Genomic DNA, 72089 nt, shown 5'->3' with positions numbered 1-72089 from the left:
CTTTACTATGAAATGATTTACTATCAAATAGCTTTTTCTTATCTCATTTCATTCGAATATGAAACATTTCAACACTCACACCAAGGACCCAATGGGGTGCATTTTACGGATGAACGATGAACACAACAGAGCTACAAGAAAGCCCACTACATTAAAAATTGACCATTTTCAAGAAAACATTTTCATTGTGTAATGGTATTTGAAAGCAAATATGTCTTTTCTGGTAAAAAAAAAAAGCTTCATGAAAGACCTCATGAAAACCACAGTTTGGAACATGAACAATGCCTAAGGCAGTGCTATGAGAAGGCATTTCCTCCTACACAGGGTTTCTTTCTGTGGGAATTCATGTCATGGCTCCATGTCACTGTCATGTATATTTTATGCATGAGTCTCAGTTTTTTAATGATACAAAACTGGGAAGGGTCAAAGGGATTGTGTACAAGGATAGCAAGATGAGGGCTTGGTAGGTAGTGTAGAAATGGGTATAGAGATCTGACTTTGTGGCATCAGGACCAAAATACATTAAATAAAACTGGCCTCTGAAAATATGGCCAGGTCATCTAGTAATGTAGCACACCAATCATTTACAAGGTTGCAAAAATGTGTTTATTTAGCCCATATACACATGTAAAGAGGGCAACAATTCAAACCTTGATAAATGGCCTAGGGGGCCCGAAACATTCAAATTTGAATATTAGAAAGAAAGAAACCAAAGATCCAACTCAGTTCAATAAATTGACAACCTTCAGGATTTTTTCAATACCATTTAAATTTGCTATGGTGTTCTATGGTGCACTAGATCATGCAAATACAACTTTAATTCATTTTTAAAACCTCTGCCTATTTATCAATATATTTAAGACATCAAGACATTTTGTGCATAAAGCTACTAAAAAATGCCTTACCCTTTAAACAAAACAGGGATTGTTTGTCCATATATTGCAATATATTTAAGACTGGGACACCAGGGGCCCACCAAAAACCCTTAGACCAGGGGCCCACCAAAAACCCTTAGACCAGGGGCCCACCCAAAACCCCTTAGACCAGGGGCCCACCCAAAACCCCTTAGACAAGGGGCCCACTCAGTATTATTTTCTTCCTCTCCTCACTCAACCTCTATTCTCCTATTCTCTTTTCCTGTAGTTACTTTATAGTCTCTCTACTTAGAGTTCCTTATAAGATTCACCTCCAGCTTCCAGGCAGTCCAGCAAGAAGGGAAGTAAGTGTGAGTATTCCAGCTGCACTTCTGTGGCTGTATAACATGGTTATAGTTCAACAGTCAAGGAACATAACATGGGGTGCAGCTCTGCAGAATCATAGTCCAAAGGGAGTGGATGCTGCAGCTTATCCCACTCTGTTGTGCAGCCACCAGCCCACACTGCAGCAAGTCTTTCCAGCAACTTCCTCCTCAGGAGACACTCCCACTTCCTCCTGACCTCTATGAGCAAACCGCTTCCTACCCATGTGACCTCCGAGCCCCACCCCTTTGAGCCTGCAGCTTCCAGCATTATCAGAGCCCTTTTCACACTCAATTTTAATCACCTAACATTTTACACACATATATATATATATATATATATATATATATATATATATATATAATATTTCCTGTTCTCTGTAATAACAAAACAACATTATACATGATCCCAACTAAGGTATAAGTTATCCTTACCAGAGGCAAAACATTATTTAATGTTTTAATGATTTTTTAGTATGGCAGTCCAAGCTATTGAAAGATCCCTTATCCAAAAAAACTCTATATATAACCAGAGCATTTTGGATAAAAGATCCCATACCTGCTCTTTATAAAAACAATGTATGCATAGTGGTGGGGAGTCTCAACAAGTGCTAAAGCTTTTGTTTGCATAATAAAAATGTCCCTGAGTTTGACAATTTACATGTATTTACATGAGCTCACAGTTTAGTTAGAAAACGTATTGCGATGTAGACTTCATGAAGATGAGGCAATAATCTGCATCTGGTGACAACAGATCTGGGGATTATTTTGCGACCAGGAACATTACTTTTCAGAATAATATTAAATCATCTGTATTGTTCAATTTAGTGTGGGGCTAAGCCTGCACACGTCTGAACGCCAGAGTCCCAACGTGAGCAGGCCTGACCGCAACCTGCATGTGCAGTAGCAGAGGGGAAGTCTGGGGAATGAGGGGAGAGCGGCTGATGGGAGGGGAGAGCGTCTAATGGGAGGGAAGAGGGAAGATCGTCTGACGGGAGGGGGGAGTGTCTGATCGGAGGGGCAAGCATCTGGGGGGAGGGAGGGGAGAGTGTCTGATGGGAAGGAAGACTGACAGAGAGGAGGAGAGAGCCACAGAGGTGAGGGAGGAGAGAGTGGCACAGGGCAAGAACAGGTACTAGAGGTAGGCAGAAGATGCTTTTACTGGCGCCCCCCTGTTGTTGTGCCCTAGCCAGGTGCCTCTTCTACCTACCCCTAGTTCCGGCCCTGGTTCAATTTATGCCTGTGCATAACAAATGTATCATGTATCAACAAAGTATGCGAAATATATTGCATGAATATTTATATTATTTTATATGGTATCCCAAGATTTGCAGTTATACTTGCTTTAACTTAATGGATGCACATGTTTGTAAAATTATTTGCTAGCCACCATGTAAATAAAAGCTTTTCATAACTGCTAAATGCCCATTTTTAAGATTACATGAATATATATTATTCTATTATAAAATGTCAAAGAGATTTCATTCCAGCCTCCAATCCTTTGTTCTGTTGCTTTTAGTAATCGTGTCTACTTACTTTCAGTTATAATGAAGTGCCCTATGTACTTTTATGGGTTGTATAAATTATTCACTAAGTACTTTTTATTATCCTGGAAACAATAATGCATTCTATTTGTATAAACTGCTGCTTTTAAAAAAAATCTATTATCACTTTCTTGAACAAAATCCAGGCGATCAACAGTGAAAGGTCAATCAATAGCACACTTTACCATGCTCATTTGAGTTTCATCAAGTGAAAGCAAATAATAATAATAAAAAAAAAAAAATGAGCAAAGCATGGGGGAGTGTTTTCGTACAGCAGTCTCTATAGAAACAGTAAAAACCAAGAACAGATGGGAGCAGTTGCATTGCATTTTGTTACACAGAAACTGATGTGACTTGACAGGTGCATAGTGTAGTCTTGTCAATTCTGTAGCAATGCAGTGCTAGAATCTCGAAAGAACATACTTACATTGTTTTGTGGGAATCATTTAAACACTGAAAAAATGGTTTTATATGTATAAATAAATTAGGCTATTTTTTAAAAAAAACGAAATATGATATGATATGGCCTTCACAGTTTTGGAGACAACCTGCTTTACCTTGCCTTGCTGTAAATGGCAAATTAAGACCTAATTATCTTTGTATTTATATTTTTGTAAGGAAGGGAAGATTATCTTTCATTTGCATGTGATATGCATTTGTGTAGATATGTTTTAATCGCTTGTCAAAATGAAATTTTCTTGTGCCATCTTGTGGTCTTTGACTAATGCAAAGTAAACATTGTTTTAGAGCCTTATCTCGCCTGTTTCCTTTAAGTTCTGCATTTGTAATGACTGACACAATGATGACACAAAGACATTTTGTTGGGCTGATAGAAAGTGATATTAATTAAAATCTGAATGCCAAAACCTCAAAAAATTTGGTATAATATTGGATTTTTTAGTGGAAAAAAACTTGAATTTTTCTATATTTATTATACCATGTCAGAACTAGAAAATCCGGCATCTTAGACCTACCAAGGTTGTATATAATTTAATGAGAGAGATTCCTATCCTTTTTGGAAGTTTCTGTGGTCTGAGCTGGAATTAGCCTGGAAATCCGACTATTTCTGAGTTTTTGGGCAAAAATCTGGAAAAAAAACCGAGCAATTTGGAAAAAAACTTTATTTGGATTTTTTTGTGTTTGTCCCCGATCCGATTAAATCGTGCTTTTTTTATTAATAAATTAGGTGCAATCGTGGATTCGTTTGATCTGACTTTTTTACTTAAAATAATCAGAAAAATTTGGATTGATAAATAAGGCCCCCCCAAAATCATTTTAAGTTCCTACATTAGAATAAATGTTGAAATGTGCAGGGAGGGTTCAAAGTCTCACAATAATAAGCAAACATACTTTAATATGTGACAATTGGCAAATGATTTGATTGCTTTAAAAGGAAAATTAAATGCTAATTCAGTTAAAAAAAATCAAGCTAATTTATTTCTGTTGGGTTTTAGGGATATGGAACAAGTCACAAAGGCAGCTATGTGATTTGCAGTTTGACTGCAAAATGCCCCTCCAAATGGTCCCCTCCAAATGGTAATTGCTTTGACCTTGCCAGTGCACCGGTAGGGTCATATAATTACCATGTAAGTTTATAGAGTGGATATTGCAGATTTCTTGCTGCTGAACCACTGAGATAGAAATTACATGGTCAGCAAATTACTGCTTTGCCTGTTCCATAGTCTTCTAGGTTCATTGACAGCGCTGAACTATGACACACCATCGGGTTTGGGGACTTGCCTAGTCAATGCACATAATTTTTAATGTATATATACTGTATCTATACTATATGTATGGGACCTGTTATCCAGAATGCTTGGGACCTGGGGTTTTCCAGATAATGTATCTTTCAGTAATTTGGATCTAGTCTACTAGAAAATCATGAAAACATTAAATAGATGTCAGGGGCCTGGCGGCTCCCAGCAGGAGTAGTCCAGACCAGGGAGTAAGCTTCGTGTCACAGTCCAAAATCAAAGTACAGGCAAGGGTTCAAGAGGAAGGCGCAATCAAAAGTCCATGCAAAGATCAAAAGGCAGGCAGCATACAAATCAAGGTCAAAGTCCAGGCAAGGTCAAGTTCAGAGAAATAGCAATAATATAACACTCAGGTAATCACAGAAATAAGATCTATAATCAGGCATTGAACCGGGATCTCTGGAATCCTTTTATTTTGAATTTGGCACCGTCATCACACCGGCGTCCCGATGCCGGCGTCTCTGCGCCCACGTGGAGGTCCTGGGCACCGCCATCTTAGATCCGATGCTGGAAGGGAGAGCCGCCCCAGGGAGAGCTGCGCCATCGGGCGCTCGTGACAATAGACTGGTTTTGCTTCCAGTAAGGATTAATTATGTCTTAGTTTGGATCAAGTATAAGGTACTATTTTATTAATACAGAGAAAAAGGAAATGCGTTTTGGATTTGGATTATTAGGATAAAATGGAGTCTATGGGAGATGGCCTTTCCGTAATTCAGAGCTTTATGGATAACAGGGTTTTTTAGATGATGGATCCCATATCTGTACTAAATTAACTGGGGTAGTAGTCACTGTTTATTTAGTTTAACCAAATTACGAAATGTGTATCAGGAAGTACCTTTCTATTCTTCCATTTGGGTAACTGTAAACACTACCAGTGGCATAACTAGATCTGCACCACAGCAAATCAATTTTAGGGCCCCAAAAATGTCTAGAGGTTGACTTGTTTTTCTAATATATATTAAAGCTGCTCATTATTAGGGCCTCGTGGGGTCCCTATACCTCCTAGGCCCCCTGCAGTCACTGGGTCTGCTTTCTCTGTAGTTACAACCCTGAGCACAAATTTTATTATATCAATAATTTTAATTAATATGAACCTTTTCTATACTGAACCTTTTTTGGTAAAATATAATCAGATTACCATCTTTGCATCTTAGTTGTATCAGTATAAATTCTAGAGCCCAATAGAACAGTGAGAAACCCGAATTAAATTAGAGTAGTAGTTGCCATTCATTATGGTCTGTTAACCATAATAATTTATTTGATTGTAGACATTGGCGAAACACCAAGCACTTGCACTTTCTAATTAGCTTTGTAACCCAATTCGATTATCACTTTGCATTTGCACATTGTTTGGATCTGTAAAAACTGGAACCAATTACAAAATGAGATGCCCTAATCTAGCTAGTACTAGAGATATGTCTCTTCCTATTATAGTCTGTTGAATGCACTTGAATTTAAATAACAGCTCCTTACTAAATATATTTATGAGCAGCTACTTAGAATAGTAAGATATCCAATTGGGTTAGTAATTAAAGTTTGGACTACACGTCTCCATATTGACTTTCTCTCTCTTTTTTTAAGGTTACATCAATTTTTCATGTAGCATATAAACTTTTTTGAAATTTCAGTTTTATTCTATTAGCATGTAGTAAAACTTCAGTTGGTTACTACACTAAGGGGCAGATTTACTAATGGTCGAATATCGAGGGTTAATTAACCCTCGATATTCGACTAGGAACTAAAATCGTTCGACTTCGAATATCGAAGTCGAACGATTTAGCGCTAATCGTACGATCGTACGATCGAAGGATTATTCGTTCGATCGAACGATTAAATCCTTCGAATCGAACGATTCGAAGGATTTTAATCCAACGATCGAAGGAATATCCTTCGATCAAAAAAACACAGGCAAGCCTATGGGGACCTTCCCCATAGGCTAACATTGAGTTCGGTGGCTTTTAGCTGCCGAACTAGGGGGTCGAAGTTTTTCTTAAAGAGACAGTACTTCGATTATCGAATGGTCGAATAGTCGAACGATTTTTAGTTCGAATCGTTCGATTCGTAGTCGAAGTCGTAGTCGAAGGTCGAAGTAGCCCATTCGATGGTCGAAGTAGCCCAAAAAACACTTCGAAATTCGAAGTTTTTTTAATTCGAATCCTTCACTCGAGCTTTGTAAATGTGCCCCTAATTCACTAAAATGCAAAGTTGCGTCTCAGCAGCTGAATGCTGGCGAAGTTTTGCTAGCATTAATTCGTCAGCGCAAGTATCTCTTAGCGAAACTTTGCTAGTACTCTTAAGCTTAAGTCAATTTGAATAGGACGGGTACATATAGGTCGTATAGATGTATAGATGATCTTAATTAGAGATGTTGGTGCAAATGCTTGATGTAGCCACTTATTATTACAATTGTCCAAAGAAGCATAATAAAGACAAAAGAGATCCTCTAATGCCCTAGACATGAGCCCACCCTAAAACAATTATGGCATGTCCTTCAAATTGGTTAAAAAAAATTGTTAACACTGGCAAAAGAGGTAACATTCTGTAAAATTCGCACTTTAGTAAATTTGCAGAGTAACGACCGTTCGCCTGAGCGAAAATGTTTAAGGTATATGCAGGCTACTTCAGCAAAGAGACAGATGAGGAAGCCCCCCTTTGCCCAGCTTCATGCTTTATTCACAGGGAGGAGGCATGTATGAGGAACATCATCCCCCGGTCATCATGCTAAAGGGGATGCTAGATGGCCTGCCGTAGGAAGCTAAGGTTCCCAAGGAGAAAGAAAATGAGAGGGAGGGAAGGCCTGGTCTGCAGGCAGAAAGAGGAGGAAGACAGGATTAACAGATGCTACTTGATAAGTAGGTTGATGGAGAGGAGTAGTGGGTTCCTGCAGAGGAGGATGACCACAGTATACACCATCTACATATCCAAGCTATTGTCCATGACAGAGGTTGGTGGGGGGGGGGGCATGTCTTCTACATGGCTGCCCATACAGTATGCAGAGTTCTCTGTTTGCTGGATAAATACCCACATGATTACTAGGTGGCCACCCTACTAGGCCCAAGATACCAGGAAAAGCTAAGGCTATACCTTGTACCCAGCCAGAGAGATAGAAAGATGGATCATTTGAGGAGGGCTCTGTGCTGAAAGCTGGTGTAGGATTTCCTTTGTCTACTTGCTCTGAGGTCTCCACTACAGTTCCACACATCCAACAGAGACTTGGGCAAAGTAGAAGCAGCATTGCAGGTAGTGGTGGTGATGACCTGATGGATATGTGGAGGATATGGTGAATGACTACATGTGGTCTATCGGTGTGCAAGAGATACATGTATCCAGGGCGGCCATCAGAAATCGCAGGGCCCCATACGACAAAATTTCCTGGTAAAAAAAAATTGATGGCCAGCCCCCCCCCACGTTATAAGAACATTGGTGGCTAGGGCCCCCCTTAAACATCCATTTCAAAAAAACTTTCCCCCCCATAAATAGGTGCCCAGGGCTCCACCACTCAACAGGGACCACCTTTAGGGTAGCCCTGCCATGTTGTACTTACTTCATAAGTGTGGCCCACCTGCTGTAAGTGAGCTGCCAACTACAGAAGGGAGGAGGGCTGCATCTTCCTCCAGTGACAGCATTTTCTTCCCTAATTGGTCACAGAATTTCAAGTCCCGGTAAAGCTGCATGGTGATTGGATGAAGGGAAGTTCAAACCTCACTATCCAATCCCTGAGCAGCTCAACTGGGACTTAAACTCTGTGACCAATGAGGAAAAAGTAATGGACAGAAGATACCTCCCACTGTGCTCCTGCCCTGCCTTCCCGAAGTTGGCAGCTCTCATAAAGTAATTGCGCGTGGCCGGCCCCCTCTTACCCTCGGGCCCCCTACAACTCTCCCCCCTGTCCCCCCCTGATGGCTGCCCTGCATGTATCCAACGTAGGGCTGAGGTACCTACTGGGTACCTACAGTATGTCAAGAACCAAACAACCTTGCTACTGCATTGAAAGCTGCCACCCCTGCCCTTTTTGCCGCATTGCAGCACACACACCACTCTCCACTTCCCTGCTACTTACTCCCTAACATCAATCAGGCCTCACCTCAAGTGATAAAATTGTGGTTGTGCAGTGGAATGCACAGCCATCTATACGTTTGTTTGTATCTTTTCAAAGATGCTGTAATGTAGGCAGATGAAGGGCCAAATATGTTTTTTCCTGGTACCCCAGTGGGGCAACCCTGGATGTATCCATATCAATAACAGACTCAAAAATGGCTTCATCTCTAAAACTGTATGGCCTGTCACACTATTAAGTTCTTCTGCTTGTTTGAACTCTGGAGAGACATCTGCATTCATACCTATAATAGTCTAAAAAGAAGGTGCTTAATCTGTAAACTGAGTTTTTAATCTTGAAAAATGCAAATTTCCTGAATAATATAGAAGTATGCCTCATACATATTTGCTGTAAGTATTTTGTCCTTTAAAGTGTCAGCCGAAGCTATACATCAGAATGATGATTGGAGAGAAATTGTCCTTATATGGGCAATTTCTGATAAATTCCCCAAATTATCAGAATGATAAATTCCCCAAATTATAATGATTGGAGAGAAATTGTCCTTATATGGGCAATTTCTGATAAATTCCCCAAATTATAATGGTCCTTGGTTAACCCAGAATTGAATCTAAACTCACTTGGTAACGCTAATGTGCATGAAGTACAGAGCCAGATGGTTTCTTCCCAAGGGTTTTTACAGAGCTTAGTTCAGTAACAGGTGAATATATTTTTTAACAAGCTTCAACTTCTACTCATCAGGTATTGTGATATAGGAAAACAGAATAGCTATAATGCAGTGCCAGTTTCAAAATGTCAGTTTAGCTACAGGTCCAGAAACATCACATGAGTCCTGATAAAAGCAATTTATAAAATCAATGAGGCAAGAATAACCATTAGACACAGTAGTTTGCAGAGTAATGGAAGGGCTCACTCATCAAGAAACTTGTGGTCAAGGTCTGTCATATTCATCAAGTCATTTTGACCTAAGCCAGACAAACATAGGAGAGACTATGGGGGAAATTTACTAAAGGGCGAAATGGCTAACGCTGGTGAAAATTTGCAACTTTGGATCTTCGTGAATTAGCGTTGTCCAGGCGAATATACGCCTGGCTAAGTGTTGGGATGTGCGCGAAGCCAGCGCTGGCGAATTTTCACCAGTTAGTGAATTTGCCCCTATGTGATATTAAGTTCATCAGCCTGCAGACCCATTGCTGGTAAATTTGTTAAATCAGCCTCAGCCTTGGCTGCTATTTTAAGCATCAGTTGGTGACCCTTGATTATATGCAGGTATATCCAGATATTTTTTTTTTGTGGTAGGGGCCACACTGGAAAAGTTACAACATACAGTATATTCTTGATGCTACTTGCCCAGTAAAGTCCCAGTAAAATTTGCATGGAAATTAGACTGGCTTCAGGGAGTTTCAGAGTTAACCCTCCAGCCAATATGATGCTCAGGCAGTTGTACTGGCATTTAAACTATAAGAGCAAAACCCACAGAAACAAAACTTGTAGAAGATGTCTGTGCTGCATTCTGGCAGTCAGACAATACATCTCTCCAGCAGTTTTTCTTCCATTTTGTTTCAATTTAAGGTGTTGTGTTTAGGTAGGCTTAACCTATAAAGGAGATAAATATCCAAATGTGAGCAGCCTGTGCCATTAAAAACATTTTTCAAGATTTCTACTTCTGCAGCTGCTCTTTGCCAGTCCTAAAAGATTCTATGATTCTTCCTTAGCTGGGAAGTTGCCAAACCACTGGTTTTAGTGCCAAATTATGCCAGTCAATCGTACCACAGACATTCGTATTAACCAGAATAAAGGGTCATTCGCAGAAGTGCTTTAGGTTTTTCCTGGAATCGCAGGCACATAAAAACAAGAATGCCAAAACAGTGAATGATAGCATCACCCTTTGTTTTACACACAAGATACAGGATCCAGGATTCTTTTCTCATATATATCAGTATTATATCAGGAGTGCAATCCATAATCAAAACAGGAACCAGTTGGGTCACACAGTTTTTATATCATATCAGGCAACCATATTTCTGACCAGGGCCGGGCCGAGCCAAGCCCTAGGCAACCCGGTCTGCTAGCCCCACCGCAAGACAGCGAAGGGTGGACAGGGAGAGGGAGGGCTGTCTTATAATCTGATTTCCTATACCACTTTTCTGTTTAAAGATGTGTATAGTGCTGGCAGAGAAAAAAAACTATTAATGTTATGATTCTCACAATACTGCCATGACCATGCTGTATGTACAGCTGCACCAAAGAGTCTGAATGAGACAATACTTTCTAATGAGCTTTCAATGTAGCCAGGGGTATAGATACATATCTGAGCTATATACAGAAAGAAATAATGTTGCTCAAAGCAGTCATGCAAGCGCATATGTATGCAGGTACAATTGCTCACATTAATTCATTATGTCCCATCTGTTACATGGCACTATCTCCTTTATCAGTTTCACAAAGAGACAAGTAGGCAGTGGTTATATAAACAATAATTGCATGCAGTCAATTAAATTACGCAGACACTTAACAGTTTACATGTGTCAAATTAATGTTAGAAACACAATATGCCACTTAAATGTGCTGTATTCATTGCACGCATAAATTCAATATACCACATGCATTAAAATGAAACACTTTCCCTATGATATGCTGTATGGCCAGAGTGTACATCTATTAAAGTCCCAGAAGGCCTAGTTAAATCACACTAGCACTGACTAGAATTAGCCACATCAGCAGTTCCTGTACATACTAGTAATTCAGCTGGTATTACAAATGTGATTCATTCCCTGCCTATACATATCCATATGAAAAATTACTAGTGCAGATCTCTCTGTCAAAAATACATATCAGTATTTGGCAGTCAAGGCTGCTTTAAAGGAAAATAAACCCTGCATCTTCTTACAAATTTATATAAGTTGAGCACACATCCTTCACAAACATCATAATTTGTACAAGTATGGGATCTGTTATCCAGAAATCTGTTAGCTAGAAACCTCAGAATGGGAAGACCATTTCCTATAGACTTCCTTAAAATCAGATTAGAAATTTTAAAGCCTATTTCATTTTTCTCTGTAATAATAAAACAGTGCCTCACACTTGATCCCAGATAATATCTAATTAATCCTTATTGGTTTATTATATAGTATTTAAATTATTTATTACCAGACTTAGTACGAAGATCCAAATTACGGAAAGACCACTTATCTGGAAAACCCCATGTCCCGAACATTCTGAATTATTATTTGACTATGTAGAAGGAAATAAAGGCAGCATTTATACCTCTTGAGTAAATAAATCAACATAAGTAAAGAAAAAACAATGAATGTTTTCCATCCAGGTGTGCACAAATGCAATCTGGTTATTCAACTTTTTGGCCAAGTAGTCAAAGCACTTCACAGTCATTGTGGGGGCATCTGCAGTGGCGTAACTACCGGGGGAGCAGGGGGTGCAGTTGCACCGGGCCCTGCTCCCCCTTGGGGCCCGCCGGAGCCACTGACTTTTTTTTTAGGTTTTTTTTGTTTTACAATTATTTTTTTTTTGCCTTTCTTTTTTTGTGCTGTCTGGGCAGGCTCTTTTTTTGTGCTGGCTGGGCAGGCTCCCTCCGCTTGTTTTTTTGTGCTGGCTGGGCACCTCCCCCTGCTGTTGGGAAATTATATGGCCGGTTTCTGTGGAGCCCCTCTGCTGGAAGGTATGAGGGGTTCAGGGGCCCTAATGCAATCTGCAGATTATTTCTCCTTTGATAACAATAGCTTCCTCCACCCCAGCTATGCCCCTTAAACTGTTCACAATGAAAACTTTTGTTACACGATTCCTTATATAATATGCAAGACCTGTTAACACTAGCATTAATAGTTCTGGATGCTGGGTGGCTATTATGAATAAATAAATCTGCGTCAGTTCAGTTCATACTCTGATTCTGCTCAAACATGTATAAAAGATATATATTTATATATATATATATATATATATATATATATATATATATATATATATATATATATATATATATATATATATATATGTATTTATTTATAGAGCGAGCCACAAGCCCTAACACTGATAACAATTCCTTTAGCTTCACAATGCAGTGATATAATATACATATCTGAGAAGAAAAAACCTGTAAACTATTATGCTAACTTTCATCAGCAAGTTATGCACTCTGGGAAGGGAGTGTTACTGTGGGATAGCAGGTATAGTAGGGAGAGATAATGTCTATAGTAACAGTGGATAATAGTCTCTGGGAAGAGAGTGTGACTTTGGGATAGCAGGTATAGTAGGGAGAGACGGTGCCTATAGTAACAGTGGATAATAGTCTCTGGGAAGGGAGTGTGACTGTGGGATAGCAGGTATAGTAGGGAGAGATAATGTCTATAGTAACAGTGGATAATAGTCTCTGGGAAGAGAGTGTGACTGTGGGATAGCAAGTATAGTAGGGAGAGATGGTGCCTATAGTAACAGTGGATAATAGTCTCTGGGAAGGGAGTGTGACTGTGGGATAGCAGGTATAATATGGGGGAGATGGTGCCTATAGTAACAGTGGGATAATAGTCTCTGCTCACTTTGAGCAGGAGACCCAGCACTAAGCAAGTTCAGTCAGTGCTTCCTCTCACTCACTAGCGCTCCCCCAGATTGGCTGTTCAATTTCCGGGCTTTGAGCCGGTATAACCTATCTGGCCCTGATTGGCTGGTTTCGCAGCTGAAGCAGTGCCGGTGACATGGCTGTCCCCATTCAGCGTATCTATGTAGAAGGCACATGGCTCCTCTGCGCAATGCCACCAAGTCCCTCTTTACAGAACAGGACATGGAGCCAGTGACCCCTTAACTGATAGCAAAGTTACATTTAACGGAAAGTATTGCCGTTTTAGCCATTTAGCCATAGTTACAAAAAAATCCAAAGGTATAAAATAAGTGTTCACGCCAAATAGCCTAATTAACCTAACTATTTAGCTCAGAATATCATTCTTCACAAATCTCATCCTAACTGAGTTTATGCTGTGCCCCAATTACTAGGCACTTGCTTGCAATATGAAAGCGTATGCAAACTCAGTTTCAGATTAGAAAAAAAATAGACGTTTACTTTGGGAAAGGAATATATACATTTTCAAAGTCAATTTTAAAAAATGAGCAATTGCGGGGAGAAAAAATGCACAAAATGTGTTATTTCCATGAGCACCAGCTCACGGAACACAAGAAAATAATTGTGGTTGCATTTTTTTTTAAGGAAGGGGTTGGAATTAATCAGGGAATTTCTCACCAGGCTTTGTAGTCTTTGGTTCAATACCTCAATGAGTTTCTGGCTGCACAGTAAGTATGGGAGCTGCTATATGAGTGTTGCATGAGATCAATGTGTTGCAATTGAATTAAGTTTAAAAAGGCGTTTTTGAGGAATGGCACTTGGGAGACTGTAAGTACCCAGTGTAAATATGAGTTCCAGTGGGTTTGCTGCTATAACTTACTGTGTGTCCTGTCAAATGTATGTGGTGTTGGAGCAGCAGTTATAGATGCAGATGGGTTTTCATTTTGAAATATGAACTGCAGACTCTAAAGAGGGAGTTTACAGCACTGAGGGCAGCGGCAAACGAGGCAGGGGAATAGAGGCTCGCAGAGCAATCTCTGGCAGGGGCCAGTGTAGTAGAGGTGTATAATTGTTCTGGCTTTGGCAATCAGCACACAGAAACACAGATCTATTCAGTCTGCTTTAATCTGACTTCCTTGTTCGGGAACTACATTGTAATTCTACAGGAAAGAAAAAAATAGAAAAAAGAAAAATAATAAGGAGATATGCAATACGTATCAAATCTCGATTTCACTACCCACAGCTGCAAGATGAAACAAAAAGCTGTCTTTGAACATTACATTTACTCGCTTAGTTAACGATAATCACTTAATAAGGAAGTTATAGGCAAACAATATTATACTTACCCCATAACTGTCATCATATAATTTGTCCAAGGGGACCATGTTTCCCAGAATTGGTTGCTTTTGTTTTGTATTATATGTGTGATTTCCTCCATTTGTTTTAATATTTCCTCCATTCAGTAATATTGGGGGCCTCTAAAGATTTCCAGTTTTTAGGTATGTGTGCTTTTGCCGCATGCGATAAATGATAAACAAGAGGGTTAGTGATAATTTTGTCATTTGTGATGGAAAAATTCAGTAGAAGTTGAGATTGATTATTGTCCAATCAGTTACTTTATTAATTAGTTTACTAATTAGTTACTTTATTAATTATAAAAATTCTTCCTCCAAAATTGTTCTAGGACTGGGCATGTAAGCCAAATATGCGATTGGGAACCTTCTTTATCTTTACATCTCTAGCACATCTTGGACATAGCAAGGTACATTTTGTTTAATCTAACAGGAGTATAATGCCATCTAGTAATCAATTTATATGCAGCTTCCCTAGTCCTCGATGTGGAGCCCACAAGGGAAAAGAAAAGTTGGCCGGCCAAGACAGACATGGAGGAGGTGCATGGATTTTACCAGTGTTGTCTTTCCCTTCACTTTTGGGAACAAATCCTGCTTGATCTAGATGGATTGACTCTGGGAGTTTTATTCTTTTACTTAAAATTCTATCATATAATTTCATCTCTATATTGGGAAATTATATTTGGTCTGTAGCTTGAACATGACTGGGGGTCTTTACCCTGCTTAGGTATGATGGTAATAACAGCTTCTTGGCCTTGTCGATAAAAGCCATCAATATCAGAAATGTAATTAAAGTAATCCAACAATAGCGGTGTCAGCTCTTCCTTAAATTCCTTATAAAATAAAGCAGTGTAACCATCAGGCCCAGGGCTCATGCCAACCTGGAGGGAGTCAATGCCATCAGTTATTTCAGAACCAGAAAAAGGGGCTTCTAATTCTTATGATTGATCTAATGAAAGCTTTTTCAATCCAGCTTCCTCAATACATTTGTCTATATCATTTATGAAGCTTAATTGGGAATGCAATGTTTTTAAATTGTATAAAGATTGATATTATTCTTGAAACGATTCAGCAATACCTTTCGTGTCAAAATTTACTTGATTATTTTAATCCCTTATAGATTGGATCTGGGTTATAGGTTGTATGCTCTTAATTGTATTAGCAAAGTATTTGTTACATTTATCTCAGAGTTCATAATATTTTTGTTTGTTTCTCATGTAAGCCCGCTGGGCTTTCTGATTAAGCATGCTTTTCAAATGAATTCTTATGCTTTCCAAAGAAAGCAAAGTAGATTGGGCCAGGGTTTCTTTATGAGATTGTTCTAATAGAGCTATTTCTTTTATAAGTGCATTGATATCATTTTCTTTCCCCTTTTTCAATTTACTACTCATTGAAATCAAATGACCTCTAACCACACATTTAATTGTCTCCCAAATAGTAGCTGGAGAAATCTCTAGGGAAGAATTAATCTCTACAGATTGTACAATAAATTCTCTAATTTGTTTTCTACTAGCTTCATCGACCTCATTCAGACGCCATTGAGTCTCTGGTCTAAGAGTTTGTGGGATTAGAAACTTTATGACAATCGGAGAGTGATCAGAAAATGGAGAGGAACCGATATCTGCTTTCTTTAACAAGTGCAACAAATGTTGATTTGCAAACATGTAATCAATTCTGGAATAAAAAATGCATATAGTCTATTGTTCCCCGGTTTAAAGTTTTCCACACATCCATTAATTGCATATCTGCTAGGTGATTTTGACAAACTGGCAATCTGGGTGGCTGGGAGGGCAGCTGATGAGATTCAATGTTGATAAATGTAGAGTCATGTACCTGGGATGTAAAAATATGCAAGCCCCTTAATGGGACTTCACTAGAAAAAACCAAAATGGAAAGAGACATTGAAGTCCTTGTAGATAATAAACTTGGCTGTAGCAAGCAATGTCAGTCAGCAGCTTCAAGGGAAAACAAAGTATTGAGCTGTATTAAAAGGGGCATAGATTTGCAGGAGTTGGGGGTTATTATTCCACTGTACAGAGCACTGGTAAAAGATATGGAAAATGCTGGAGAAGAGGCACTTAATGGGTGATATGTTAACAATGTATAAATATATAAGGGGATCCTATAATAATCTTTCTAATGTTTTATTTACCAATAGGTCCTCCAGCTGACACATGGGCACCCATTCTGATTAGAAGAAAGGAGGGTCTGTCTAAATATTTAGAAGACTTTTTTTTTACAGTTAGAGCTGTGAAAATGTGGAATTCCCTCCTGGAATCAGTTGTACAGGCTGATACATTAGATAGCTATACGAAGGGGTTGTATGGCTATTTAGCAAGTGAGGGAATACAGAGCTATGAAAGATAGCTCATAGTACAAGTTGAGCCATCTCAGAGTCAGAAGGGCATTTTCCCCCTCTGAGGCATATTATAGAAACTTCAAATAAAAGGTTGAATTGTATGGATGTGTCTTTTTTCAATCTAACTTACTTTTTTACTATGTTATGAAATATTGCACACAAGTGAAAATCATATTGTTCCATTAATTTTCAATTGAGCTGAAAATCTTGAATGTTTTAATGAACTTGGAAATAAACAAAGTGCTTAAAGGACATGTAAACCCCCACAAAAAATGAATCAGTGAATCAGTGAACAGTGATCATCCTCAGGGTGGCTTAGGGGCAAGAATCGCCCCTGATGAATGCATAAAAATGACACAAACAGGAACTTAAAGGAGAACTAAACCCTTCCCCCTCCACTGCTCCCCCCTCAAAGCTTCCTCCTCAAAGCATCTTTTCAGAAGAGTATTTTGTTTTCTTTACCTTTCCATCTGTTTTTTACCATGATCCTTGCCACCAGCCCTGACCATTGCTCATCTTGACTATGCTTTGCCTAACCTTTGTCTGTACTTCGATATTGTTAAATCTGACCTCTGCTGTTTGTAGGATGCTGGTTGGAACTGCAACAGAAAGCCATGGGCCCCAAAAGGGCTCAGTGAAAACCAGGACTAGCCAAGCTCTCCTGTTCATGTAAGAGCCAGATTATAACTGCAGCCTCATTACTTGGTTCCCATCTAACTAGTATGTTACAGTTAGCTTGGGTCAACTCCTCAGGCTGCTGGCTCTACCTCTTTACTAGAATTAATTCGGAAGCACTTGTAAAACATCTAGAACACCAGGAGGCCCAACAGATGCACCTCTATCAGACATTACAACACTTGACCGCTTACCCTATATTGTTGCTCTGCTTTTCGGTAAAGCCCTTGCTTTGGTTTTGGGAACAAGAAGACCCCTAAGTCAATCATTCCTAAACCTTCAGGAAGATCTTTGATGCCCCTGGCAGCATGGTAAATGTTTCAGCTCGTCTCTTGAGAATAGCTCAGGGATCCCTTTCAGCCTCTGATTAAGCCATTGACTTCCGCACTCTTGCAGCCAAGACCCCCTGAAATAATGAGGCTATGGTGGCAGCTTTTTGGCAAGGTCATAATGAATCACTAAAGGACGAACTTGCTGCTTGTGATCTGCCTCCACTCATTGAAGACCTGGTGTCACTCGTTATCCGTATTGATACCGAATGAGATAGACAGTCTCTAAATGGGCAGTTCCGCAGACTTCCTCCTGACCCTGTTTCTTCTGTGCTTTCCAGCTCATCTAGTTATGCACATCAAAGCACCTCAGCAGCTTCAGCTAAATTCCAATGCCTAGGGTAGTCTGGGAAATTTTACCTAGGTGAAACAAGTTCTTTTCCCCACCATGTGCGCACATGGATCACCATTTCCTTTTCGATCCAAATCCCTCTCCTGCCAGGCGTTCTTTGACTCTGGAGCTGCTGGAAACTTTATTGACTGATCATTTGCCAGATCTTCCCGTATTGATCTGCTTCCTTTCAAGATTTCCCTCACTGCCCAGGCCGTTGATGGGTAGACCTCCAGGTCTTCAACTACTCCTCTTTTATTACAGGTTGGCTCTCTTCACTCTGAAGTCATCTAATTTTTGGCCATCAAGTGTCTTACTAAACCCATTATCCTGAGCCTGCCATGGTTACAAAAGCATAATCCCACTATTGATTGGATCATAGAGGAGCTGGAAAGCACAGAAGACACAGGGTTAGGAGGAAGTCTGTGGAACTGCCCCTTTAGAGACTGTCTTTCTCATTCGGGTATCAATACGTCAGTCAAAACTTGGACTAGCTGAGCTCTCCTGCCTCAGTACTTGGTTTCCATCCATCTAGTATGTTACAATAAGTAAATAAAATATCTGTCCATAAACACCTATATAGTGATGGGCCATGTGCTCAAATATAATGTGGGGATCTTCTACTTGTTTTTTTCCCTCAGGTATGTTCCTTTAGAATTAAAAACATTTCCCTGCCCCCACTTTTTGGGTTCTTTTCCTTCTTCCGTATAAGAGGTGAAAATTATTCTGGTCATGGCTTTATTGCCATGACCAGAGATTAATAATTTACTGGATGTAATACATTTGGTTTGTATATGACCCTGCAGTATTGATGGTGTTGTGACAACATTTTTTTAAATAATGAATTACATAAAACCTATTATTTGAGGTTAATTCAGAAAACAAATATTAGATATGGGACTACAGGAAAATCTATTAAAATTTTCAGATATACAGCATTAGACAACTTCTAAAGCTGGGGAAAACAGATATGGATCTAAAGTAAAAAGTCATAATCGTCCTGGAATGAGTCAGAACCTTGGGGACCAGGACAGTCAGAACACAGTACAGAAATAACTGTAAATTCAAAGTCTTGCGAAAATGCGAACGTTCCCATTTCTGCAACGATATCACTCCATGTAGCTCTACACAGGCTGATGCTGGCCTGTCAATGGAGATACTGGGGTGAGCTCATGAAAGCGGATCCGCCGTCCTCTGCTTGTATAAAAAATGCAGACATGTAATGGGGGCAAATACTGTATCTCCTGTCCAGTACCCGTGTTGACCCTTGACGTACCACCGACCTTTTGTGTGGAGGAAACCTTCAGTGAAACACACAATGCAGAGAGTTGCAGTTCAATCATGTTCTCTTTTTTTTTATCACAGCCCTCAGCGGAACAGCAGCACATTTACAGGGCTCAATCTCCCAGCCTTTTGCAGAACATTGCCCATAACAGCACACTGCCAGGAGACACACATGCTCGCAGACACCCCTCCTGGGCCCTGGCCGGCTCAATACAGATCTAGCCTTTCCTCTTAATTCCTGACTGGTGGGATTCCCGCTGGGAACACTATGCCCACTCACTCCTAGTTTGGGGCCATAGCTGCCATGCTAGTTACCTCTCTTACACTTCCTAGAGTGTTTTATTACACCAGTAGGCCTCACACTACCTAGGCTTAGTACATCTTCCAGGAGATGACTCTACTGCTGGAGTGCCCTCTGCTCTTCTTTCTTCCCCTGACGCATCTCTAAAAATCACTTCCTGAGACCTCCTCTTATATAACTTGCTATTCTCCACCACTAGCCCCCCTAGTGGCCAATTTAAAAATATGTATTAACCATTATTTCAACATTTATAATAAACCATCAACATTTTACCCTATTACAGACAGAGGAAAGCCGACAATCTGGTCTTTGTGCCCTTGGCCTTAGAAATCTCTTGTACTATATGGTAATAACAGATATGACATACAGAACTGTTTCAACAGACACCTTTTTCTTTGTATTAGGTTAATTTATTCATTAACAGAGCCTAAAGCCTGGGCATCAGCATTTGGATGGATTATTTGAAGTTTCTCAGAAATGAACACAAAGATATATTTTTTAATTACAAAGGCATTTTTTTTTTTAAAAAAAAATAGATGTCTTCATTCTGCATTAAAATGACCATCTGCTTTTTATTCTTACTTTATATTGTAATTTATTTGGAATATTTTGCATTTAATTTATATAATTAGAAGTCTACATTAAATCTGCTAGTATCATCTGAGCCCAATGCAATGGCAGCTACAATTGAATGGGATGGGCTTGAGAAGTAAGCTGATTTTAAGCAAGCAAAAAGAAATATGCATAATAGTTGTCCTTAATAGCAGTCTAGACCACCATATGAATGTCACTGTTTACCCAAAGAAACAATGCTCAAGAGAAAAAGGTTAAACTTACTGCAACTATAGCCATTGGTAACACCTAATAAAATAGGATAAAATATAGAAGAAAGTAACTGTATCATTTGTAATTAAATCAAGCCCCACAGTCCCCAGGCATCTCATTATTATTCATTGCATGGAAGAAAATCCCACACCCAGATAATGTTAATCTCTAAAATCTGCCCAAAAAGAAGATTGGTGATATTAGTGTTTTGCTTGCTGTTTCCGTCAAAACCTTTTTAAAGCAAGTTGCATTATTTTTGTATACCATTATATAAAGTTCAGCTTTCCTATTTTACAATAACCTCTGGCAATCAGTATTTAGTTTTGTGACCTCTGTGCATAAAGATCAAACATGAATCACCAGTCCTGCTGAGCTATAAAGGGAGGTGGGAATCCAAGTGGAAATTTATTCCAAATGACATATACTGTAGTTAGCCTACATTAATCAGATTTTGATTTATTTCTAGGGAGGTGCTGAATCACTGCTTACATAAAACTCTGTTAAAATAAAAGTAAAAAATATTGAATCTTGAATGTTAGAACAAACATAAACCAATACAGAAAATGCAACACATCAGATTTTATTTTATTTTTTCTACAAAGAACAAAAGTTGTCAAGTTTGGGCAATATTTGCTAGAAATGGCCAATATCCGCTTCAGGATTGATCACATTGGCATGTTCATTTGACCATCAGAAGCCTCTTCTCCAGCAGCTCCACATAATGGTGGTAGGAAGTGGACAGGTGAACTAGCCTGTGGGGGTGATTTTTCCTGGTATCCTGGTGGATCTGTTAGACCCTTGACACAGTGTAAACCATGCCTTGGGGAGGTTGTGCATGGGGGTGGGGGCAGTGCTATGTTTATACCTAGCTAAACCCACTTCAATGTCAATGAGACTCCATTTTATTTTGCTCCAAGTCTGATAACCTAAAAACAACATGATATTAAGATTATTCGCAGTGCAGTAAACTAACAGATGGCGGGTCACTGTGTATGGGTTATTAGTCCTAGAGCAAACTCCAGTAATACATTTCCAACCTAGAGTGATAAAGAGCAAAAAATTGATGGAACATGGAAGCTGTATGGCAGGTAAATGAGTTTTAGTTACTTTACTTTTGAGATAGAGAGAGTTTTGTGAATGTTGTTTTTGTTCAAAGGTTGAGAATAATTTTTATTGTAGTAATTGCTAGTAATTGCTTAAAGGAATTGTTCAGTATAAAAATAATAACTGGGCAAATGGATAGGCTGTTCAAAATAAAAAAAGTTTTCAATATAGTTATTTATCCAAAAATGTAATGTATAAAGGCTGGAGTGACTGGATGTCGAACATCATAGCTAGAACACTACTTCCTGCTTTGCAGCTCTCCTTATTTCAAAGTTAAAAGAAGAAAGTTGGGGTTGGTTTTGTTCAGAACAGAAGACAGTTCTGTTCTGTCACTGCAGCTTTTATAGATTATATTTTTGGCTAATTAACTATATTAAAAACATTTTTATTTTGCACTGCCTATCTATTTACCCAGATTTTATTTTTACACTGAACTTTTCCATTAAGACATACAATATCCATGGGTGTTAGGATGCATTGTTGATTTGAACAGAGAAATGGTTTGAACTGTTGATTTGAACAGAGAAATGGTAATGGCATTGAGATATTATCACCCATCAGGGTGTCCTACACCTCAAGAACGTTACACTTGCAGTAGACACTGCCATCCCAAGCACATTAGTGGGTATTGACTGGCACTGTAGTGGGTATTGACAACACAAGTACAATTTACACTGAGAGCTGTGAATGATCGCACTACAAGCACATTATACTATGAGAAGAAATGGATTCTGGCACCCAAAGTACATTATATGCGGAGGCAGCAGGGTACCCCAAGGACATTGTAAACATAAAGAAGCCGTTTATATGGATCCGCCAAGGTTGTTATGCAATGAAAGGAGAACTAAAGCCTAACTTAAAAAGTAGGCTAGAAATGTTGTACAAATTAGACTTTAAACATTCACCATCTAAAACCTGCCAAATTTCTGTTTTAGCCTATGGGGGACCTCCTATTTGGAGTCAATTGGTGGAATCAAAGTATTTTTGGGGAAAAACTTTTATTCGAATTTGATCGAATGTGCTATTACTTCAATTCATATGCTTCAAATTCGAACGAATATCTACTATTCACCGGAAAAACAATTCAATTTTTTAAATACATTTCAGTTGGTCTTTTTTAATTCAAATTTCGAAGGTTTTTTAAATTCGGAATTCGACCCTTGACAAATCTGTCCCTAAGTCAATGATATCATGCAACCAAAATATTACACACAAAAACAATGGCAGTTAACACATGGGCTGAGAATGGCAGATCTCACTGGGTTCATAGATGCATTACAAGAATATAACATAAGACAAATAGGGCCTGCTCTATGATCATGCACACAGTGGAACTGGGATTAAGAAAGCAGGTGTTTCTACCAAAGGTACAGAGTAGGGTTGCCACCTTTTGGCCCGGTTAAATATGGGCAGGGGGCGGGCCATGGCACTGTGGAGGGTGGATCATGATGTCAGGGGTGGGGCTATGACATGGCAATTGGCCATTCGCTGATTCATAGGCAATCCTGCCCGGTTTTCCTAACTTAGAAAACTGGACAGGTGTCAACCCTAGTACAGAGTGGGCCACACAGTAGCAGTGATCTGCATTACTCTCTTCCTTTGGTGGCAACACCTGCTTCCTTAAACCTAGTTCCACTTTAAGCATGATCATGGAGTAGGCACCAGTGATTCCCTATTTGTGTTATGTTGCATTGTTGTTATGTTGCTGGCCTCTTTTATAATTACTATTAATTATATATATTTATTGATCCAAAGGGTATTGGTACTCCAAATACATTAAATATAGTGATAGGCAGTGCGGACTTTAAAGGGATACTGTCATGGGAAAAAAATTTTTTTCCAAAATGAATCAGTTAATAGTGCTGCTCCAGCAGAATTCTGCACTGAAATCCATTTCTCAAAAGAGCAAACAGATTTTTTTATATTCAATTTTGAAATCTGACATGGGGCTAGACATTTTGTCAATTTCCCAGCTGCCCCATGTCATGTGACTTGTGCTCTGATAAACTTCAATCACTCTTTACTGCTGTACTGCAAGTTAGAGTAATATCACCCCCTCCCTTTCCCCCCCCCAGCAGCCAAACAAAAGAACAATGGGAAGGTAACCAGATAGCAGCTCCCTAACACAAGATAACAGCTGCCTGGTAGATCTAAGAACAACACTCAATAGTAAAAACCCATGTCCCACTGGGACACATTCAGTTACATTGAGAAGGAAAAACAGCAGCCTGCCAGAAAGCATTTCTCTCCTGAAGTGCAGGCACAAGTCACATGACATGGGGAAATGGACAAAATGTCTAGCCCCATGTCAGATTTCAAAATTGAATATAAAAAAATCTGTTTGCTCTTTTGAGAAATGGATTTCAATGCAGAATTCTGCTGGAGCAGCACTATTAACTGATTCATTTTGAAAAAATTTTTTTTTCCCATGACAGTATCCCTTTAACAAAGTAATCCAGTCAGCACCTGTGCCTTTCAAACTGCTTCAAGCTGGTGCAAGTCCAACAGTTTCCACTCAAAACTTGTTTGCCAAATACTTGTATCATGGACAGCACCACTCACGATTTTCTTTTTCTTTAAAAAGCCTTTATTAAGCCATGGGCTCTGACCCAAACAATCGAATTGTTTGGGTCAGAGCCCATGGCTTAATAAAGGCTTTTTTAAGAAAAAGAGAATCGTGAGTGGTGCTGTCCATTATACAAGTGCGGACTTTAACCCAAATTACATTATATAAAGTGAGAGACAATGGTTCTTGATCCCACTTTACTCTTCTAAAATGAGTTTACCTGAAAACTGGAGAAGGTTTCGGCATTCTATATATCAGTGAATAAATCGTCTACATTGCTTAAAACGCTGACATGCTCCACCTAGTGGCGAGAATAACACCCAAGCAGGATAAATAGGATCAAAAGCTGAGTGGATAGCTACTGAAATAAAATTTTAATAGGTTCCTGAAAGGGCTTGCTGTTTTGGCTTCTTCCAAAAGCAAACAGTCATTAATAATAGACTGAGATGTCTGCCTACATTTGCAATAAAATGAAACAATATTGGGGGAATGTAATAAAAGTTGCAAAGAGCAAAACAATTTGCACAAATAAGAATTAAAATCATTGCCAATTTTAACTGTGCATTGTGAATTTTAATTGAGCATTGCCCACTTTTAAGAAGTGCTAAAAGGTGTCATAATCTTTTGGAGCAAACATAACTTTTTCAGTAAGAAGTTTTATTTCATTCACTGCGCACTGGCGCTAACTACAAAATTCGGAAACCTTCTTCCACTGTCGGAAGTGGTCACTAAACAGTTTCTGGGTTCGTAAAAAACTATATTACATTCGCACAAAGAAAAATTTGTTCCATAAGAGGCACAACTTTTCGCGTTGCGGATATTTTTTTCGTTACCGACTTTTATTACATTTCCCTCATAAATGTTTTAATTGAAGAATGAATTACTGACAATTCACAATGTGTAATATAATATTAAAAACGACATCATAAAAATCACTCAGAATCCCTTTAAGAGGAACCCAGATACAAGTGCTAGAGAACTACGGGGAACAAATGTGCAAAAATCCACCGGCCCCCTGAATACAGGCAGTGCTGTACTAATGGGGGGAGGGGGGTTCAGGCCCTTGCAATGAAAGTTTTTTCTTTTTGTTATGAGTTTTTTTTACTGTGACATCCCTATTGGATGCTAATTATCCTACTATTATTTTGAGGTATTGGAGACATGGGAAAGCCTATTTATAAAAAATTTAAATTGTGAAGTTTAGAGTTTTTTTCTACTTTGAATAACAATTTAAAAAAAACCTAATATTTGCTTTTTTTATTTAAAAAATCCTAACGTAAAAAACTCAATTGAATAGAATTGTGAAAAAATCTATTAACATGTCATTAACATGACATTAACATGTGCAAAAAACTTTTAAATAACTTTAAATGACAAGGAACGGCATATATCATCCTGAGTTGAGGAGGAAGGGCAAAAAATATGTTAGCAGTTTGAACAATCTCATAAAAAATGCAGATGTTCTTGAGGCCTGAAATCGGATAAAGGATTTCAGAATCCTCTGAAATGTTCTCATCCAAAAGAAAGATAAAAGAGCCAAATCTTACACTATCAGTCTGTCATATAGACTACATAAATAATTTGCCATTTACATTAGAAAAATATCACCTGCAAAAAAAAATGAACTGTTTTATGGATTAGCATTTCAAATATAAAGTAGGCTGAATGACATATATCTCTGAGACGACCCCTGGGGGATTCTGGGAAGGTTTATGCAAGGATGTCAACGTTGTCAATTATTACTGAAAACTAAAGGGCAATTTAAGCCCTTTATAAACAGATCAGATGATTTAAGAGCTGGCAATTATATCACAATTAAAAAGGGAGTCATACATACAATATAAATATGCAGATTGACTTATTTATTGGCTTTAAATAATATTCTGCCTGATCAGCACTTGATGGGAAATGTATCAGATATTAATCAGGCTTTGGTCTAAATCCCCTTGACTGCACAGGCAATAAATATAATCGGAATAGTAGCCATGGGCGTCCACAGAAGATTTTTCAGGGCGGGGGGGGCAAGGAAGAAAACATATTACACAAATTACTTGTACGAAGGAAAAGATACTCTTTATATTAATTTACCGCTTCAGTCTCTAGAGAGGTCTGATTCAATCAGTGCAATTAATAAATAAAGAAAAAAGAAAAGAAAAACCCCTCTTCTGACTGATAATTCGATGGTTCACTTCTAAAATTCTAATTTATCCACTTGCTAATACTTATAATTGATTGTATGAAAAAATTGGTAAAAAATGTTAGTGATTAGCTCAATTAATCAGAATAAATAAATTACCAGATGAGGATTGTTAAATTAAGTTAAAGTGCTACTTCCGTGCTAATTCCTTAAATAGTTATAAAGGACAGACTAAATCAATACATTTCTGCCATTATTTCATTCCTTTACAATTAATTGGCTACTTAAAGTGCATTGGTGTTAAATAAATTAATTAAAATACTTAAAGTGCAAGTGCGTTAGTCCAACCAGGGACTTAATTAACCGTGAAAATTAATTGTTGAACCAAATTCATTAGCGATAAAAAGGATTAACCAGCAACTCAATCCGATATAAAAGCAGGAAAAAGGATATAAAAGAAGGTGGAGTTGTCCCAAAACTTACTACCTATTATTTTTCTATCCCTGGGACACCACAAAGCAAAGAGAGGCAGGAAAACCAGGACTGTGGTCTCGATATTTACTCTAACCCTATCTTTGTTAAGAGCTATTTATACCTCACAAAACCACAAATCCTGGCCCCCTTGAGAATCCCAGTGCGGGATGCAATAGACAGGGAAGAACGAGAGTGGGATTTGAGGGCTGATTTCCACCAACCAACCGCCCCCCCTGACCAATTCTACTGTTAAATTACAAGGCTTGAAGCTAAAATGTTAAGAAAGTTGTATTTAAGTCCTTTTAAGGGTTATTTTAAAAAAAGAGGCAGAATTTCGCCAACACGCGTTTCGCAAATGGTGCTTTCTCAAGGCGAATGTTGGGTGTTCCGGTACCTGCGCTTAAATGGCTTCCGGGTATGACGTCACGGATTCAAATCTCGCAGTTAAACTCTATGACCATCGCTCATCGTGCGCCTTCATGGTGCGCAGCACCATCCCCATGGGGGCTGTCACCTGACTCGTCCCGACCAATCTGCAGGGACTAGAACATTCCTCTGCATACTAACAGCATTAGCTCCCCAGCGCCACCTCCTGGTACATCATGGAACGTCCTACCATTAATTCTGCAATGGATTTGGACTACTTGTATTTTAAACTGAAATATGGAAATGCAAATCAATACCCAAAATATTTTTTAAAATAAAACAATTAGTTTATTGATATATGAATTAAAACAGACATGCATTCCTTTGTATTTCTTTGTATTTTATTTTTAATTTTTAATAAAATAAAAGGTGTATTATTTTCATTGATTCCCCTTGGGGACACTGTATCCATTTCAAAAATCCAATAGGTTTCTCATCTAAGAAGAGCCTGTTCCATATTGCCTTTCCGTATTCCCAGGTTTACTTTTTCTAGAGCCCAGAATCGTAATTTAGAAGGGTCTATGTTATGAAATCTTTTAAAATGCTGTGCTACTGTGGACATCGTATGATCTTTCATTTTCGTGTTTCTTGCCGTTCTAATAGTACCACAATGTTGCTGCATTCTCACTCAGGGGTGTAACTACCGGGGGAGCAGGGGGTGCAAATGGGCCAGCCCCGTGCGCGCTGCAGCCGGCTGGAGTCGGCTGCAGCGGCACAGAAAAATCGCGCACACGAGGGTGGGGGCGGGCCCGTCTGCACGGCTCGCACAAGGGCTCGCCCCCACCAAGTTACGTTACTGTTCTCACTTTAAGCATTTGGGTCGTCGTGCCTATATATTTCATCATGCGATGAAATATATAGCCATGACGACCCAAATGCTTAAAGTGAGAATGCAGCAACATTGTAGTACTATCAGAATAGCAGGAAACACGAAAATGAAAGATCATACGATGTCCACAGTAGCATGGGCGTCCACAGAGGGGGGCAAGAGGGGTCAGTGCCCCCCCCTGGGACCAGCAGACTGACCATCTGTTTATTCGGGCATTTTGTAATGTGGGCCGCTCCTGATCTATAATGTTCATTTCAAACTGTGGGCTCTAGGACCGCTCCTCCGTCCCAGCTCCCACTGTGGCTCCGCCCCTTCCACTCGTCTCCGTTCTCATGCTGTGCTGTGTGCAGGCCTGCCTGCCTGCCATCAGGGGGGAACAAGGAAGAAAGTTTTGGGCCAGGCAGGATTTAGGCTCAAAGGGGGATTAGCCAGCCCCCCTTACGAGCGTGGACATCACTGATGCCGAAGACGGAAGTACAGGAACTGATGTGGTAAGAAGGGGAAGCCAGCAGTCACTGTGCTTCTCAGGAATCTCTTTAGCCTGCACTCTGTCTCTCTCTACCCCTCTCTCTCTCTGAGTCTTTGTTTCTCTCTCTGCCTCTCTCTCTCTGTCCCTCTGTCTCTCTCTCGCTGCACTCTTTCTTTCTCTCACTGCACTCTGTCTCTCTCTGTGAGTCTCTGTCTCTCTCTGCACTCTGCCTCTCTCACTACACTCTCTCTTTCACTGCACTCTGTCTCTCTCTGCACTGTCTCTCTCTCTCTCTCTCTACTCTGTCTTTTTCTCTCTCTGCACTCTGTTGTTCTCTGCACTCTGTCTCACTGCACTCTGCTTCTCTCTGCACTCTGACTCTCTCTGTGAGTCCCTCTCTTTCTACAGTCTCTATCTGTCCACCAATGAAGTTTTTTTTAACTTTTAAGGGGGTCCCCTATCCTAACCACCAATTGTTTTTTTTAACTTGTATGGGGGTCCCTGGTAACCAGTGGGTTTCTAGTGTTTGTTTTATCTCCCATGTTTGTGTGGCTTTTATTACTGTGGTGTTGGGTCTGGGACTGTCATCTAGATTATGTAGGTACCCAGCAGAATGAATTGTAAAAAAGAACATGTGGCTACATGGGGTATTTATGCATGTACTTGCCCCTGTGCTATCTGTTTGTGAGTTCTGGGGGTATTTATACATGTACGTGCCCCTGTGCCATCTGTTTGTGAGTTCTGGGGGTATTTATACATGTACTTACCACTGTACCATCTGTTTGTGAGTTCTGGGGGTATTTATACATGTACTTACCACTGTACCATCTGTTTGTGAGTTCTGGGGGTATTTATACATGTACTTGCCCCTGTGCCATCTGTTTGTGAGTTCTGGGGGTATTTATGCATGTACTTGCCCCTGTGCCATCTGTTTGTGAGTTCTGGGGGTATTTATACATGAACTTGCCCCTGTACCATCTGTTTGTGAGTTCTGGGGGTATTTATGCATGTACGTGCCCCTGTGCCATCTGTTTGTGAGTTCTGGGGGTATTTATACATGAACTTGCCACTTTGCCATCTTTGTGTAAACTAGGGTTGCCACTTGTCAGACAACCGGTATTTTGAAGGGTTGCCCGGGTCAAATTAGGGAAACTGTGCAGGATTCCCTTGATTGACCCGGCGATCGGCTGATCGCCGTGGCATAGCTCCACCCCTTGATGGCAGTGACACACCCACCTATCTCACAGGCCCGCCCACAGATGCCTCCTTGCCCCACCCTGGAAAATTTTCTGTGGACACCCATGCACAGTAGCACAGCATTTTAAAAGATTTCATAGCATGGACCCTTCTAAATTACGATTCTGGGCTCTAGAAAAAGTAAACCTGGGAATATGGAAAGGCAATATGGAACAGGCTCTAAGTATTAGCAAGTGGATAAATTTGAATTTTAGAAGTGAACCATCGAATTATCAGTCAGAAGAGGGGTTTTTCTTTTCTTTTTTCTTTATTTACAAATTACTTGTACCCACATTTTGGTTTCTACACAAACCTAACAACAGCTTTTCTATAAATATATAGAGTAGTAACTGTTGCACATGTATAGCATTGCTATTCTATTAGTGACACAAACTCCTTGTTTATTTTAGAAAAGAAAAAGAAACCCCACCAATTGTTATGATTCTAAAATTGGCCAGAAATACTGCAACGTGATTTATTACACTTGTTTACTGACAACAATTCATAGAGAATTGTAATAGAATTAATAAAGTGCTAGTGCTGCTATAAATTCATCCATAATTAGAAAAATTCATGGATTTAAGTAAAGTGCTGTGCAATAAATTAGAATATTAGACCCCAAAGAAAAAGAAAAAATTCAATTTGACCACAAGAGGATCGCTAAAAACGCGTTTTTAGCGATCCTCTTGTGGTCAAATTGAATTTTTGCTACATCGATCTATAGGAAATATTTGGGCTGGGTTTTTCAACGGAAGTGGGGGCAAGAGAGCTCGGGGTCTAATCCTTCTTTATTCTATACAACCTCTTACAATCTTCCTTCCTTTCTAAGGGACCGACGGTTTGTGGCTTTTTAGGGATACCTAGCCTCTTAATAACACTTAGGGCAAGTTAAATACCAAGGCCACAGCCCCGGTTACCCTGTCCTGCCTTATCTTTGTGGTGTCCCAGGCTTTAGAAAAAATCAGGCAGTTAGTTTATGGGACAACTCCACCATCTATTTTTTCTATTTTCTGTAATCTAAATTTATGGATTGTGACTTCAATTGCTAACCCACTACCTAAAGTTGGTCATTTTTCTATATATATTTTTAATTGATTTTTTTCTTTGGGGTCTAATATTCTAATTTATTGCACAGCACTTTACTTAAATCCATGAATTTTTCTAATTATGGATGAATTTATAGCAGCACTAGCACTTTATTAATTCTATTACAATTCTCTATGAATTGTTGTCAGTAAACAAGTGTAATAAATCACGTTGCAGTATTTCTGGCCAATTTTAGAATCATAACAATTGGTGGGGTTTCTTTTTCTTTTCTAAAATAATTTTTGTTTTTTCTGACATCTGTCAGACCTCAACTAATAGTTGTGAATATAATTTCTTGGTATTTGAATAAAGGTTTCGTTTTTTAGGTTTACAACAAACTCCTTGTTTGCCAGGACAACATTTGGTATTTGCTACTTTCTTAACAAAATTACTAGCCAGAGGTTTGTAGCATGTTATTCCCTCTAGAGTTCTAGTTACAACTAGATACATACCGTGAAGCCTCCATTTTACATACCCTCATTTTAAGTAGTTCCATATGTTATAAAACTTTTTGTGGTCTCACCAATATTTAATGCATAATACTGTACATTTCACTGATTCACTGACACCATTTTTCTGGTCCATTTTTTTACATATGGCAAGAGAATATCTTCTATTATGAAGTGTGTGTGTGTGAGAGTGTGTCTGTGTGAGAGTGTGTGTGCAAGAGAGTGTGTGTGAGAGAGGGAGTGTTACATAGTTAAATTGGGTTAAAAAAAGACAAAGTCCATTAAGTCCAACTACTCCAAATGAAAACCCAGCATCCATACACACACCCCTCCCTACTTTCACACACATTATATATACCCATACCTATACTAACTATAGAGTTTAGTATCACGATATCCTTTGATATTTTGTCTGTCCAAAATATTATCCAAGCCACTCTTAAAGGAATCAGCCATCACAACATCACCCGGCAGTGCATTCCACAACCTCACTGTCCTGACTGTGAAGAACCCGCTACGTTGCTTCAAATGAAAGTTCTTTTCTTCTAGGTGGCCTCTGGTATGGTGATCCACTTTATGGGTAAAAAGGTCCCCTGCTATTTGTCTATAATGTCCTCTAATTTACTTGTAAAGTGTAATCATATCCCCTCGCAAGTGACCTTTTTCCAGAGAAAACAACCCCAACCTTGACAGTCTACCCTCATAATTTAAGTCTTCCGACCCTCTAACCAATTTAGTTGCACGTCTCTGCACTCTCTCCAGCTCATTTATATCCCTCTTAAGGACTGGAGTCCAAAACTGCACTGCATACTCCAGGTGAGGCCTTACCAGGGACCTATAAAGAGGCATAATTATGTTTTCATCCCTTGAGTTAATGCCCTTTTTTATGTAAGACAGAACTTTATTTGCTTTAGTAGCAACAGAATGACACTGCCCAGAATTAGACAACTTGTTATCTACAAAAACCCCTAGATCCTTCTCATTTAAGGAAACTCCCAACACACTGCCATTTAGTGTATAACTTGCATTTATATTATTTTTGCCAAAGTGCATAACCTTGTATTTATCAACATTGAACCTCATTTTCCAGTTTGATGCCCAGTTTTCCAGTTTAGACAAATCACTCTGCAAAGTGGCAGCATCCTGCATGGAACCTATAGTTCTGCACAATTTAGTATCATATGCAAAAATAGAAACAGTACTTTCAATGACTACCTCTAGGTCATTAATAAACAAGTTGAAAAGCAAGGGACCTAGTACAGAGCCCTGTAGTACTCCACTAACAACACTGGTCCAATAAGAAAATGTTCCATTTACCACCACTCTTTGTATTCTATCTTTTAGCCAGTTCTCTATTCAGGTACAAATACTATGTTCCAGGCCACCATTCTTTAATTTAACCAGTAACCTTTTGTGTGGCACTGTATCAAATGCTTTAGCAAAGTCTAAGTAAATCACATCCACTGCCATCCCAGAATCGAGGTCCCTGCTTACCTTCTCATAAAAAGAAATTAAATTAGTCTGGCAAGATCTATTACGCATAAAACCATGCTGGCATACACTCATAGTATTATGATTTGCTATAAAGTCCAGTATGTTATCCTTTAATAACCCTTCAAAAAGCTTTCCTACTACTGACGTTAGACTAACTGGCCTATAATTTTGAGGCTGAGAACGGGATCCTTTTTTGAATAGAGGCACAACATTAGCAATTTGCCAGTCTCTCTGCGCTATGCCAGACCTAAATTAATCCTGAAAAATTAAGTAAAGAGGTTTGGCAATCACAGAGCTAAACTCGCTAAGTACCCTGGGATGAATACCATCTGGCCCCAGAACTTTGTTTATCTTAACATGTTCTAGTCTCTTTTGAATTTCCTCATGTGCGAACCATGCATCATTAGTTGTATTACTAGAATTGGGACTATTAAGAAGAAAACCTTCAATAACTAGTTCCTCATTTGTGTAGACAGACAAAAAATATGAATTCAGAATCTGCGCTTTTAATTTGTTTTCATCAACCAGCTGACCCCCCTCTGAAGCTAAAGGTCTCACTCCTTCCTGCTTCATTTTTTTACTATTAACATATTACTATTAACATATTTATTTAAAAAATAATTTTGGATTCTTTTTACTGCTTGCTGCAATATCCTTTTTCATATCAATTTTAGCTTGCCTTATAGCTTTTTTGCATGATTTATTGGCCTCCTTGTACCTTATAAATGATTTGGCTGTCCCAGCTAACTTGAAAGCCTTAAAAGCACGTCTTTTCTTACCCACCTCAACACCAACACTTCTATTGAACCAAAAAGGTTTTTCTTTGCAACGTCATTCCTTGCTTACAAGGGGAATATACTGACATGTATATTTATTAAGCAGCATTTTAAAAACTTACCATTTTTGTTCCGTGTTTAACCCTGTGAAAAGCATTTCCCACTTAATATGTTGCAGAGGTGCCCTTAAACAGTCAAAGTTTTCACTTCTGAAATTTTGTGTTTTAGTTACTCCCTTATAGGATGACATCACTCCCAGCTCAGCACTGATTGGCTGAAAGCTGCCAGAGAAGGTGACTTAACGGCTCAGGCACAAGTGACAGGTATTTCATTTCTGGATTCAGAGGTAAGTGGAGCAGACTTTATGGGGGGGGCATAAAGTCAATGATACAAGGGGATAGTTTCCATGATTTATAGTAGTTTGGGGACTACAGCAAGGCCCGGACATGGCAATCTGTAGGTTCTGGCAAATGCCAAAGGGGGTGCTGTAATAGACAGATACTATTTATTGGGCTGCTGTGAGGGCCTCTGCGTGTCTCAAATGCCAGGGCCATTTTTAAATCCCAGTCCAAAGCTCCCAAAATTGCCCCACAATTGCCTGCTATTGTAATTGTCTGGGAAGATCTGGGAAGGTGCTTGTCATGAAATTGTCCATTGGAGATATCAGTTTGCCTTTCCAGTTCTATCTTTTCCAATTTTATTGGAAAAGGGGGGGGGGGTCATTTTTGGTGATAAGCCATCAGGGGGTACAAAGGGGTACAACTACAAGGAACCCAATCAATGATGGACAATTTAGTATGAAAGGAGCTCACCACATGCTTAGATCAGACCTGTCCACGGGTATCCTGTGTCCGATAACCCAAATCAATATGTAGAACTGTAGTGTAGACGTGGAACAGATCCAAAGCGGCAGTCAAACTGCAAAAAATCCGTTTGATAAAGGGCTCGCCCCGAAACATGTTGTACACTCCCCAATAAACGGATTTTTTGCAGTTTGACTGCCGCTTTGGATCTGTTCCACATCTACACTACAGTTCTACCAATCAATGATGGGACCTTGAAAATGGTTTCTAGTGGCAGCCCTGCCCCTTCCCAAACTACTAAAACTTATGTTTGCCAAAGTACACAAAATCTGCCTGTGTGCCATTGCTAAGGGGAGAGAGACAACATGAGAACTTGCTGTCCCTCTGACTCTAAACCTGTGCTTATCTAGCTGTGCCTTAACTACAATTCCCAGCAACCCCTGTGGCTGACTTGTAGTTATAAAATATAGTGTGTTTGGTGTTTCTTGTTTACTTGTTACAGCTTTTGAAGTGTTAGACCATTTACTCTGCTACTCTTTAGCTGTTAATGTCAACTGCCATTTTCCAACTGCCATTGGCCAACTGTCCCACTCATCACTCATCCTAATGGCCTCAGCATTAGAGTAGATGATGGGTAATGTAGGACCTGAGAAGAAAGACAAGTAGCACAAACCAGAACAATAGTTACATGCCTAGAATTAGGGTGCCTTGTGTTATGGGTGCAGGGGCACTAATCAGAGCTTGACTGGTTATGAAAAGCCCCAGTGGGCCCATTACTCACCTGGGCCTCTAATGGGAACCAGTGTCTTCTGCCCCTATAACACCCTACCAGTAACATACAGCTTTACAGTAATGGCACAGAGGGGGATTTGGGATGTTTTGTCCCCATGTGATTTCCAGTTCAGTGTATGGCCAACCAAATGCTCACTCCCAAATGATCACTCCTGTTCATTTCTAAATTCAATATAATTGAGCCCAGGTGAAAGCAATTGGCATGGAAATGAATGAGAGTGATTCCAAGTGTTCGTTTAACTATAAGTTTGTGCATTGTGTCACCAGGACCCAACCTTGGTTAGCAGGGGTGTCTAGGGCCCTTGATTGCACCAAAAAATTCTGTCTCTCCCAATCAGCTCCTTCATTCTATTAAAGTTGCTGCTGATTGGTGTTACTGGTTATTTATAAGGCACAACCATATCCAGTAGCGCAGTATTGAGCTATTAAGGGAAATCCAGTATATACAGATATATATGGCAGAGAGGGTTCAGTTCACAATCTCTTCTCTCTCTTTCTCTCCCCATAAAGTGAAATACGAGTGATTCCTAGTGATTCTCTACGATTCCTAGTGATTCTCAGCGATTCCCAGGAGCAGAAGGAGATAAAGAATAAACACAAAAGTCTTTTTAAAGACTATCAACTTTCATCAGGAGCAGAATAACAACTTGCCCAACCTATTGTGGGTTATTTGGAGGAAGGTAAGGGTCCTGCATTTTCCCATCCAGGGCCATGTATGCATTCTATATACATAAGTAAGCATTTGTTTTTAATTGGAACCATTTAAAACCATAGTTTCTGAATGAAAAAGGGTTCTTATTAAATAAGGTGTAAATATGCTGCTGTTTTTACCTCTGCTCTTTATTGTGTTTATTTGGGGGTCTTACATCTTTATGTTAACTCTAACCTTCCCAAATCTCTATTTTATATTACAGGAACATCAAAGATGGGCATGAGTGCAAGTAGCAGGCTTTGCTACCAGTTGCGCTATGAAAAGGTAAAGGTGCTCACAGCTAATTTCCTCATTTTATATTCTGATTGCTGAGAAAAGTATCCAAGGGCTAACACAATGCTAAACACGGCATATCTTCTTTGTAAATACAATGAAACAGAAATTTGACAGGGTTTAGCAAAGTGTGTGCCCTAACCTCAATGTTTTCTTGCTTCTTACATTTTTCTAGCACTCACGGTGGATCTCACCTGATCTGGACATCTTTGAGATCAGGGATTTTGAGGATCCACTCGCCGGCCCTTATCTCGAGTGCATCAGGGACAAGATCACCAATGACATCAGGTTTGCACTCTACAATCTGTGGATGGCCAAGGACTGTGTGAAGATTACAAAATGGTGGAAATTACATCTTAAGAACGAGTTCTGGCAGGACTACAGATACATCAAGGCCCACCTGAAACACCTCTACAAAGACCTAGAGAAGATCAACAAGGCCATACTGATTAAGAACAATGAGAGATATTCAGGTGCAGTATATACTCCATCCTTTTCGTTCCCATACTTGGTCAATCATTTAATTTTGCTTAATCACCTGATTTGTGCTTAATGTGCTCCTAAATATTATAGGTGTGGGATCTGTTATCCGGAAACCTATTATACAAGAAGCTCCAAATTACGGAAAGTCCATCTCCCATAGACTTCATTTTATTCAACTAATCCAATTTTTTAAAAATGATTTCCTTTTCCTCTATAATAATAAAACAGTTTCATGTACTTGATTCAAAATAAGATATAGTTATTGGAAGCAAAACGATCCTATTGGGTTTATTTAATGTTTACATGATTTTCTAGTAGACTTGAGGTATGAAGATCCAAATTACAGAAAAATCCGTTATCCAGAAACCCCCAGGTCCCAAGCATTCTGGATAACAGGTCCCATACCCGTATAAGGATTTTACAGGGATATCACTTGCTAAGGTTAATAAAATACATAGTCTGAGTTATCTTGTTTGGTTTTACAGATGGTCCTCGGAACAATTTACAAATGGCACATGATACCAGCACCACCAGCAGTTTCCTCTGTACCAAATACTGATGCACCTCAGTCTAGGCACCACATCCTCAGGAAACAGCAGTAAGTAGGGGGCATGTCAATTCCACCAGTGATGCCCCCCTTTCATCCACTGCACTTTCACCAGCGGTGCTTTCAGCCACCGTAGTTCCACCAGTGATTCCTCCCCTTTATCCAAAATATGGTGTTATACACAGGAACTCCTTTAAGCCACTTGGTAGACCCTGCATTCCTTTTTATTCCATCCCTCAGACTGCAAATGCTGGGGTCTGCAGGCTGCCGGGGTCCAATGGAATGGAAAGGAATGCAGCATCCAGCGTGCGGCTTAAATGTGCCCATGTTTATGCTGCCATATTCCCTTCTCTTTCTCATCCTTTTACCGCAGTCCCTTACCTTACCATATTCCCCCCGCCCTCAGCTTCCCTTGATTCAATGTGGCGCATTGATCGTGGGAGCAAATCCGATCACCTTTAAGGGGTCAGGAAGGAATTTTTTTCTCAAGTGAAGGAAATTTGCTTTTCAGAGGTTTTTTGCCTTCCTTGCGATCAAAAACGCAGTTTGTAGAATTATTAATAAAGCTGTGGATTACACAGATTAACCACAAAGTCATTGTGTGTATCTTTATTGTGGGTATTGGGATAGGGATTTGCCAGGGATAACATATAGAGGGGGAGGGAAAGAAGTTAGAATAAGGCTCTTATAGAGCAGGGAATGGTCACATTGGTTGTGTTTCTCCTTGGTTCCTAACAATGAAACTGAAACAACATATAACTGCTGTGTCAGTCCTACTATCCTCCATAGGACTTATAGGAACCTATGTAATACTGAGAGACAATAAACATCCTTCCCAAATCTCACCCTAACTGGCCTTTGGACAACTCTTCCCTTTGGGCCTGTGGAAAAGGGCCGGCCCCACAGTTTGGAAGGGTCCTGATGGTCTCTGTTGGTTTAAGGAAGTCATGGAAATTGAATATTTAGAGAGAAAACCAGTTACATGCAGATCTGCAACCAAATTATGTTTTAGAATCATCATCTCGTGCTCTTTTACCTTAGTTGTCTAGAATTCCCTGGAATTAGGAAGGAATCTACTAATTTAGCCTCTTCAGTAGATGATAACAAAGGCAAATTATACCGGGTTGCAGCTGGATTAGGTGGGATATTTATATAGACTTGACACTTCCAAGCCATTTATTAGTGTAAGAAGGTATAATCTATAGAGGTTTTATGAAACAGATGTTGAGAATCAGACTCCTGGAATGAACACAGGGTTGAACATAGCTAGCTGTACTGTATGGAGGAAGGTTATATAAGATAAAAGTGCATTACACAATTCCCTCTGTAAAAAGCTGATAAAGCAACAGAGATAACGAGACTGTGGGTGGTTAAATGACAGCAAGACCAGCAGTTTAGACATACAGTATGAATGAGGGTATTACAGATAAAGGGATCATGCAGGCAATTGGTTGGCGGAAGTGATGTCATGCGCACAGTGTAGGGGGCGTGTTTAGGTCAGGTGCCTAGGGTGGCATCAGACTTAAATACAACCCTAGGAGAGAAACAAATTATCTGAAATTAAATGTTAGTACCTTAAAATATTCAATATCATGAAATCTTTACGAGTAGTAAAGGGAACCAACAACACTGCTTGTTTTATTTATTTCAGAACATGGAATAGTACATTAGCTCTGATCTCTGTTTGCAAGTGATATCTATTGTTAATGTGGCTACACTTTCGAACAAGTTAAGCCTATTGTATGTATGTCAGAGCACTGGAATGAGATACCTGTACTATTTCTCTTCACCAAAATGCACCATTTCAGGGGCCCCTAACTACTCAAAAGTGCTGCACGTTATACTTCATGTTTGTAACTCAACACAATACCTTTAAAAAAAAAAAAAGAAATATACTAATTTTTGAGATACTATCTAGGCCGTTTTTATTGTGCAGCATAGTGGGATGTCTAAGCAATTACTGAATGAAGCAACATTGCAGTGAGTTGGGACAAAGTGTATCATTTATGTTTTATAAATACTTGAAGTCATATGTGTCTGAGCAGCACATAACATTTTCACAGACAACAAAAAGACAAAGGAGGTATGATAATAAAAATGTTTTCACCAGGTGTAATTACCTAGAGTCAGTGTCGACTGGCCTACAGGGATACCAGGAGATACCAGTGGGCCCTCATGCTTCTAAACATTTGGCCTATTTCATGGTCATTCTTTATTTCTATGAGAACAAAAAGACTAAATAGATGGAATGATAGATGATAGTATTATATTATGTAAAGAAAATAGACTAGGAGAATAGCGGTTGAGCGAGGAGAGGAAGAATAATAGTACCGAGAGTGGGCCCCTGGTCTAAGGTTTTTGGGTGTGCCCCTGGTGTCCCAGTCTGACACTGATGATCGTGTGACGGGGTAAGTGCTTTCTCCCTCAGGGTCCCGGGCACATGGGCAAGATAGGCAGGAAATACAAGTCCAGAGGAGGGGGGGCAGTGCCCCCCCTTGCCCCTATATGTGGACAACCATGACTGTATCTAGTTACACAGGGCTGCCATCAGAAATCACGGGGCCCCGCACAACAAAATTTTCTGGGCCCCCCCCTCGCCACCCCTCCCTCAGTATGAAGGCCACACATGACACAGGCATTAAAACATGAAGTGCCCCCCTACAAGTTAAAAAAATAACTTTGGTGCCCAGACCCCTCCTACAAGTTTTGGTGGTCAGGTGGTGGTTAAAGAAAAAAAACATTGGTGGCCAGGGCCCCACACATAAAAAAAAAAAACAATTAGCCAGGGCCCCCACGCATCTTTAAAAAATAAAAAACAATTAGCCAAGGCCCCCACGCATCTTTAAAAAATAAAAAACAATTAGCCAGGGCCCCCACACATTTTTTTTTAAAAAAAACTATTAGCCAGGGCCCCCACGCATCTTAAAAAAAACAAACAAAATAGCAAAGGGCCCCCACACATTTAAAAAAAAACAAAAAAACAATTAGCCAGGGCCCCCACACATTTTTTACAAAAAAAAAAACCAATTAGTCAGGGCCCCCACACATCTTAAAAAAAAAAAAAAAATAGCAAAAGGCCCCCACACATTTAAAAAAAAAAAACAATTAGCCTGGGCCCCCACACATTTAAAAAAAAAAAACAATTAGCCAGGGCCCCCACACATTTTTTAAAAAAACTATTAGCCAGGGCCCCCACACATCTTAAAAAAAAAACTAGCAAAGGGCCCCCACACATTTAAAAAAACAATTGGTATGGGCTCCCACAAGTTAAAAGAAAAAAAAAACTGCACGTACCGTACATAGCCAGGGAGTTCAGATGCCGGTATCTTCAGTTTCTTGTGCTCTGATTCGCCAGTGAAATGTAAGTCCCGGTAAAGGTGCATGGTGATTGGATAAAGTAGAGGGGAGGTTCAAACTTCTCCAAACCAATTAGCATGTGGCTTTACCGGGACTTACATTTCACTGGCGAATCAGAACACTAGAAGAAGTCATCGGAGCTCGGATGCAGGGGGCCGGCTGTGCAAGTAAGTGCAGCACGGCCGGGCCCCCCTTAACTCCCCAAAACATCCGGGCCCGGGACAACAGTCCCCCCTGTCCCCCCCTGATGGCGGCCCTGTAGTTACACCACTGGGCACAAGCACTATCTCCACAGCAGAGCAGCAGCAGCAGGGGGAGGATTCAGCACGTTCCCAGACAATACAATCCCCACACACACATATACACGCACTGTTTGGGCAGTAATAAGACTGCTGCATCTCTCCAATAGCTGCCGGAACACTCTGCACCGCCTACATGTCTGTGTCTCTGCAGCACACAGGGCACCGCTTCCCCACCACCACCACCTACAGAAGCAGCAGCAGCATCTTCCAGCTCGGAAGGCAGAGACAGATGTGACCCCAGCCTCAGAAAGCTGCGTGACCAGTGTCTTTCATGTGATGCTAACAGAGGTGAGCTATTGTGTTGCTATTAGCAGGTGCTTTGTCCTTTCTTTCTGCTGCATGCTATGCACTCAATTGCTCTGGCGCTCCACACTTCTCTGGGAGGGCAGAAATATGGCTGTGCCACACTGAGGTTTCTGGGGGTAGACCAGATAGGACTCAAGCTTGTAGCCAGCCTGAGTATTTCTCGGAGGTAACTGATAAAGAGGTTAACAACTGCGCATACTCTTGCGAATTCTTAAGCGCCTCATAGAGTATCAGTTGCCCTGCCTGTTGTTCTACTCTCCTTGGTACTACCTTCTGTGCAGCCTGCTGCTGCTGCATTGCTGTATGCTCTATTAGCTCTGTGTTTCCTGGTTGCGTAGACAAGCTCCCCAGAGTTCTTTTCACCTGCAACTTCTGAATTAACGTGATACTATTTCTTGTTCCAACTGAAAACATTTTCCATGCCCTGAATACAAGTTGCAAATAGGGTTGCCACCCGGCTGGTATTTTACCGGCCTAGCCGGTAAAATACCTGCTAAGGCCGGGGCCGGTATTACAAATTTTCCGGCAATGTAGCTGCCGGTAAATTCGCAATACTCTTAAAAAGACTCCTCGGCCTGCCCCCAATCCCCTGGAACTTAACTTTTCTTTTGCATCTTGAAGTGTCCGTGGCGCGGCCCGACCCTTTTGACCATTTTGACATCACAGCCCGCCCCTTTGTGTCCCCGCCCCCCACCAGCCGGTAAAGAATTTTAGAAAAGGTGGCAACCCTAGTTGCAAAACGCCAAGTTGACTTTTGACTAGGGTTGCCACCTTTGCTGATGGCTAAACCCAAACACAAGGGGGAGGGGCAGATAACATTGGGGGTGGGGTAGTGATGTAGGAACAGGCTGATGACATCAGAGGTGGGCACAATGATGTTGGTGGAATTATGACACCAGGGCAAGGTTATTGCATCACTTAGATGCAACTAGCTGGATTTCTATTCAGTTTTCATAATGTTTTAAAGTGTTAATGCATAGTTCAAAACCACACAGGTAACAACCCTATCTCTATCTATATTCTGCTTGATGATTAAGCACAATCCTTTAATTACATGTATGAGATCTTTTATACAGAAATCTGTTATCCATAATGCTCTAAAATACAGCAATGTTAATTTAGAAAAAAAACCACTTATTTTTGATTGATTTGTTTTTTTTTTGTATCTGTAATAATAAGAAAGGTGAGTATCTTAGTATTTAAATGCTTTTCATGTACAGTATTGGCCAGATTATTGTTCGGGTTTCATAAGGTTGAAAACCGAACAGAAAGTTCAGACCCGTCGAGAACAGGCCTTAAAAAACCGAACTGTTTGGTACTTTTGACATCCTTTTAAATTGTAATGTGGGCTTTCGTTACACTACCATAATGCTAAACTGATTGTATCAGTGTTATCCATTTCTACTAATATCATTCACGGAGCATTATACAGTGGGACTGTATCTCCTTGCTTTAACTGATAACTGATATAAGCGCACAAGGCCCGGAACCTAGAAATCTGAGGTAACTTTATAAAATCTTCCAACACAATACACCGACCCATCTCTCCTTTGTAAATCACATTTAGATAGGAAGTAGCAGATTAGTGTTGACTTATGTTTGCCCAAAGTCATTGTTTCACATTTTCTTAAAGATGTTGTGAGTTTCCAGCTCTAAAAAGTGGTCTGCCAGTTTTTGGAGATTCAAACCTTATTCTATTTCTGTATAAGTATTACACTATTTTTAAAGGACATATAAACTCCCACCAAAAAAAACAATCAGTGAACAGCCTCTTTGAAATCTTTAATTACGTGCCACACTGGTTTTCAAAGGTTAATAATAATGCTGCAGCACCCACTAAATCACTTAGGATTTCTTCTTCTCCTCTAACCCACTTGGCCCCCTCCCTTGGGTATTTACTTTGGCTGTTGGCTACTGAGCATGCTCAGTTCTTCTCAACTCAGAATACTAAACATGCCCTCCAGTCTAGCAGCCAATGACCAGATGGCATTGTTGGTCTGCCTGTGTAAGCCAGCATTCTTTGTTGCATGAACTTTACAGCACGCATATACTGTTTTCTGATGTAAACATCACTGATGATGAGGGGAAATGGCTGTTGGGTGAAAGCTGCAGTTAGTTTTATGAAGATGTGATGGTGAACAGAGAGGATATATGCAGTACAAATGATACAGTTTGGGTGGGGGAGGCCAAGGATCATATACTCTTGCCCCACACATGTAGTTTTGGATAATTTTCCTCAATAACATTATGTTTAATTTGTTTAATTGGGTTGTTATTATCTAGTGCTAACATCATGTTTTAAGTCATATTTATGTAGAAATATTACATTCATAAGAGGTCACAAATTTTCAAGCACAGCTGTAACATGTAAACATTGAAGTGAAATGTGACAATCCCTATTTGTCTGCATGGCAAAACAAAGTCTCCCAAGGGTGACAAAACTTTTAGGGGCTGATTTATCAAAGTTTGAATTTGCACAGTTTTTGAGCTAAAACAAGTCAATTTGAATAATCAAAACATATTATAAAATACCTTTTTTCTTTTAAGGTTTTATTCTATCTAGTTTTTTGGTTTGGTTAAATTTCTAGTTCATTTGAATTAATTAAAGCTCTAAAATTCATTAATTCGATTTTTGATAAATAGACCTCCAATATGCTTTTGCCCTAAAGCTGTATACAATGCACCATGGGGCTTTTTCAGACACAGTTGGTGCCTTTGTTAACATAATATAGTTTTGTTTGATGTGTAGTCAATTTCTGCTAGTGATGCTTCTAATTCAGAGGAGTGTATAAGAATAGTGAAAGAGCGTACATACCATTGAGCTCTGACCTTACATTTCATAGTTCAAAAGCAAAATAGAACATTTATGAATGATGTATCAGCTTCTGCTGATTTGGTCTTTTTGCAATATCACATAGCCATCTTAAATATACATCAGTTCTCACTGGATAGGTGCATATTTTTTCAAAGGTGTTATGTTAAATACACATTTCCCCAGCAGCACTATCTCATTTGGTTCTGTAATATGCAGAAAAACAACATGTTTTAACATTCTGGGGTATAGTTATATAGGTGTATGAAAAAAGCCAAATGCCACAATGTTAACACTATAGTAAGCTAATCTCAAGTAGATATAAAGCCGTGTAGTAATTTTATTCAAATATTTAGAGGCGCATTTATCAAAGGTCGAATTTCAAATTCATGAGTTTTTCAAAACTCCCCTATACTCCCATAGAAATTTATTAATAAAAACAATTTTTTTAAATTTGGATGAGATAAATTGACGTGAAAACTCTAATCGAATTTAAATCGAATTAGATTTGAACTTTTAAAACTCGATTCAAGTTTATTCTCCGAAAAAACTCGAATGTCAGGAAGGCTGCAAACAACTCCAAATTGATCCCTGGACAGAAAGCAGGTTTTAGGTGGCTAATAGTCTAATTCTAGTTCTTAAAGGGCCAGAGTATGATAAATCTAATTAGAATCTTTCAAAAAACTTCAATCGAATTTGAATAACTCCCTAGTCTAATCTGACAGTTTTGACCTTGATAAATCTGCCCCTTAGTGATCTGTTAAATTGTGTCATCACTGGAGAAACTACAGAGCTGCCGACCCTTCTAATTTTTATGGAGTTACCAGATTTTCGGCTGTGTCCCCCAGTCTCAATAGAAATGACGGACCTTGTTGCTATGTGCATCAGACACGACACGACTGTCAGATGAAGACACAACGTGCAGCAGTCGCATCCGTCAGTTGTGTCGTGTCGGATAGACGCAGCGACAATGGAACGATATTTCTATTTCAAATCGTCTCTTCTTCAGTGACTAATCTCCCTGAACTGCCTTCCCGCCTGCTAGAATCTAAACCGCCGGCGAGATGACACTCGGAGTGCTTCGTTTTCCGAAGTTGCCCCAAGTTGCCTCACAAGGAAACTTCGGACGACTTCAGAAAACGAAGCGCACCGAGTACCATCCTGCTGGCGATTTAGATTATAGCCGATGGGAAGTCATTGCAGGGAGATTAGTCGTCCAAAGAAGAGCCGTTTTATCGCTGGGTGACTAATCTCCCCGAATCTTCACGTGTGTCTCTGCCCTAAGTGTTGGGGGTTCAGTAGGCCAGTTAAGCAGCTGAGCTCTTCCAGTTCACTCTTGATGGTATAGCTCAGTGCTGTCCAACTTCTGTGGTACCAAGGGCCGGAATTTTTCTGGCCTACATGTGGAGGGCCAATAATGGAACCCAGTGTTAGCCAATTCCTTTTTTTTTTTAAACAACACCCATGTTACCACAAGACCGTGTCCACATTAATTGTGGTAACCAAAAAATCCAAGTGATTTCTGCTCATTGCAGAGATATCACTTCTCACTCAAATGTGAAAAATGTAAAGTCATATTGAGACATACCCTTAAATCCATATGCCTCCTCCTCCCCTGTCAGTAACATAACTATGGGGTGGCGGGCCTGGTTGCAGATCATGCAGCCGGGCCCGCCCACCTGCCCACCCACCTCTGGAAGTGGGTTTTTCATAGTTTTTTCACTCTCGCGAACGGCCAGCTAACTTGCAGGGGGTGCAGGCCATGGTACAATTGCACCCACTGCTCCCCTGTAGTTCAGCCACTGTCCCCTGTGGATAAGCATACACACTCACGTGCACACCCAAGCCCTATAGAGTACTTGACCTGGTGCTCGGACCCTAGGAAGTTGGCACTTCCGCAAAACAGCGGGAACGAAGAAAACAGGTACCGGCACACAAGTGCAATTCAAGTAGGGGACTAGCCCCTTACGTGTTTATTAAGTCGACCCTGTGGATAACACAGCTCCCCCAGCACATTATTTAACACCATAGGGGCCCCTAACAATAATTTTCAAATGATAAATTCCCAGAAAAAATATGCTTATGTTCCACAGGCAGAGCAGGGCACACACAGGGAGCATAGGGAAGGCAGAGTATGGCAGACGCAGGAGCATAGGGAAGGCAGAGTATGGCACACGCAGGAGCATAGGGCAGGCATAGTATGGCACACACAGGGGCATATGGAAGCCAAAACAGAGGAGGAGACAGGGAAATCTATCAGGATCACTCTAAGATGTACTACATACAGTGACACATTGCTGGTGCCCCTGCAGCAGTTTGTATGAGTGTGAACGGGTAAGGTCAGTTTCAGTCTGGGTCTCAAGTGCGAACAGTAGGGTGTGAATAATAGAGGTGTTACAAGTGTGAACAATAGAGATGTTACAAGTGTGAACAATACAGGGGATTACAGTCTGAATTTGAGGTTTAAACAATGCAGGGCCAGTTTATCTCTGTACTGATACCTTTTAAATCTTACACATGGTAAGAAGACACATCAGGCAGACTTTGATGTGGGTGCCACACAAGGGGTGGTCGTGGGCCGCCAGTTGGACAGCCCTGGTATAGCTTATTGTGAGTATATGTCCACCACAGTTAACAACACTAGTGGTTTAAAATTTCACAGATTTAATTTTATCTTGAGGGAAGATCCAGATAACAGTGTTCACAAGCAATTATCACAGAAAAAAATAATGTGCCTTTCTCCAAAGGGTTTAGTTATCACACACACTGGGCAGCCTCAGCAAAATCACCAAGTGAAACCTTAGCATATATCTGTGGAGACCCAGCTTTTTTTTTTTTTCTAACATCATAACATCATACCTATTATTGAAAAAATAATAGGTATGACGTACTTCTGAGAGTGCAATATATATAGGTTAATTGACATTGTATCTATTGACATATCCCAATACATCTTTATCCCAGTTGTACATGAATTATACATTATGGTAATAAAAAGAAAAACAGAAAAAACAACATTGTCTGGAAAACAACAATATGATGGTATGTTAGCTTTTGCATAGGTAAAAAGGTATTTCAAATATGGGTATTGACAGTGTCCAATAACAAGTATACATAACAATAGTCCTTTCCGTTCACTGTGCCTAAGGGGTTGGCCACGATCCCCAAACCTTCTCAAATCTGCTAGAGGATTTTCTTTTAGTGTATAGGTAAGACATACAGTTAATATAGTGAAGCATTTGTTCCATCCACATCGGGTGGGTTGGGGGATCTACATTTTTCCACTTGTGAGTTAGGCATTTACGTGCTTGGAATAGGCTGTGACGTGGAGACCCAGCTTTTTTAAAATATTTACTTATGTCAAATCACCGATAATAGTATATCTAGTTTATGGTCATATGCATGATGCCGTTACTATATATTTAAAAATATATTTTTTATTGTTGTGATTAATATAGATTTAAAAATCACCATTGCTGTGGATAATTGTACTGGACAGATTTAAAGGAACAGTTCAGTGTAAAAATAAAAACTGGATAAATAGCTGTGCAAAATGAAAAATGTTAAAATCTAAATGTAGTTAGCCAAAAAGGTAATGTCTAAAGGCTGGAGTGACTGGATGTCTAACATAACAGAACACAACTTCCTGCTTTTCAGCTCTCTAACTCTGAGTTAGTCAGCGACTTGAAGGGGGACCAGATGGGACAAAACTGTTAAGTGAGTTTGCAATTGTTCCTTAGCATGCAACTCAGATTCAAAAACAACAGTTATGGCCCATGTGCCCCCCCCTAAAGTCACTGATTAGTTACTCCCTGGTAACCAACCAGTGGAAACCAAGAGAGCTGCAAAGCAAAGTGTGTTCTGGCTATTATGTTTGACATTCAGTGACTCCAGCCTTTATAAATTACATTTTTGGCTAACTAACTTTATTAGAAACATTTTTAATTTTGCACTGCCTAATTTTTACACTGAACAATTCCTTTAAGCAGGTCCTAGGGAATAAATGGTGCATATAATGCAATAACATATATATATATAAGTCCAAGGGTTGCCAGCACTCTCGATAAAGTTACTTAAATTTGCCTGGGTGCAGTGCCAATAAATTATCCATAACTACTACAAGAAGGTCCGCACTCTCAGGACTTATAAAAATCATAATATTTATTATAAATGACTAACGTTTCGGCTAGGGAAAGGCTTGGGACCTAGCCGCAGGGGCGTAACTACCGCGGGAGCAGGGGGTGCAAATGGGCCAGGGCCCGCACCCCCGCAAGATCGTGCGCGCTGCAGCCGGCTGGAGTCGGCTGCAGTGGCACAGAAAAATCGCGCACACGAGGGTGGGGGCGGGCCCGTCTGCACGGCTCGCACCAGGGCCTGCCCCCACCAAGTTACGTTACTGCCTAGCCGAAACGTTAGTCATTTATAATAAATATTATGAAGTCCTGAGAGTGCGGACCTTCTGGTTACCCAAAAATAAATGATAGTTAAAGTAGCTGCTACGTTCCTGTCCAAGGAAGGTAGAACACACGGTTATATAGGTCGCCTGGAAAAGGGGTGAAAACGCCGGGGAAAGATGAATATTATACATGGTTAAAACCAGTTGTTCCAAAGGTTGCTCCCATTAGAGGAAGCATCACTATATTGTTAAAACCAATAGCTTAGAAGAAAAAACATTTGTAAAATAAGAATATTGTAGCCTTGGGAAATAAGAATTGTGCAGAATATGGTATCTAAAATGTTAGGTCTTGTATTGCACGTTTCAAATCTTGGATCAACTCGGCTTACAATCTGCATCCATGCAATCATTTTAGCCTAAGGACAGGGGTGCCCAGGCTATTCTGCTTTGCCCAGTGCTTTATTTACATTGGAGGTGAAAATACAACATGTGCCACCAGCCTAAGGCATATACAACATTCCTCAGTTCTTCTGTAGTTCAGTTGGATCAGAGTCAAGAGCATGCAGAAGCACATAGATCGATGATTGGATGCAGATGTGTACATGGTAGGGTCTTACAGGCAGGGCCGGATTCCCATATCACGCTCCCCTAGGCCACGCCCCTTTTTCGCGCAGCCCTATAGTTTCTGGGCTGCGCGGTCCTAGCGTTGGCACAGTACCCACCTCGCAAACGCAGGAGCACTGGGGAGCTGCACATCCCCAGTGCTCCACAGAAAGCGACTGGGCGGCATGCCGCCGCTCACTTTTTGCCGCCCTAGGCCGGGACTTTTGTGGCATCGCCACAAAAGTAGGCCTGCTTACAGGTATGGGACCTGTTATCCAGAATGCTTGGGGCCTGGGGATTTCCGGATTTCCGAATTTTGGATCTCCATACCTTAAGTCTACATTCAGATCATGTAAACATTAAATAAACCTAATAGACTGGATTTGTTTCCAATAAGGATTAATTCTATCTTAGTTTGGATCATCTATGGTACAGGGCCTTTTTGTAATTTGGAGCTTTCTGGGTAATGGGTTTATAGATAACAGATCCTTATATATACTCAGAAAATAATACAATTAAACCAATGTTTCATTTGAAGCAACGTAGAGGGTTCTTCACAGTCAGGACAGTGAGGTTGTGGAATGCACTGCCGGGTGATGTTGTGATGGCTGATTCTGTTAATGCCTTTAAGAATGGCTTGGATGATTTTTTGGACAGACATAATATCAAAGGCTATTGTGATACTAAGCTCTATAGTTAGTATAGGTATGGGTATATAGAATTTAATTAAAAGTAGCGAGGGGTGTATTTATGGATGCTGGGTTTTCATTTGGAGGGGTTGAACTTGATGGACTTTGTCTTTTTTCAACCCAATTTAACTATGTAACTATGTAACTAATGTTCCCTCTAATTCCTTCCCGGCTATGTGCGTATAAAAAAAAATCAATTTGTTGTGTGTGATCCTCAAAAAGCGCACTCCTTAGAGGGAACCTAATTAAGCAGTAAAAAAACAAGTACTTACTATTGCCCACATGTGTTTTGCATAATGACTTTGATGTATCCGATTACCAAACCCGAATTTAATGATTTTTCTAGTCCTGCCTAATTAAGAATCAACAGCTATTTGTAGAGCTTTGAAAGATTATCATTTAAAATTAGAGCTGATCCAAGAATATAAACATATGAGACTCCTCTTAAAACATAATTCGTGGCCATAGAGAAAGCTTCTGTAGAAAAAAGGTGTGCTGGAAAAACAAATCCTTTGTAATTACATGCGTGTTCACTCATCAGCAGAATCAGCAGCTTCCTGATGAGGTTAATGGCCTAGCTCCCAGCATCCTCTGTCAGTAATTTGCTAATGTACTACAGCTGTGGCGCTAAAACAATACAAGTGTGCAAAGCATTGCGAGAAATAGTGGCAAATGATTTCTGCTACATACATTGTATCAGTGGAACATACATACAAGTTAACATTTGATTGTGTTTATTTTTTTCAGCTTACAAATTTGTTGTGTGAAGAAAACTGTTATCAAAGTTAAAGGGGCTAATTTACTAACACAATTGCTAAACTGAACCAGTGCAGTTACTCAGTAACCTTGACTGGTTATAATGGGCAGCTGCATTGGTGCAATTCAAACTAGCCCTATATATTATTTGTGAACATTTCAAAAGGTTTAAAATTGTCTTATGGCACCCAAGTGAATAAAATTAACTTTAGATGCATATTACATTGAGCATTATCGGTGATTTGAGGTGCAAAGCTGACTGGTACTCTCAATGCAAAAAACATTTCGTACTTAAAGTGAGGAACAAAAAAGTTTCAACAAAGGGTTAATGTAGGGTGTTGTGTAATGGTAATCTAATTATTTACCTCATGTTGAAAAAGGAAGTGTATACAATGCTATACATTTAAAGTAATTCTTTGTACTTCTAATTAGTATTGAAAGGTTTTCTGTTTATAATTATAATAGGTTTTTAGATTTTTTTTTAGATTTTTACACATTGTAGGGCAACTATATCACATGAGGCTTTTGGATTACAATTCTCCATCTCACCTCTCATAATATAAATTAATGAAAACATTTGCTCGAGTCACAATGGTCAAAACACCCATGACCTTTATTTGTGCAACTTTGTTTTTTTAATTGTTGTGGACAGTTATTCCTTGCCTTTGATATAAATTAATCACTCTGCTTAACTTTTATGGGGCCAGAATAATTAAGTGATGTAGACAGGATCTTAGGTCTATGGATTGAATTCACTTTTTAAATGGTACAATGAATGTTTTGGTAATTTTGTCCCAACAACTATTTCCAGGGGAAAACAAAGAATCAAAATATAGGAATTATCAATTAGTATACCTATGTACTAGGTAACTGTTTTCAAGCCACTATCCCTGTCTGTGCCATAACTATAGCGGTTATTGACTTTTATGTGATCCAAGTCCTTGTATTCTCTCCATATTTTCTCTTTATAAAATATGACTTCTTCCACACTCCTTTTCAACAACGAGAAGAATCTGTACAACCTGACTTTATCATGAAGGCTTGAGCTATGCATTTCTGCATTGACCTGGTTGTCAAATTTAATCATTTGCGACTAAATTGGATTTCCAGCTGTCTGTGTGTATGGGCCCCCAACATCTTTAAAGGGGTTGTTCACCTTCCAAACACTTTTTTCAGTTCAGTCGTTTTCAGATTGTTCACCATAAACAAAGACTTTTTTCAGTTGCTTTCCATCTTTTATATTTTACCGTTTTCCCAAAAGTTCAAAGTTTAATGTTTCTGTCTCTGGGGTTTCAGTCTGCCAGCTCAATGTTTCTGTCTCCTGTCTCCCCCAGAATCCTTCTACCCTTTTTGATGTTCTTTATTACGGATTAGTATTCCAATCATCTGGGGGAATAGATCTTCATATATCTTCAGGATGTAGACCAATCTCAAGCAGTTCCCATCTGGTTTTGCATCCAGAAACAATAAAGTTATTTGCTTCTCTGGGACCAGAAATTAAAAGAAAATGTTTTTAAATAGTTAAAAGAATTGGTGCCTTAGTATGGAACTAAGGCCTAATGCATTTTGTGTTGGGAAATTCTTTATCCCAAACCCAAAATGCATCAGGACTTAGCCTGAGGCACCAATGCATTTAACTAATTACTAAGTCACCTACAGTATATGTTTAACCATTCGAAAAATTTTAACTGCTCCACCCATAGTGCAGCAAATACCGTCTTCTGTTTCTGGAAACACGTAACCTATATGCTAGGTCCTAGTGTGGTTTGCCCCCCATCAGGAGGAAAAGTTATGTTTATATTGTATTACAAGGCAGGCTTGAGAAGGGGCAGGAGTAGGTCTGAAACAATCCCTGTTTTTGAACTAATAACTGAAACAGCAAACTTTTATTCATATTTCAAAATGTAACTAGAAAGAAATCTGATGATTGGTGGCAAAATGTTTTTTCTATGTTGATACTAAATGAATATGGAATGCATTTTAGAAGATGATGAATAATCATTCATACCTGTGAACTATGAATGCATTTAAAATGGACCCTTTGCTGGTGAATAGGAAAATATAAAAGCCTACTATATCCACTACTATATGTTGCAAAAAGTTACCAATAAGCTCTTATATCAGCTGAATACAGAGCTCTGTATATGAATGTTAAGACGTCAAAAGGAAATTAGTTATTAATATTGCCCAATTAGGGTTTTTTATTATTAGACCTTGGTATACTTGTAAGTGTTGCTTTGTAATCTACATTAGAAGTCAGCACTCACCCTTAGGGTATGTTAGATGAGGGTGCAACTCTGAAGTGGCCACTTCCACCTGTTCTGTAAACGAATTCGATGAATAGACAGCACCACACATGAGGTATATTCTTAAAAGGCCTTTATTCCAAAAGGGCTTGTTTCAGGACAGCTGCTGGTTTTCTGTCCTGAAACAAGCCCTTTTGGAATTACATTACACATTATTGTCCAATATGCTAGTGAGCTAGAGTGTGTCCAGTGATATAATTAAATATAATTAAAACATTTTCGTTGGTCTTTTTTTATTCGAATTTCGAAGTTATGGGAGATCAAAAAACTCCCATTACTTCGAAATCTGCCCCAAAATGTGAGGATATACTGACATCTCCAAGATTTATTCAAAAATATTTATTTTAGCATATACAATTTAATACCATATGTATGTTTGGTGTGTGCATATGTGGACTCCTCAAAGCAGTTTTATCATGCATGTGTCCACTAGATTAAAATGTGGCAAGTACAAAGCTACTATGGGGTTTGGCCAGTGGTGTAATTAATGTGTGCCAGGTTCCCCTAAACTCCCCACCTACTCCCCACCCACCGCCATCCCGCTCCTACCCCTGTTCCCTGGCCCTGCTGTGGTCACTGGATTTACTTCCTCTATAGTTATGCCACTGCTTTTGGCCATTTAAGGAATAAAGGATATTGTTCTCTTCTTTATCTGTTCTTTGTCCATTACCTGGAAACAGAAGTCCTGTGCTAACATCTACAGTAAATGTATAAATCATGACAATCATGTTTTTCTGATCCGGAGGTTTTCTGGAAGAGAGAAGATATGGATATGGCAAGATACCCTGGAGTTGTGGAGGCTTTAAAGGTGCCACACAGTTTTCTTAGCATTTAACATCCAAGCAGAAATCTTTTTGGGATATATATATATATATATATACAACAAAAGAACAAAAACTTTTTTTTTATAAAAACAGTTTTTGTTCTTTTGTTGTTGTCTGGTTTAGTGTTTAACCACTGATTTGAACAGTTAACGGCATTCAGCTGATGATTGTTATAACCTGGCTGTAGAATTCTTCAATGCAACTTAGGTTATAACTGATATTACATTTGGGGAGGCATTTACTTCAGGAAATATTGATTTGTGCTCTGTAGATATACAGTAGATGTATCCAGAATTCAATTGGTGTAACATGTGGTTAGTAAATTCTGGATGGTAATTTAATGTAATAATGGGTAAAATTCTGTTTATTGGCCCTAAATCTTTCACAGTGGAAACAGAATTGCATATCTATACCTGAGTGTGTGCATGTATAATGAAATCTAATACTGATTATGTCGGTATCACTGACTATAAATAACTTTAAAGACATATTTTCCTGTACATTCATAAGCTGTCTCCAAACCACCTACTCATGATAATTAAGTCTTTTTTAACACACATTTTCCCAAAATATTGTATTTTCCAGTAATCAGGTCCCAGGTTTGAAATGTCTCGTATACTTGATTTTTCAGTTTTGTATTTAATTTTGCAATTCTTTAGGGCCTTTGAATACGGTAATATTTATTGTATATGCAACTAAACCACTAGTGTAAATATGTATTTTTAATGCAATTTTGGGTTTATAAAATAGTGTGCCAGATCCTGGGACCCCAACCTTTTTGTAATGCAAGCCACATTCAAATGTAAAAAGAGTTGGAGAGCAAAAAAGAAATGAAAAAGTTCCCTGGGGCTGTCTAATAAGGGTTGTGATTGGCTATTTGGAAGCCCCCATTCAGACTGGCAGCCTGCAGGAGACTCTGTTTGTCAGTACAAAAACTTGCCTCCAAGCTAGGCATTCAAAAATAAGCACCTGCTTTGAGGCCACTGAGAGCAACATCCATGGAGTTGGTGAGCAACATGTTGCTCACGAGCCACTGGTTTGGGATCACTGTCCTGCATTATTATTAGTGGTGCTTGCGAAGCAAAGCATCACTACTGTTATCTTGCAAACTTATTAGTGGTGCTTGCGAAGCAAAGCATCACTACTGTTATTAGTGGTGCTTGCGAAGCAAAGCATCACTACTGTTATCTTGCAAACTTATTTTTATTCTTCTTCCGTATGAAAGTTTGGCGCGTAACTAGTCCCGCACCGTTTGTCCTAGACCCATGAATGAGGTGTCAAATCGTGCGGCTTAATCGGGAATGGGGTGGTATGACTTTTCTAAGGGGTGGGTGGTTAATTGCCCCTTGCGGGGGCAATTAACCACCCCGAAAAGTCCCATAGATTAACATTGAGGCCAACTTTTGACGGATTCTAGCGCAGAGAGGGAATCTTGTAGAAACGTTAAATTTACCACATTTGAAGAGGTTTGCGACCTGTGTCAGATGATACCCCACACGAGGGTATAAGTTTTACCCCCGGGGCAGGAGAGGTCCCCAAATTTGCCCCATTGACTTATAATGGGGAATTTATCGAATAATTAGTTTGTCGCAGACCCATGAATGAGGTGTCAAACCGTTCAGCTTATTCGGGAATGGGGTGTTGTGACTTTTCTGTCCTATTTTGGGGACCCAAAAAAGTGAGCGGAGCCGCAAACAACCAATCAGATTTTCCCTATTGACTTCAATGAGAAAATGTAAACAGCTGTAATTCTCACAGTAATAAAGCCAGAGCTCCCAAACTTGGCACCGTGGGTCACTGGGTGACTGCGGCCAAAATTTACAAAAAGTGGGCGGAGTCTACAACAGCCAATCAAATTTCAGCCATTCAATTAAATAGGAAAATTTTAAACTGCTGCCGCTCTTAGACGGTTAATGGCAGCCTCCTCAAAATTGGCACAGTTGGTCACTGGGGGACTGGGATTAAAATTAAGAAAAGTGGGTGGAGCCAAAACCAACCAATCAGATTTCTTTGATTGGTTTTAATGGGAAAAATTAAGAAGGCTGCCATTCTCTCAGTATTGATGTCAGGGACCTTGAATATCACAAATGTGGTCGCTGGGGGTTTCCACTTCAAGTTTAGAAAAAGTGGGCGGAGCCACCAACAACCAATCAAATTTCATTCATTGATTTTCAATAGAAAAAAATAGAAATGCTGCCATTTTTACACATTAAATGACAGCATTCCCAAACTTTGGTATGTTAGTCACTGAGTGACTGTGGTTCACAATTAGGAAAAAAAGGGGCGGGGCAACAACAGCCAATCAGATTTGGGCCTGAGTTTTGCCACGGCAAGCACCACTCACATTTTCTTCAGGAAATGTACCTCTCTAGTTTAAAGTAATGTAATCTTATAAAATCCAGTGTGGAAGATCCTTAAAGGTCCAACAACTAAGAATTTTACGATTTGTATATGCATTTAGCCAAGTCTACTGTTAGCCTGCACTTTAATATTGTGCATTTTTTTCAGAAGTTAATGTAAATCAAAATATTTTAATTTATGAATGGTCTTAAGGGCCCTTTAATATTTTTGGAGAGTAAACATTAGGGATGCACCGAATCCACTATTTTGGATTCGGCCGAATACCGTACCCTAATTTGCATATGCAAATCAGGGGTGGGAAGGCAAAAACATTTTTTACTTCCTTCTTTTGTGACAAAAAGTCATGCGATTTCCCTCCCTGCCCCTAATTTGCATATGTTATCCACTGATACATTTGCACCATGAATGTTGGTTGGGTTGTCTTTTCGACAGGCTTTGGGTCAGCAAAAGGAATTGTAATTAATATTGGTAGGTGTGTTTAGAGTCTGACTATCACAATAATACTATTCTTTTGTTTCTATCCTATCAGTTTAATTTTGGTCTTTGTTGGTGGTACAAATAAATGATCTTTCATAAGAACATTCATTGCTGGAAAGATTGTTCTCTATACACATATGGCCAACTTAAGAAGATATTTCATTGTCAGTGCTCAGACCCCTAGGCATTTATACCCCTGTTTAAGGGCCAAAAGTGGGAACCATAACTTAAACATAATATAAAGGTCCTATTCATGAAAAAGGAACAGAGTCTGGTTATAGTATAGTTGCTGCTTGAAGATAGTAGTAGTGCCTGGGTAAAACTGCTACTGCTTGTAGTCTCAGTAGTATAATAGTTCCAGTTATTCTGTAGGGGATCACTTAAAAATGCAGTTTGTGCAGAAAGATGACAAAATTTCTTCTAAACGCAGGATAATCAAATACATTACAATGACACAAAAGCATTTTTCTTCAGTGAAAAAGCAGGTTTAGTAAATGGTGATGGTCGTTTGAGATTATTTTAATCTCTCAAATTGCATTTGGCATATGTAGATGTAAATACATTTATCTCCAGCTGCCAGGCTGACTGCTGTTCACTGACTAAGTACATAATTGACTGATCCTACTATTCTAGTTTGGTATTTAATTGGGGAAAGCATATAGTATATAAACGGTTTGAATCTCTACAAATAAAGAAACATAAATGTGTATATAATAGAATTAATAAAATCGTAACTAAAATAATATGTATGTGGAAAGATTAGAGCTGGCCATACACAGTCTGATTTTAGCTGATGACTTTTCACTTTAATCCAAATTAAAATATTTGGCAGAGGATCAGTCAGATATCTATTGAGCAGGTTTGAAAATACTTATTTTGATCTTACCATTGGGTTGGGAAACTGGGTCATCCTGATTTGGGAGATTGGGTCATCCTGATTTGACCATGTGGGGGGCCTAATGAGGAAATAAGATGCTCATGTGGCAACCTTACCAAAAATATAAATCTTTTTAAGTATGATGTTTTTATGCTGAAATTATGTAAACCTGTACTTGGCTGGGAACATCATTACGTGAAATGTATCAGTATTTATTAGGGGCTGAGATTAAATATAATAGGAAACAAACCCCCATATTAAATAAAAGGCCCTACATTTGCCAATAACAACCAATGAGATGTTTGCTTTCAAACATGTGACCATTAAATTCTTCCTGCTGATTGGTTGCTATGGGTTACTGCTCCTGGGCAAACTTTGTTGTGTTTTGTTTGGTCTGTACCCTAAATTAGGTGTTAATGACATCATTGTGGATTATGATAAACAGATTATGCTGATTGGAGCAACATTCCAGAGGATATATTTTCTCGAAGGAAGAAGTTATTCTGTATTGAGAAAGCCAGAATCCTTGAATGTCTTCAAGGATAAAGCACAGCAAGTCCAGTTGATTTGACTTATTTCTATAGATATACCATGACCTAGATGAATGAATCTTTACAAACATTACTCAAAAGATAAGTGCGGGAAAAGACTTGATCAGATCGTGAAAAAATTTGAATCACGTGTATTTTTTGACAAAACTTTTGATTATCTCTCGAAAACCACAGATTATTCATATTAAAGTTAAAGGTTAAAGGAAGTTAACGGGGATACAATTGTATAGTAGGAAGCACTTCAAGTTCTGTAAGTTTAACACAGTAATATGAATTTAAAAAAAATTATAATATGCCTACCTCTGTTTTTATTACATGTTATAGCTGGAATGCTTATTTGTTCCTTCCTTAAATCGTAAGAGTGAAGACTTAGAGGAGAAGACTTGGACGATGCCATCTGAGATATGTCTCAGGTAAATGTGCTAAATCAGATCAGCTTAGTCATACTCATATGAAATAAAAAGGGGTGTCCAGATTTTTACACATGCACGTAAACCATACTAATTTACTGGTGACCTAGAATATGTTGAACTGGGACTATATACCCATTTAGACCCTATTTGATATGGTGATTTTGATCTATAATCATTTATGTATTTCCTGTCATGTTTTGTTTCTGTTCACAGTGTTCAAGAAATGCTGACAGGACAAAGAAACTGCCAATTAGAGATGTCGCGAACTGTTCGCCGGCGAACTTGTTCGCGCGAACATCGGGTGTTCGCGCTCGCCGGAAGTTCGCGAACATCGCGCGACGTTCGCCATTTTGGGTTCGCCATTGTTGGCGCTTTTTTTTGCCCTCTCACCCCAGACCAGCAGGTACATGGCAGCCAATCAGGAAGCTCTCCCCTGGACCACTCCCCTTCCCTATAAAAACCGAAGCCCTGCAGCGTTTTTTCACTCTGCCTGTGTGTGCTGAAGAGATAGTGTAGGGAGAGAGCTGCTGCCTGTTAGTGATTTCAGGGACAGTTGAAAGTTTGCTGGCTAGTAATCGTTTTGATACTGCTCTGTTATTGGAGGGACAGAAGTCTGCAGGGGTTTGAGGGACATTTAAGCTTAGGTAGCTTTGCTGGCTAGTAATCTACCTTCTACTGCAGTGCTCTGTATGTAGCTGCAGTGGGCAGCTGTCCTGCTTCTGATCTCATCTGCTGACTGCTGCAATAACAGTAGTCCTTGTAAGGACTGCTTTTATTTATTTTTTTGTTGTTTTACTACTACTACTACTACTACTATAAGAGCCCAGTGCTATTAGTCTAGCAGTGTTGGGGAGTGGGACTGGTGTGCTAATCTGCTGCTCCTAGTAGTTCAGCAGCACCAACTTTAATTTTTTTTTTTAATATTCATTTTTTTTTTATTTTACTTTTTTTTATTTTACTACCGCTGTAGTAGTGTATAAGTTGACCTTTTAGGCATTATTTGCCCTGTAGGCATTATTTGCACACTGTTTTCTTCAACCCGCCATCTAGCTGTGTGACCTTGTTCACATTCTGTCTAAATATCCATAATATTACCGTCTCCAGAAAAAACACCGGAGTGACTTTTTTCAAGCAGCCATAATATATTTTACGTAATCCGTATCCACCGCTGTAGTAGTGTATACGTTGACCTTGTAGGCATTATTTGCACACTGTTTTCTTCAACCCGCCATCTAGCTGTGTGACCTTGTTCACATTCTGTCTAAATATCCATAATATTACCGTCTCCAGAAAAAACACCGGAGTGACTTTTTTCAAGCAGCCATAATATATTTTACGTAATCCGTATCCACCGCTGTAGTAGTGTATACGTTGACCTTGTAGGCATTATTTGCACACTGTTTTCTTCAACCCGCCATCTAGCTGTGTGACCTTGTTCACATTCTGTCTAAATATCCATAATATTACCGTCTCCAGAAAAAACACCGGAGTGACTTTTTTCAAGCAGCCATAATATATTTTACGTAATCCGTATCCACCGCTGTAGTAGTGTATACGTTGACCTTGTAGGCATTATTTGCACACTGTTTTCTTCAACCCGCCATCTAGCTGTGTGAGCTTGTTCACATTTTGTCTAAATATTGATAATATTATCGTCTCTAGAAAAACCACTTGAGTTACTTTTTTTCAAGCAGCATTCATATATTTTACGTAATCCGTATCCACCGCTGTAGTAGTGTATACGTTGACCTTGTAGGCATTATTTGCACACTGTTTTCTTCAACCCGCCATCTAGCTGTGTGAGCTTGTTCACATTTTGTCTAAATATTGATAATATTATCGTCTCTAGAAAAACCACTTGAGTTACTTTTTTTCAAGCAGCATTCATATATTTTACGTAATCCGTATCCACCGCTGTAGTAGTGTATACGTTGACCTTGTAGGCATTATTTGCACACTGTTTTCTTCAACCCGCCATCTAGCTGTGTGACCTTGTTCACATTTTGTCTAAATATTGATAATATTATCGTCTCTAGAAAAACCACTTGAGTTACTTTTTTTCAAGCAGCATTCATATATTTTACGTAATCCGTATCCACCGCTGTAGTAGTGTATACGTTGACCTTGTAGGCATTATTTGCACACTGTTTTCTTCAACCCGCCATCTAGCTGTGTGACCTTGTTCACATTTTGTCTAAATATTGATAATATTATCGTCTCTAGAAAAACCACTTGAGTTACTTTTTTTCAAGCAGCATTCATATATTTTATGTAATCCGTATCCACCGCTGTAGTAGTGTATACGTTGACCTTGTAGGCATTATTTGCACACTGTTTTCTTCAACCCGCCATCTAGCTGTGTGTATTATCGTTTCCAGAAAAACCAACTGAGTTTTTGTTGTTGTTGTTGTTGTTGTTTTTTTAAAAATAATGCCAGGCAAAGGCAGGCCGCCACGCAGAGGCCGTGCTAGGGGCCGTGCTGCTATGCAATCCTGTGGCCCTAGCAAATTGCCCAGTTTTAAAAAGCCAATGACCCTGAACTCCCAAAATGCTGAAGAGGTAGTTGACTGGCTTACACAGCACACCCCATCCTCTACCGTTTCTAACTTTACCACAACATCCTCCTCATCCTCCACTGCTATGGCCACCCCACGTAACACTTCCTCCACCACCGGTGCCCCTTCTTCACTGGGGTCAGAGGAGTTATTTTCCCATGAGTTTCTTGAACTGAGTAATGCGCAACCATTATTGCCAGAAGAAGATGAAGGAGATGAGGACCTTACACCAGATTTAATTCTGGCAGAGAACACGATAGAGATGGACATAATGAGTGATGAGGAGGAGGTCCCCGCTGCTGCTTCCTTCTGTGATGTGTCAGAAGAAATTGATGCATCTGAGGAGAATGATGATGAGGAGATTGATGTTTTGTGGGTGCCTAGTAGAAGAGATCAAGAGGAGGGTAGTTCAGATGGAGAGACGGAGAGTCAGAGAGGCAGTAGGAGAATAAGACTTAGAAGAAGCAGGGAGGACAGCCCGCAGGGATCAGTAGGGCAACAACATGTATCGGCACCTGTGTTCAGCCGGCCAACGCACCCGCCATTGCCGCCAATGCCGCCAACTTCTACTGTTACCGCCAGATCGCACACTTCCAAAAAGTCAGCAGTGTGGGATTTTTTTAATGTGTGTGCCTCTGACAAAAGCATTGTAATTTGCAATGAGTGCAGTCAGAAACTGAGCCTTGGTAAGTCCAACAGCCACATAGGTACAACTTCTATGCGAAGGCACATGAGCGGCAAGCACAAAGCACTTTGGGAGCAACACCTCAAAGGCAACAGGCAAACTAAAAGCCACACTCCTTCTGGTCCAGCATCTTACTGCTCTACCTCTGCTCTCCTTGACCCGTCTGAACCACCCTCCACTCCGCCTTCCACCTTGACCACCTGTTCCCATTCCCAGTCATCTGCCACCAGCCAAGTTTCTGTGAAGGCCATGTTTGAGCGTAAGAAGCCAATGTCTGACTGTCACCCCCTTGCCCGGCGTCTGACAGCTGGCTTGTCTGCACTCTTAGCCCGCCAGCTTTTACCATACCAGCTGGTGGACTCTGAGGCCTTCCGCAAATTTGTAGCAATTGGGACACCGCAGTGGAAGGTACCCAGCCGCAATTTTTTTTCTAAAAAGGGAATACCACACCTGTACCAACATGTGCAGAGCCAAGTTACCGAATCTCTGTCACTTAGTGTTGGGCCAAAGGTCCATATGACTACTGACGCATGGTCCTCCAAGCATGGTCAGGGCAGGTATGTCACCTACACTGCCCACTGGGTGAACTTGGTAATGGCTGGGAAGCAGGGAATGGGTAGCTCAACAACAACAGTGGAGTTGGTGTCACCGCCACGGATTGCACGCGGTTCTGCCACCACCTCTACTCCTCCATCGCTCTCTACCTCGTCTTCTTCTTCTTCTTACTCTGCTGCTGGGTCCTCCTTCTCCTCCTCCACACCTGTGCACCCCCAGCTCCCCCTAGGCTATTCGACGTGCCAGGTACGCCGTTGTCACGCTGTCTTGGGGATGACGTGCCTGGAAAGCAAAAACCATACCGGATCTGTACTCCTGTCATCTCTGCAGTCACAGGCCGATCGGTGGCTGACCCCACACCAACTGCAGATCGGAAAAGTGGTGTGTGACAATGGAAGCAATCTGTTGGCAGCGTTGAGACTAGGCAATTTAACACATGTGCCCTGCATGGCACATGTGTTAAATTTAATAGTCCAACGTTTTGTCTCCAAGTACCCAGGATTCCAGGACGTTCTCACCCAGTCCAGAAAGGTGTCGGCCCATTTCAGACGTTCCTACACAGCCATGGCACGCCTTGCTGACATTCAGCAGCGCTACAACATGCCAGTCAGGCGTTTGATTTCTGACAGCCAGACTCGCTGGAATTCAACGCTCCTTATGTTGGAACGTCTGCTGCAACAACAAAGGGCCGTCAACGAGTACCTTTTTGAACTGGGTGGTAGGACTGGATCTGCACAGCTGGGGATTTTTTTCCCCCGTTACTGGGTGCTTATGCGCGATGCCTGCAGGCTCATGCGACCTTTTGAAGAGGTGACAAATATGGTCAGTCGCACCGAAGGCACCATCAGCGACCTAATACCCTTCGCTTTCTTCCTGGAGCGTGCCGTGCGACGAGTGGACAGATGAGGCTGTAGACCAGCGTGACGAGGAGCTGGAAGCGCACGATTTCTGGTCGGAATCACCAGAACGAACCCAGGCACCTGCTGCAACGCAGGGAGAGGTGCCAGAAGTGGAGTCAGAGGAGGAAGGTGGCTTTGTGGAGGAGGAGGAGGAGGACCAACAGGAGCAGGCTTCCCAGGGGGCTAGTGGTGACCTTTTGGGGACCCCTGGTCTTGTACGTGGCTGGGGGGAGGAGACCGTGGATGATGCAGTCCTTGATAATGAGGAAGCGGAGATGGATAGCTCTGCATCCAACCTTGTGAGAATGGGGTCTTTCATGCTGTCATGCCTGTTGAAGGACCCCCGTATCAAGAGGCTTAAGGAGAAGGACCTGTACTGGGTCGCAACGCTACTAGACCCTCGGTACAAGCATAAAGTGTCAGAAATGTTACCAACATACCACAAGTCCGAAAAGATGCGGCATTTACAAACCAGCCTGCAAAACATGTTGTACAATGCTTTTAAGGGTGATGTCACTTCAGGAACTCATCAACATTCCAGGGGCAGAGGTGCCAGTAATCCTGCCACGAGCACACCTGCAAGGACAAAGCCCTTTGGCCAGTCTGTAACGTCAGACATGCAAATGTTTTTCTGTCCAAGGCAGCGCCACAACCCTTCTGGATCCACCCTCAAAGAACGCCTCGACCGGCAGGTAGCGGACTACCTGGCATTAACTGCAGATATCGACACTCTGAGGAGCGATGAACCCCTGGACTACTGGGTGCGCAGGCTTGATCTGTGGCCAGAGCTGTCACAATTTGCCATGAACCTCTTGTCTTGCCCAGCCTCAAGTGTGCTCTCAGAAAGGACCTTCAGTGCAGCAGGAGGGATTGTAACTGAGAAGAGAACTCGCCTAGGTCACAAAAGTGTCGATTACCTGACCTTTATTAAAATGAATGAGGGGTGGATCTCGGAGGGTTACTGCACGCCGGAAGACTTGTTCTGACTTCTATGCAGCTGTCCTTCTCTTCAAGCCTCATGACTCCACACACAGCTGTCCTTTAGCGTCCTCCTCCTCCCTCCGCCACCGTTACAAACTAGGGTGCAAACCCTACTGGTTTAATTTTTTCTGGCCTCTGTGCTTCAGTGGCTGCAACCAAAAAAACTGGGCAAACAATGTCTACAAGGTCAACGTATGGCAAAAAATGACTATTTTCAGCATTTATATGGCATATTTTTTCTGGCAACTGTGCTTCAGTGGCTGCGTCCAAAAAAATGCATATTTTCTGCATTTATATGGCATAATTTTTCTGGCCTCTGTGCTTCAGTGGCTGCAACCAAAAAAATGCATATTTTCAGCATTTATATGGCATAATTTTTCTGGCCTCTGTGCTTCAGTGGCTGCAACCAAAAAAATTTATATTTTCAGCATTTATATGGCATAATTTTTCTGGCAACTGTGCTTCAGTGGCTGCGACCAAAAAAATGCATATTTTCAGCATTTATATGGCATAATTTTTCTGGCCTCTGTGCTTCAGTGGCTGCAACCAAAAAAATTTATATTTTCAGCATTTATATGGCATAATTTTTCTGGCAACTGTGCTTCAGTGGCTGCGACCAAAAAAATGCATATTTTCTGCATTTATATGGCATAATTTTTCTGGCCTCTGTGCTTCAGTGGCTGCAACCAAAAAAATTTATATTTTCAGCATTTATATGGCATAATTTTTCTGGCCTCTGTGCTTCAGTGGCTGCAACCAAAAAAATGCATATTTTCAGCATTTATATGGCATAATTTTTCTGGCAACTGTGCTTCAGTGGCTGCGACCAAAAAAATGACTATTTTCAGCATTTATATGGCATATTTTTTCTGGCCTCTGTGCTTCAGTGGCTGCGGCCAAAAAAACTGGGCAAACAATGCCTACAAGGTCAACGACGCCCAGTTTGCCCGTTCTTTTTCTGAAGCACAGTTGCCAGAAAAATTATGCCATATAAACGACGTTGACCTTGTAGGCATTGTTTGCCCAGTTTTTTTGGCCGCAGCCACTGAAGCACAGAGGCCAGAAAAAATATGCCATATAAATGCTGAAAATAGTAATTTTTTGCCATACGTTGACTCAACGTATATGGCAAAAAATGACTATTTTCAGCATTTATATGGCATATTTTTTCTGGCAACTGTGCTTCAGTGGCTGCGACCAAAAAAACTGGGCAAACAATGCCTACAAGGTCAACGTATGGCAAAAAATGACTATTTTCAGCATTTATATGGCATATTTTTTCTGGCAACTGTGCTTCAGTGGCTGCAACCAAAAAAACTGGGCAAACAATGTCTACAAGGTCAACGTATGGCGAAAAATGACTATTTTCAGCATTTATATGGCATATTTTTTATGGCAACTGTGCTTCAGTGGCTGCGTCCAAAAAAACTGGGCAAACAATGCCTACAAGGTCAACGTATGGCAGTTGTTTAAAGAGAACAGTAGATTACTAGCCAGCAAAGCTACCTAAGCTAAAATGTCCCTCAAATCCCTGCAGACTTCTGTCCCTCCAATACAGAGCAGTATCAAGCAGATTACTAGCCAGCAAACTTACTATCATCTGTCCCTGAAATCACTAACAGCTCTCCCCCTACACTATCTCTTCCAAGCACACACAGGCAGATTTTTCAGATACATTTTTGCCCTTGATCCCCCTCTGGCATGCCACTGTCCAGGTCGTTGCACCCTTTAAACAACTTTAAAATCATTTTTCTGGCCAGAAATGTCTTTTCTAGATGTTAAAGTTCGCCTTCCCATTGAAGTCTATGGGGTTCGCGAACCGTTCGCGAACCGCTCGCGTTTTTGCGCAAGTTCGCGAATATGTTCGCGAACTTTTTTTCCGACGTTCGCTACATCCCTACTGCCAATCAATATCTCACAAACATGCTGTCCTCTTTGCTCTGAACCAGCAGAGAAATGATGGGATTTTATGTGATATTACACTTGTTGCTGAAGAACAGAAGTTCCCTGCACACAAGGCAGTGCTGGCAGCAAGCAGTGATTACTTCCATGTAAGTCAAATGTTGCAATAATACAATAATATATCTCTTTATACAGCAACAGTTTTGTAAGTTAGGGACATCCAGCGTGAGGCTCAGCTGTCTGGTGTAACTTTAAGTGGCAAGATCATGCCTTTAAAACTAAACTAGACAGTATAGATATCCCTCCTCTCACTAAAACTTAATAGGAGGATATTAGAAGTAATCTGAGAGTTCCATTACCTGTACAAAAGCACTCTGCCTTCCTCATGGTCATGGAACTCCTCAGTGACTTATAATATCCTGTTATTTTACAACAGGGGGATATATATATATATATATATATATATATATATATATATATATATATATATATATATATATATATATAATGTGTACAAAATAAAAAAAAAGTAAGACACTCAGCAGGCTCAGTTAGAGTAACTGATTTTAATAAACAAACTAACAAAAGAAATTCCAACATTTTGATCACATCATAGTGATCTTCCTCAGGGTAAAGACAAACTAGAGTGTACGCAGTGCAAAAAAAGGAATCTGATTAATTACCATAGAAACCAGAAGTGGGGGTAAAAAAAACGAAAGAAAACCAACCTAACAGAAAATAGTAAAATAAAATGAAAGCAATAATAACTGTAGATACGACAAGGTGTGGAAAAACCTTAAAATCAAGCAGTTGTTGTGGGATTATTTATAACAAAATACAGTGAAACAAAGTAGTAAATCCAGTTCCTTGGGGATAACCAACTGCACCACCCGAACAGAAAAGTGACAAAGATGTGTAAAGATCTGAAATAAGAGGCCCCTTAAAGGAATAGTTCAGTGTGAAAATAAAAACTTGGTAAATAGATAGGCTGTGCAAAATAAAAAAATGTTTCTAATATAGTTAGTTAGCCAAAAATGTAATATATAAAGGCTGGAGTGAACAGATGTTTAATAAAACAGCCAGAATTCAACTTCCTGCTTTTCAGCTCTATAACTCTGAGTTAGTCAGCGACTTGAAGGGGGACCCAGGTGCGCTCCGCCAATGAGGTGAGCTGAGGCGCTCGCCTCAGGCGGCAGCGCCAGATAAGTTTCCAGGGGCGGCAAAAAGCCGCTCCTGTCACTTTAAAGAGCCGAATTTCCGGTTTTGAAACTGGAGATTCGGCTTTACTAGTGCGAGAGAGCGCAGTTGCGCTCTCCGCACTAGTGTTTCTGCGAGGGGAGGGGCGGCATTTAAGGAGACGCCTCAGGCGGCGTCTTCATTAGAATCGGCGCTGGGGGGGCCACATGGTACATTTCTGTTCAGTGAGTTTGTAATTGATCCTCAGCATTCAGCTCAGATTCAAAAGCAACAGATATGACCCATGTGGCCCCCCCTCAAGTCTCTGATTGGTTACTGCCTGGTAACCAGGGTAACCAGTCAGTGTAAACCAAGAGAGCTGAAAAGCAGGAAGTAGTGTTCAGACTAACATGTTATACATCAAATCACTCCAGCCTTTATACATTACATTTTTGGCTAACTAACTATATTAGAAACATTTTTCATTTTGCACAGCCTATCTATTTACCCGGTTTTTATTTTTACACTGAGTGCAGGAAACACATATTAGGTAATGAAGTAACATAAACATTGTAGCCACTAGAGGTCAGGCTTCTTAAACACAACAACAAAAAAGGGATTGGTTGAACTATACCTCTCAACACCATTGATATAATAATACTGTAAAAATTTATGCAGTGTATTTATGGGGGGCGGGGCATAGTCCCAGAAGTGCAGCATGTACGACCACAAGCATGATGTGGACCAAAAAAATTGGTTAAACGTGATTCCTGGCATATCCTCAGACCGCTTGTCAAAAATGTAATACAAAACAGCAAGAGCCAGCGCTGTGTATAAGGTAGTTTTTCAATACCCATTAAAGGAATTGTTCAGTGTAAAAATAAAAACTGGGTAAATAGATAGACTGTGCAAAATAAAAAATGTTTCTAATATAGTTAGTTAGGCATAAATGTAATGTATAAAGGCTGGAGTGGTTTGATGTATAACATGTCAGTCAGACACTACTTTTCAGCTCTCTTGGTTTACACTGACTGGTTACCCTGGTTACCAGGCAGTAACCAATCAGAGACTTGAGGGGGAGCCACATGGGTCATATCTGTTGCTTTTGAATCTGAACTGAATGCTGAGGATCAATTGTAAACTCACTGAACAGAAATGTACCATGTTGCCCCCCTTCAAGTCGCTGACTAACTCAGAGTTATAGAGCTGAAAAGCAGGAAGTTGGATTCTGGCTGTTTTATTAGATATCTGTTCACTCCAGCCTTTATACATTACATTTTTGGCTAACTAACTATATTAGAAACATTTTTTATTTTGCACAGCCTATCTATTTACACAGTTTTTATTTTCACACTGAACTGTTCCTTTAATGAAGTCAAAGGACAGATTGCACTACTACGGGAGCACTTGGGGGGTTATTTATTAAAGTCTGAATGCTAAAATTCAAGTTTTTTACTATAAAATCCGAATTTTTTAGTGGGAAAAACCCCTCAAATTATTTAAGATTTATTATACCCCGGACTGCAAAAAGTCTGAATCCGAAAATCCGCCATCTCAGACCTGCTGAGGTTGTATATAAGTCAATGGGAGAGATCCCTCTCCTGTTTGGAAGTTTCTGTGTGCTGCAATTAACCTGAAAAGCCAAGTAATTGAGCGATTTGAGAAAAAAATCTGAAATTTGATTTGAGTTTTCGCTCTGTTTTATTGAGTTCTTCCCAGATCCGATTAAATCAAGCTTTTTTTTTTTAATAATAAATAAGGTCAGATCATGGTATCTAGTTTGGTTGGACTTTTTTTTTTAAATCAAATAATCATTAAAATTAGGATTTTGATAAATAACCCCCTTGTTGTGGTTATAGGTGAAACCTGGCTGATCATCAGACTGCTCGTCAATACTGTAAAATAAAATACTCCCTGGAGCCCAATTTTTTTTAACTTTTAGGGGGACCCTGGTTACCAATTTTTTTTTTTAATTTGTAGAGACCATCAATGATTTTATTTAAAAAACTTATGGGGGCCCTGGCGCACAGGTTTTTATAACTTAAATGTGGGGGGGTTACCGTTTTTATCGCTGATGTCTGTGGTGTGGGCTGGATGGGGCCCAGAAAATGTCCTGAAGGGTCTGAGTTATTTCTGATCAGAAAAAAATAAATACACAACCTCCCTGGAGGTGGATTTGGGATGATGAGATTGGCCTTATAGGATGGTATTATGGTCTGTAAATTTAAGTAAAAGTGTAGTACCCAGGGCTGCCATCAGAAATCACGGGGCCCCGCACAACAAAGTTTTCTGGGCCCCCCTAACCACACCTCCGTCCTCCTTGCCACGCCTACCTCGCCACGCCCCCCCCCACCAGTACACAAGCACTAAAACAGTGAATAAAATAATTTGGACAAGGGTTATTTAGCCTGCCACCACATTAAGGTAGGCTCTTTAAGCAGGTACCTGCTCTAACCTAAAATGTGCTATGATTTCAAATATTCTGCATTTAAATTGTACAAATAATAGACATTTGGTTTACCAAGTTAAAGAAAATCAAAAAACATGAATGGCCAGGGCCCCTACAAGTTAAAGAAAAAAACCAAAGCACCCAGGACCCCCTACAAGTTAAAGAAAAAAAACAAAGCACCCAGGGCCCCCTACAAGTTAAAGAAAAAAAAACATGAGTGGTCAGGGCCCCATTAAAAATGTTCCAAGAAATTATCTGTTACCAAAGTTATAAAAAATAATTGGTGGCCAGGTAACTCCTACTTAAATTATAAAAACAGATTGGTGGCCAGGGGTTCAAGAAAACAAAAACACAAGTCACCAGGGGCCCCTTTCAAGTTCTTCAAACCAGGGCCCCACTTGAAAAGTTATAAAAAAAATTCTTTACTCTTGCCCAAGTTATAAAAAATAATTGGTGGCCAGTGGACTCCTACTCAAATTATGAAAACACATTGGTGGCCAGGGGCTACAATGGTGGCCAAGGGCTACATTGGTGGCCAAGGGCTACATTGGTGGCCATGGGTTCAAGTTCCCCTACAAGTTCTTCAAAACAGGGCCCCCCTTAAAAGTTACAAAAAAAATTCTTTACTTTTGCCAAAGTTATAAAAAAGAATTGCCTTGGTGTTCAGTGGAACTTGCCTGTAAATGGGGGTCTCTCTTGTGCCTCCTTAACGATGTCGTCTTCTTCCAAGGCAGTTTCCTTCTCAGATGTCGACTTCAGCTTCTTCTCCTGAGGTGCCTTCTCCTTCTTCAGCGTCTTCATCTCCAGGAAGTAGCACCGCCGTCTCCAAGGAAGAAGCACTGGCTTCCGACGAGTCTTCAATCTTCTGCCTGCAGCCGGCAGGATACACACTTCCTTATTAGAGCTGCGCCCGTGCGTACCGTCGTCATGCGTACGCACGGGTCGCAGCCAACTCAAACTGCCGCTGACCACCAATGAAATTTACAGAGGGCGTGCCCTATTCTACTGGGTAAAGGGGGCCCGGCGAATCACAAAAGTGCTGCACGGCCGGGCCCCCCTTAGAGCCGAGAACCCACCGGGCCCGGGAGGACTGTCCCCCCTGTGACCCCCTGATGGCGGCCCTGGTAGTACCTAATCTGTCATGATTCTTGAAAATCTCTAAATCTAGGAAATGTAAGGAGCTATCACTGAACTTCATAGTGAATCTAACTGGTGTGGGGGGGTCATTGAGAGCTTGAACAAAGTCAACTAATTCATTAGCAGTTTAAAAAATAATTGTTAATGTAGTACTTATAAAAGCTGATCTTCTCACCAATATGTGGGTATATGTGAAATTGCTCATATTGCCAAATATAGAGGTTGGCAAAGAAAGGTACAGCATTTGAACCCTTTGCTGTCCTTGCTATTTGTATTATCCTCAAACAAAAAATAATTGTGAGAGTGAGAGTTTTTGACAAGATATCTCAATGTTGCTGTTTCCTTTTAAAGTATTTAAATTATCTACCATGCACCTGAGGTGTGCATTTAAGCGGTGTGCTGCCCTTTAGTATATATATATATATGTGATGTGACATAGGGTTGGAGACACATAGCTGAGGGAAAATTTGATGGAGAGATAGAAACACACCAACGGGGGGAGACATTTAATTGTGACTGAGGGGAAGAAGAGAATAGAGACACCCAAAGGATAGATTATGTCTATAAAGAAATGTTTTTAAGAGAGATGGGGAAAATGTCAAGAGAAGGTCTTGAATGTGAGTATGTTAAGTGGTTTTTTTTTGGGTTTTTTTCAAGGATCAGTGACAGATCAAGCATTGTGAAAATGCTATAGGAGCAGCATGGATGAATGACTTATAAGTGTTGTGACTGAATTGTAAGTCTTCTGTATAGTGGATATCCTCCAAATCATATATATATATTATTTTTATATATATATATATATAAAATAACATATCTGAATAACATGTCCCATACATATATACATATATAATATACTGTAATTCTTCACACTGGGCTTGTCCATTACATCCGGATACAGCATGTTGAAATAAATCACTTTATTTGAAGAAAACTGGAGTGCTGGTCCTTATCAATACGTCTATAATACAGATTGACCATGCACCCTGGTAATAAGCAAGGTTGGAGTGCAAACACTTGGACTAAATAGTTCTTTAACTGGTTTTGACCCTGAATTTCACAATGCGGTGTTGATTTTAATGAGTGCACGCTTATTATTTGGGGGAGGTTTTAGGTTCACAGTTTCCAAGATGATATTATATATAATACGCTCTGATTATGTGATTTATTCCTATTATTGCGTCACTGTGAATGAAATGTATTTGAGTATGTTTGATATGATACTTAATAGTATTTAGTTGATCATAATGGTGCTTTTAGTGTTTGCACGGTGGTGTTTTTTGTTTGAATGAGGTCATTGGTTCACGTAGTTTGAATTTTTCCACGTCACTGGGTATATATATATAAAACACTTTGAGAAAGGCTATTGGGCTAGCCGAAACGTCAGTTACTTTTTTGTTCAAAGAAACGTCACTTTTTTCATCTTTAAGACCTGAGAGTGCTCACCTTTTC

The 72089-nt window shown here is 40.0% G+C and overlaps 2 long non-coding RNA genes across 2 annotated transcripts; both read left to right on the top strand.

Moving 5' to 3' along the window:
• The first annotated feature begins 33890 nt into the window (after nt 1-33890).
• Nucleotides 33891-36254, top strand: LOC108717560. Its single transcript, XR_001935862.2, has 3 exons — nt 33891-34004; nt 35764-35933; nt 36168-36254. It is a non-coding gene; the product is annotated as an uncharacterized LOC108717560 (long non-coding RNA).
• A 4612-nt stretch (nt 36255-40866) lies between these two features.
• LOC121393099 lies at nt 40867-58549 on the top strand. The gene is made up of 3 exons (XR_005961583.1): nt 40867-41215; nt 58210-58298; nt 58512-58549. It is a non-coding gene; the product is annotated as an uncharacterized LOC121393099 (long non-coding RNA).
• The last annotated feature ends 13540 nt before the right edge of the window (nt 58550-72089 follow it).

Source organism: Xenopus laevis, chromosome 5S, assembly GCF_017654675.1.
Source record: "Xenopus laevis strain J_2021 chromosome 5S, Xenopus_laevis_v10.1, whole genome shotgun sequence".
In the NCBI taxonomy this organism is placed as follows: domain Eukaryota; kingdom Metazoa; phylum Chordata; class Amphibia; order Anura; family Pipidae; genus Xenopus; species Xenopus laevis.
The sequence above is the reverse complement of the archived record's forward strand: the minus strand, read 5'-3'. Positions and strand labels throughout refer to the sequence as shown.